Source organism: Leucoraja erinacea, chromosome 1 (assembly GCF_028641065.1).
Source record: "Leucoraja erinacea ecotype New England chromosome 1, Leri_hhj_1, whole genome shotgun sequence".
Classification (NCBI taxonomy): domain Eukaryota; kingdom Metazoa; phylum Chordata; class Chondrichthyes; order Rajiformes; family Rajidae; genus Leucoraja; species Leucoraja erinaceus.
Window position 1 is genome coordinate 114,531,886 of NC_073377.1, and position 72,089 is coordinate 114,603,974.

The 72,089-nt window shown below is 44.6% G+C and overlaps 1 protein-coding gene across 2 annotated transcripts; it reads right to left on the minus strand.

Annotated features, from left to right (window-relative positions):
• Positions 1-11,291: 11,291 nt before the first annotated feature.
• LOC129700850 (uncharacterized) lies at positions 11,292-25,095 on the minus strand. Of its 2 annotated transcripts, none has more exons than XM_055641611.1 (2): positions 24,693-25,095; positions 11,292-21,791 (listed from the first exon to the last, which is right to left on the minus strand). In XM_055641611.1, the coding sequence occupies exon 2, from the start codon at positions 21,681-21,683 to the stop codon at positions 17,913-17,915; it is 3,771 nt and encodes a 1,256-aa protein (XP_055497586.1). In that variant the 5' UTR covers positions 21,684-21,791; positions 24,693-25,095; the 3' UTR covers positions 11,292-17,912. The 2 variants fall into 2 exon arrangements, with proteins under 2 accessions (XP_055497586.1, XP_055497595.1); XM_055641620.1 differs by lacking the exon at positions 24,693-25,095 and adding an exon at positions 24,211-24,619.
• Positions 25,096-72,089: the final 46,994 nt, after the last annotated feature.

Here is a 72,089-nt window from a genome sequence, read left to right on the forward strand (position 1 = left end):
AACGGTGCGAGCATTCAGGGCCACACGAACAGACATGTCTACCCACGGTTTTTGGTTCGGAAAGGTGCTTACCCTTACTGTGGGGACGATGTTGTCGGTTACTGTTGCGATGAAGTCCGTGACTGCTTCCACGAACTCACTGATGTCACTGGAACTTGCTTCGAACATATTCCAGTCGACATCACTCAGTGCATCTTGCAGCATGGCCTCTGACTGGTCGGACCATCGCTTTACGTCCCTCGTCTCTACCGCTTCCCGAACTATCCTCTGTTTATATTCCAGCAACAGGAAAATGGCAGCGTGGTCAGATTTTCCTAGGGGAGGGAGTGAAACGGCCTTGTAGCCTTTCCTGAACAGTGTGTAGCAGTGGTCCAAAGTTCTCTCCCCCCTGGTGGCACACGTGATGTGTTGGTAGAAGTTCGGCATGACCTTCTTGAGATTTGATTTATTAAAATCTCCAGCCACCACCATAGCCGCATCCGGGTACTTGTTTTTGATGTCGACATAGCACATCGTGTAGGGCCGATAGTGCCACGTCGGTGTCCGCCTGCGGTGGAATGTAGACGGCTGTGACGATCACTGAGCCGAACTCCCGGGGAAGGTAGAATGGGCGGCATGAGATCGTCAGATGCTCCAGGTCCGGCGAGCAGGAATGGGAAAGCATCTTGATATTTCCAGGGTTGCACCAGTTGTTATTGGTCATGAAGCAGACTCCTCCACCCTTGGATTTCCCAGATGCTTCTGTTCTGTCAGCACGGTGAACAGTGAAGGACTCGGTTGGGCAGATTACCTGATCCGGAATCAGCGAGGTCAGCCATGTTTCAGTCAGGCAGAGGATGTTGCAGTTCCTTATGTCCCGCTGGAATCTGACCCTCGCCCTGAGGTCATCCAGCTTGATCTCCAGGGACTGGACACTCGCCAGAAGAATGCTGGGCAGAGGTGGACGAAAGGCTTGGGCTTTCAGCCTATTCTGAATCCCCCCCCCCCCCCCCCTCTTCCCTCGATGTTTTCTCCAGGTTTTCCTTGCAGCCGAGCTCCCATTGTTGTTGCAGCAGCTTCTGCTGATCTCTGCTGGCCCTGCTGGATCAGTGAGTACAGAATTTAAAAATTCTCCGTTTTCCCTGGAGTTTAGATTTAAGAGGGTTTCCCTGTCATACTTTGTTAGTACTAGGGAGTTAGAACTTAGAAATAAGTTAAAAAGGAACATAAAAGTTAAAAACACACACAATTTTCGCAGAGCTGCCACAACAGCGACTGGACAGGGCCGAGCCATTCCTTCTCAGGTACAGCAGGTACAGCAGGTAGTGACGAAAGTGAATGGTATGTTGGCCTTCATAACAAGAGGAGTTGAGTTTAGGAGCAAAGAGGTCCTTCTGCAGTTGCACGGTGTCCTAGTGAAGCCACACCTGAGTATTGTGTGCAGTTTTGGTCTCCAAATTTGAGGAAGGACATTCTTGCTATTGAGGGTGTGCAGCGTAGGTTCACAAGGTTAATTCCCGGACGGCGGGACTGTCAAATGCTGATAGAATGGAGCAGCTGGGCTTTACTCTGAAATTTAGAAGGATGAGGGGATCTTATTGAAACATGTAAGATTATTAAGGGTTTGGACACACTAGAGGCGGGAAACATGTTCCCGATGTTGGGGGAGTCCAGAACCAGGGGACACAGTTTAAGAATAAGTGGTAAGCCATTTAGAACGGAGATGAGGAAACACTTTTTCACACAGAGAGTTGTGAGTCTGTGGAATTCTCTGCCTCAGAGGCTGGTTCTCTGGATACTTTCAAGAGAGAGCTCGATAGGGCTCTTAAAGATAGCGGAGTCAGGGGATATGGGGAGAAGGTTGGAATGGGGTACTGATTGGGGATGATCAGCCATGATCACATTGAATGGCGGTGCTGCTCGAAGGGCCGAATGGCCTACTCCTGCACCTATTGTCTATTGTCTATTGTCCATTGTCACCTGCCTGTACTTTGCCTCCTGTTCGAGAGGGATCCATGTGATTAGTAGCAAAGACAGGTTGTCAAGTTGAAAGGAGTACAGGTAAATTGTGGTATATTTTCACACACTAATAGTGGTCTTGAACATATTGACTGTACGGTGGCGCAGCGGTAGAGTTGCTGCCTTACAGCGCAAGACACCTGGGTTTGATCCTGACTACGGGTGCTGGCTGAATGGAGTTTGTATGTTCTCCCTGTGGCCACGTGGGTTTTCTCCGAGTGCTCCGCTTTCCTCCCACACTCAAAATAGGTACTGGTTTGTAGGTTAATTGGCTCTGGTAAAGATTGTAAAAAAATTGTCCCTGGTGTGTCAGATAGTGTTAGTGTATGGAAATCACTGATCGGTACGGTCTCGGCAAGCCGAAAGACCTGCTTCCACGCTGTATCTCTAAACTAAACTAGACTAAACTAAAATAAACTAAAGTAAATGTTTAGTTTAGGTATGGAAACAGGCCCTTTGGCCCACTATGTCCATGCTGACCAGTAATCATCCATTCACACTAGTTCTATGTTGTCCCATTTTCTCATCTACTCCCTACACACCGGTGGCATGTAACAGAGGCCAGTTAACTTAAAACCCACACGTCTTTGGGATGTGGGAGGAAATCGGAGCACCACGCGGACACAAGGAGAACATACAAACTCCGTCAGGATCGAACCCATGTCTTGGGCACTGTGAGACAGCAGCTCCACCAGCTGCACCACTGTGCATCAGTCTCATTATAATATTGGTCGTCTGTGTCATTGGCTTTAGAGAAAGTACAAATCAAAGTAGAGCTAACATGGACTTTCAGTTTGTTCTCACACATTAGTCATCACTGCAGAAAGACAAGATGTATCTTAGAAAATCAGCTTATAAGTCCAAACGGTGTACATGTTGTTCCTTTCTTTCAAGGGCTTCAATTACAAGAAAACACCCCTCTTCAATTCAAAATGCAGTTAGCTTTTTATCTGTAAGCTTTGACAATTATATGAAAATTCAAGTTTTGAGACTCTTTTAAGTACTTTAGTAATTTTTACTATTTTACTGCTTCATTAAATTGGAAAGCACAGATATTTTATCACTGATACAGCTAATTGTAAATCCTAATATTCAGCTTACATTTTAACGATAATTTATAGTCATAGACTGATACAGTGTAGAAACGGGCCTTTCAGCACAACCAGCCCAGACCTTCACAATAAGGAGTTTTCAAGTGGTATAAAGTTGCGTTGTTCTCCGCAAAAAGAGGAAATTGATGTCAAAGATAAGTAGGACAAAAGAATTCTGGATTTTACTTATTGAGTTTTCAAGAACCAGATTACATAGGTTACATGTGAGAAGAGTTAAGAGGAACCTGAGAGCAGGGCCGGATTAAGACCCATAGAGGCCCTAAGCACTTAAAAGATTTTGGTGCCCCCATATATATGTAATTCAAAATATAAACTATAATAAACCATAAAATAAATTTTTATTTTTCAAAATGAAACAAAACTAACAGTAAGATGGAAAATAATGTTTATTTTTTGTATACTTCCACTTTATTTATTTGAAAAGTTTTCTCCTACTTTTTTTTATTTGATTTATTTTGTGCCGTAAACCATTTACCATTTCTGTGGTAACCCCCCCCCCCCCCTTCCCTTGGTGCCCCAAGCACGTGCTTATGTTGCTTAATGGTTAATCCAGCCCTGCCTGAGAGCAACTTTTTTACGCAGAGTGTGTGGTGTGGTGTGCTGTCAGGGGGTAGTTAAGGCAGGTACTGTAACAACATTTGAACGACATTTGCACAGATACATGGATAAGAAAAGGTTTGAGGGATATGGGCCAAACGTGGGCGAGTGGGACTAGAGACGAAGGGGCATCTAGGTTGGGCCAATTGGGCCAAAGGGCTTGTTTTTGTGCTTTTGACTTTATAACACTATGAGTTTGGGACTTGCCAAATCACTAATTAATATGAGGAATAATCTTTTGAATTCATTGTTATAGAGTAATAGAGTCATACAGTGTAATAGGCTCTTTGGCCCAACTTGACCATGCCAATCAACATGCCCCATCTGCCTGCTTTTGGCACCTTTATAAGATTTCCCCTCATCCTCCTGCGGTCCAAGGAATAGATTCCTAGCCTGCTGAACCTCTCACCATAGCTCAGGCCCTCAGTTTCTGGCAACATCGCCGTAAATTTTTTCAGCACCCTTTCCAGCTTGATAATGTCTTTCCTATAACAGAACACAATACTCTTAATATGGCCTCAACAATGTCTTGTACAACTGTAACATGACCTCCCAACCTCTATACTCAGAAGGATCTGAAGAAAGTTCCTGACCCAATACGTCACCAATCCTTTTCCTCCAGAAATGCTGCCTGACCAGCTGAATTACTCCAACACATTGTGCCTATCTTTCAATACTCAATGGAATCTATGGAATTCATTGCCATAGAAGGCTATGGAGGCCAAGTCAATGGATATTTTTAAGGTAGCGTTTGGCAGATGCTTGATTTGCAAAGGTATCAGGGGTTATGGGGAGAAGGCAAGAGAATGGGGTTGAGAGGGAAAGATAGATCGTCCAATGATTGAATGGCGGAGAAGACTTGATGGACCGAATGGCCTAATCCTGCTCCGATAACTTTGCCCTTCCTCCCTCAGGAAAACATTACAGATCCATCAAATCACACACCGCAAGATTAACAAACACTTTCTACCTCAAGGCCATCACCACTCTGAACTCTGCACTGAACACACAGCCCCCATAGCCAATATTTTGTGCTGTCACAACACTATACTGTAAAATATTGCACATTGTACATTATGACTTGACTTGACGTTTTCTTGCCATGTATATTATTCATTATTCGTAATTTGTTATTATTTATCTGATACGTTGGAGCTCCGCTCGGGCAGTGCACCTGAAATTTTGTTGTTTGTATATACAATGACAATAAAGTGCATTATTATTATTATTATTATTATTATTATTATTATTATTATTATTATTACTAATATTCTGACTGAAGAAGGCCAATGTGCCCAAAGCCCCTTGACCACCCCGTCTACCTGTGATGCCATTTTCAAGGAACTATATACCTGTAGTCGCAGATCCCTCTGCTCTACAACACTCCCCAGAGCCCTGCCATTCACTATGTAGGTCCTGCCCTTGTTTGACATGTGGATTTTTGAACATTGTAGTTGGTGAGAAAATAATTTGGTGCAGATCAGTAAAGATATAGCTCAGTCTGAACACCAGATGGCAATGTAGAGGACTGTGTCAAAGCTAACTGCGTGCTGCAGTCTGGTAATAGCTCACCCTGCTACTGTAGGGGCTGTGAGTAGGGCTGAAGATGTCCTGGTTGGGTTGCACCTGGGCCTGGCTTAGCTGGCCATCCACGAGGCAAGGCACCAGACAGTGGAGGGCTCTACCCGAGCCGGCTGCCTGCCCCTTTTCCGGGGATACGTCCGTGCCCGGGTGCGGATAGAAAAGGAATACGCCCTGTCTACAGGCACCCTGAGGGAGTTCCGCGACCACTGGGCACCGAGGGGGGTTGAATGTATCCTGGACAAGGATTGCAATATAGTTGTTTAGCAGTTGCTTAGCATATTTGTTTGTCTTGTATTATGGTGGTGTTTTGTTTTATTGTATTGTAAATACTATTTTAATATTTGAATAAATATTTTTGATTTAAAAATAAAAATTAAAAAAAAACTAGGGGCTGTGAGAACCACTTGTCTGTTATCAATATGTTAGATCATGGCAATCAGATATATTCAGGTACAAAGGGTGTGCACTTGCCCATTAACTTTCAGCGTCATAAAAGGCAGTATCATAGCATCCTGATTACTGGGATTTTACAGAAATTATGCCAGCCATTGTGGCAAAGTTGCTACGGGAAAGTTAATCCTTTAATTCCCAATTGCCCATCACAATGCATTAATAAATGGTGCCCAACATGTCATTTACTATGATATTATTTCATAAATGGGGTCATTTAAAGGATACGTGGGGGGCCTGTTTCTTTTTACACTTTGGGATTGAGTGTGCTTGGAACGTACTGGCAGGGGTGGGTGGTGGAGGCAGATATAAAAGTGGTGTTTATGAAGTTTTCAGGTAAGCATGTGGATATACAGGGAACAGAGGGATATGGATCACAGAGGTTTCCGGAGGTTTTTGTCAGTCTCAGTACCTGCTTCCACTACCTGCAACCTCCGGCAACCACCTGCAACCTCTGGGAACTGCACGGAAACCTTGGGTGGGGCGCAAAGTCTCCAGAGGTTTCCGTTCAGGTTTCCTAAGTGGGACAGGGGCATAAGGGTGATCGATGGTCAGCGTGGTCTCGGTGGTCCTGTTTCCACGCTTTATCTCCAAACTAAACTAAACTCTCCGACATGGCAATCGAGTTATCTTCCATTTTTCCTTTCAAATTTCTGGAGTGGTCTTTTAAGGCCACTCGATTTGATTCAAGAACAGGTGTGCTAATAATTGCACGAGTTTTCCATCTAGTAGTCAGTTTAGTTAGCTTAGTTTATTGTCACATGTGCCGAGGTACAGTGAAGATGCCATGGGAAAATTAGCCTTTGGTACTAGTGTTGTGCAGCAATGCAATCTAAGGTGGGGGGGGGGGTGTAGGTTCAAAGCAAGGAGGGTTACAAATAGCTGTCCTGCGAGAAGATGTGGTCAATTGGTCTCTATAAACTACCCCTCGTGTGCAGAATTCCAAGGTGGGATAACATAGAACCAGTACACAGGTGATTGTTGGTCATTGTGGGCTCGGTAGGCTGGAGGACCTGTTTCCATGCTGAATCTCTAAGCCAAACTAAAACAGACAGCATCTCTGTTTGATTTTTGCAGGAAACAAAAAATCCTATGAATGAAAGATGATCTTCATGTCATTAAAATTTAGTTCAGAATTTGATTTATCTCAACCAGAAGACGAGTACAAAAAAACCCATTATATGACTGGAGCATTATTCAAAGAACGCACTGAACCAGGTGAATCTCAGGAACACAGTGTTAATTTTATTATGCAGGCACCGTGGAATGTAATTACACCAATCACTCTTGGAATTTCAGTCACCGTACAAAAGAACTAACCTCCTGTGTGACTGACACCAATTCAAATAATCAAGCTTAATTAATTTTAGTGAACAAGTATTATATGAAAGAAAGGACATATTATGTATAATCCAAGGTCTTATTATGTTATTGTCCAATGAGATTATACACTACAGCTGAAAAGTGAAATAGGATGTGTGTGTGTGTGTGTGTGTGTGTGTGTGTGTGTGTGTGTGTGTGTGTGTGTGTGTGTGTGTGTGTGTGTGTGTGTGTGTGTTTGTATCAGCCACTGAAAAATTGAACTGAAAAGGCAGAAGAATATCCCATTTTTTAATACATTTGCATTGATACAGGACATTTTATGGGGTAGAACTTGTCCCATACAGACTCATTAGAGAAAACAAATTTGTCGTAAAGGAAAGGAAAGGCAGAAAGGTTTGAGGGGAGTATGCTGCAATGTCAGGCCTCGCTGAGAGGAGGCTGATTAGTGCCTGCATTAGGCTTCAGTGGTCTTCTGGCACCAATAGCAAGGAATGGTCATCAGTGCCATTTTCTACTGTCTAACACGCCAAGCAGAGTGAACGTAAGTTAGGGCAGAGCTTTGCAGTGTACCACTGAAAGGGGCCAATGCTATGCATTAGATACAGCCGTACCCAGTGGCGGACTGGCCGGGTGTCAGCTTGCCCGATGGCAAGTGGGCCCCTGATGAAGTGGGCCCCCAGTATCAAGTGGGCCCATGATGAAGTGGGCCCCCTTTGTCTCCTGGCAACCAATATTTTTAGACCCAGTCCGCCACTGGCCGTATCAAACAGAAATGTGTACAAACATGCCAGTGACTTTAACCCCTGATGCCAACATAACCATGGGTAGGAGGCTAGTTGATTCAAGGGAGGCAAGGGATTCAGGCAGACATCATTTTCCAACACACACACACCTCCATTCTCAATGGAAACATGATACACTGGCGAGGCCACCAGCATAATCACGAAAAATCTCTCACCCTCTTCTCTCCTTTCCCATCAGCACGAGGTATAGCAGTTTGAAAACGCACACCCCCAGATTCAGGAAGTTTCTTCCCAGCTGTTATCAGACAACTGAAGGGTCCTCTCATCAGCCAGAGTGCAGTCCTGACCTCCTTTCGACCTCACCAGATACCTTTGAACTATCTTTAATCAGACTTTAATGTTATATCTTTGCACTGTCTCCTATCTCTGTCAATGGTGTGGATGTGCAGTTTACCAGGGAGTACAAATACCTTGGAATTTACCTGGACAGGAAACTGGACTGGTCAAGGAACGCTGAGGCCCTGTTCAAGAAGGGACAGAGCCGGCTGTATTTTGTGAGAAGGCTCCGCTCCGTCAATGTCTGTACAAGATGCTGCAGATGTTCTACCAATTGGTGGTGGCCAGTGCCATCCTCTTCGCTGTGGTGTGCTAGGGCAGCAGGGCGAAGGCCATGGATGCCAACAGAATTGAACAAGCTCATCACGAAGGCTGGCTCCGTCCTGGGGGTGGAGTTGGATTCTCTGGAGATTGTCTTGGAGGGGAGGATGCTCCTCAAACTGCGGAGCATCTTGGACAATACAGCTCACATCTTTGCACATCCCAAATCGTGGACTTTCCACTCGTCTCTTTAATTCCATGTTTCATGTATCTTGTTATGTTTTATGACTGTTGACAGACCAATTTCCGTCCTGGTTTAAATAAAGTTTTATCGTATCGTAAATGTTGTACCTTTTATCCTTCATCTGTGCACTGTGGGCAGCTTGATAGTATTCATGCATAGTCTTTCCTTTGACGTGATAGCACCCAAACACCTTGGTAAGCATGACAATAATAAAGTAAACAACTATTGGCTTCATTTGTATCAACAGGTTCAACTGAGACAAGCTTACTTCCAAGTCAGAAAGCTGTGAGAGCTTTTGAGGGACTACTGATCAAAAACCGTCATCTGACACTGGTGACATAAGGAACTGCAGATGATTGTAAAAAGACATTGAGTGCTGGAGTAATTCAGTGGGTCAAGCAGCATCTCTGGAGAACATGGATGTGATGTTTCGGGTCAGGACTCTTTCTTCAGATTCAGATTCAGATTCAGATTCAATTTTAATTTAATTGTCATTGTCAGTGTACAGTACAGAGACAACAAAATGCATTTAGCATCTCCCTGGAAGAGCGAAATAGCAAACGATTTGAATAAATAATAATAAGTGTCCGGGGGGGGGGGTGGTGATTGGCAGTCACCGAGGTACGTTGTTGAGTAGAGTGACAGCCGCCGGAAAGAAGCTGTTCCTCGACTTGCTGGTTCGGCAACGGAGAGACCTGTAGCGCCTCCCGGATGGTAGGAGGGTAAACAGTCCATGGTTGGGGTGAGAGCAGTCCTTGGCAGACAGCGCCCTCCGCAGACAGCGCTTGCTTTGGACAGACTCAATGGAGGGGAGCGAGGAACCGGTGATGCGTTGGGCAATTTTCACCACCCTCTGCAATGCCTTCCGGTCGGAGACAGAGCAGTTGCCATACCATACTGTGATGCAGTTGGTAAGGATGCTCTCGATGGTGCAGCGGTAGAAGTTCTTCAAACTGATCATGGGGGTATGGGAGAGAAAGCTGGGAGAGAAATGGAGGCTGGACAAAGCCTGGCAAGTGATAGGTGGATACAGGTGAGGGGGAAGGCTTTTGATCGGCAGATGGTTAGACAAAGCCAAAGATGAAATAATTAAATAGTGTGAGATGAAGATTAAAAAAAGATGGGAATTGTGAAGTAAGAGGAAGGAATAGAAGTGGCAAGGGGAGGTGGAAGAGGAGAAATGGGTGAGGATCCAGGTGGGGAACAGGGGAGAGGTAGTGAGTGGGGGAGGGGGGGGGGTTGATTGGAGGTTAGTTACCTAAAATTGGATAATTGAATGTTGATACCGAAGATGGGCACAAAGTGCTGGAGTAACTCAGCGGGTCAGGCAACATCTCTGGATGGGTGACATATCGAGTCGGACCACTTCGTTAGACTGCTGCTCATACCGCTGGGTTGTAAACTAGTCAAGTGGAATATGAGGTGCTGGTCCTCCAGTCTGCGTGGGGAGTTAGAATGGTTAGCAACCGGGAGGTCCAGCAGGCTTTAGCAGATTGAGCGCAAGTGTTCAGCGAAACGGTCACCTAATCTACTCCTTGTCTAGATGATATAAAGGAATTCAGCAACTTGACTGCCGGTTTGATTATTTGTGAGAGCTTTCTGCATGCAAAATATCAGGGATATCTCTACATTAGATCAAAGGAAAACTACTGGAGAGAAACACCTTTTCATTCATACTGTCAAGCACAGTGGCGCAGTGGTAGAGTTTGCTGCCTAACGCCCCTGTCCCACTTAGGAGTCATATTCCTAATCCACATTTTAACAGTTGGTGTGGTTGTATTTTTCCAAAAAACCTAATATATCAAATATATCACTCCAAAATTTATTCACCTTTGTAACAAATGAGTGTGGAAACCTCGCATCTGGGAGAGACGTTTGGATAAAATTTATTCAACCTCGTTTTGAATAATATAGTCTATGTAATAATTTGAATTGAATTTTGCGCCCCACCCAAGGTATTTCAAATATTTTGCGGTTCCTGGAGGTTACAGGTGGTTGCCGGAGGTTGCAGGTAGTGGAAGCAGGTAGGGAGACTGACAAAAACCTCCGGGAACCGCACGGAAACCTTGGGTGGGGCGCAAAGTCTCCAGAGGTTTCCGTTCAGGTTTCCTAAGTGGGACAGGGGCATTACAACGCCACGGACCTGGGTACAATCCAGACTATGGATGCTGCCTGTATGGAGTTTATCTGTCCTCCCTGTGACAATGTGGGATTTCTCCGAGAGCTCCGGTTCTCTCACACTCCCGAAGAATTGCAGGTTTGTATGTTAATTGGCTTCTGTAAATTGTGCAGGATGAGAAAGTGGGATGAAATAGAACTATTGTAAATGGGCAGACTCAGTGGGCTGGGGTGTTCTCCGGGTGTTCCGGTTTCCTCTCACATCCAAAAGACGTGCAAGTTTGTAGGTTGATCGGATTCTGCAAATTGCCCCCTAGTGTGTAGGATGGGAAAATGGAATAAAATAGAACTAGTGTGAATGGGTGATCGTTGATTGGCGTGGACTCAGTGGGCTGGTTTCACAATGTACATCTAAAACTAAAAACTAATTAAAAAAAACTGCTCACAAGGTATCATCAGATTGCTCATCCTTAAAAAGTACAGAATAATATCATTCCAAGCATTTGAGAAAACTGTAAACAGAAATTCAGTCTGCATATAACAGGTTTATTCCAATTTTTTAACAGAAATAAATGACACTTTCAAAAATGCAAAGCATAGCAATTAATAACATTGAAATGCTTTCTTCAGAGTAAAGGAACATACGTAATCAGGTTCCCAATGTAAAGAAGCATGAGGTAACAATTATCAACTCACATAACTTAGGTGTCAACAAATATCGGAACAAATTGGTTAATTGTAGAAATTATTATCTGCAGAAGCTACGGACAGCACAGTGACAGCACAGTGGCGCAGCGGTACAGTTATTGCCTTACAGCACCAGAGACCCAGGATCGAAATTGCCTACGGGTACTGACTGTATGGAATTTGTATATTCTCCCTGTTGCTCCGTGGGTTTTCACCTGCTTGGGTAATCTCCAAAGATGTACAGGTTTGTAGATTAATTGAGTTTGTAAATTGTAAAATTGTCCCTAATGTGGAGGATAGTGCTAATACACAGGATGATCGCTTGTCGGCACAGACTCAGTGGGCCGAAGTGCCTGTTTCCATGCTGTATCTCCAAGGTCTAAATCTAAAGACAGCAGATAACCTGAAGGCAAGCATACTCTCCCTGGTCTTAATTATGCATTGTGTATTAAGAACATACAAGAGACTTTAGCCCCAGATTTAATCCACTCTTGGAAACATGAGCAGCTAAAATAAGACCAAATCTCTAGTCAAACTTGACCCTACAGCCATCGCACTCCCTCCTGGCCTACAGAGGAAGGGAAATTTGCAAAGAGGAAGAAAGCCCCTTCGTTCAATAACCACATAGAGTTGAATGGCATCACTTGGATGTGAGGTCGAATTAGTTGGAGCCTTTGTGGAAGTTCCCTTGTCAAACCATTCTTACTCCTACCCACCAGTCAGTGTGGATCTGGCCAATCTAGTGCAGGACACTGGCAATGCATATGCAAAAGGGGCATAACCATTAAGTTCCAGATCCTCATCACACCTGGATATATGCACACCATATCTATCACCCCAACCCTCATTCTTTGTAAATCCCAAATTTCCATGCAATCATTTGGATTATCATTAAATCCAACACATGTTTGGGCTACAGGTAATTTCTTTCTGGGTTTTCATAAAAAAGAGATTATTTTGAAATCACTTTCTTGTATGATATCTCAAATCAGGTCCTCATTCACTTATCAAACCTTTGCAGACAGTCTTACATTTGTTGCTGGTTTGGCAAAGATTACATTTAAAATTCTCTTCCTTGTTTTCAAATAGAGTCATGCAGTTTGGAACCTCCTAAACAAGTTGGCATTTAAATGATTCTGTGCTACATTCCAAAAATGTGCAGGCTCACAGGTTAAATGCGCTCTGTAAATTGCCCGAAGGGAGTGGATGCCAAAGTGGGATAGCATAGGTGCGGTTGATTGATGGTCGGCATGGACTCCATGGGTCGTTACCACGATGTATCTCTTTAAAAAAACTCAGTACAGGGTATTGTCACTTTAACTGTTTGTTCGACAGTTTCATCAATTCCTCCCACATCTCCAGATTCTACACACTCGGGACAATTTACAGCAGTCAGCACACCTTTGGGAAAAACCTGTGTCTAACATGTTGTAAGGCAGTGCCTCCACTAGCTGCGCTACTGTGCACCAAAGTTACCCCTTTATCCAGTGTAGGGGAAACGAGAACCAGAGGACATAGGTTTAACGTGAGGGGGGAAAGATTTAATAGTTACCCAAGAGCAACTTATTTTATACAGAGGGTGGTAGGTAAATAGAACGAGCTGGCGGAGGAGGTAGTTGAGGCAGATATCATCACAATGTTTAAAAAATACTTGGACAGGTACATGGATAGGATAGGGCCAAATGCAGGCAGGTGGGACTAGTGTAGGTCAGTGTGAGGAAATTTGGCCGAAAAGCTTGTTTCCACATTATGACTTTATGACTCTAAAATAATAATATATCTGGATGATAATTTAGAAAGTTATTTGGTATTTTCCAGAAAATTGACATTTTTGCTACGTCCATTAAACTACGGCTCTTTCCAGTTGACTTTACAAACTAATTTATTTGTATTCACTGCTTAAATGGCGTGATTTGCACCAAAGGGCAAATTTGGCATTTCTCCATACATTGGTATTGGTATCACAAAAAACTCTCATACCTCCTAACCAACGGCATAAGTTTAGTTTAGAGATACAGCGTGGAAACAGGCCCTTTGGCCCATCAAGGCCAAACCGACCAACGATCACCCTTACACTAGTTCTACGTTATTCCAGTTTCCCATCCTGCACACTAGGTGTAATTTGGAGAAGCCAATTAACCTACAAACCTGCAAATCTTTGGTGTGAAAGGAAACCAGAGAACCCAGTGAAAACCCATGCGGTCACAGGGAACTGTACAAACTACGTACAGACAGCACCCGTAGTTCATGATCGAACCCGGGTTTCTGGTCCTTTAAGGCAGCAACACTATCGCTGTACCACTGTGCCAAAATTATTCTGTGGTACAAAACTCAGTATCTTCACGTTAATTGTTTATTCTCTTCAAGCTGATTGATAGTCCTCGAAATGATATTTGGCCCTTGATGCCACCATTAATTACTTTCCAATCAGTTACTTGAAGCTTTCTTTACTGTTCCAACCCTTCTGTCCAATTTCTATTTCCCTTGATGTTCTTAGTCTTCAAAAAAATCTATCAATCTTGGCCAGAGATCCAGAGATTGGCAGGCTTTTGCATAAAGAAGGCATCATAATCTATAGATATCTGCTCAATTTAGTTCTAAATTTACAGACTCTGTCCTAATATTACACTCATGTTTTAGTCTCCTTGACTTAAGATAAACGTTTCTCATCATTTACAGTATTCTGTCAAACCCACACCGAATCTAATAGTCATACGGAGTGGAAAGAGCCACGTTGACAAAATCTTCCCACGCCAACCAACATGCCCCATCTACACTAGTCTCACCTACCTGCTTTTGGCCCATATCCCTCTAAGCCTATCCTACCCATGTACCTGTCTAATTGTTTCTTAAATGTTGCGATTGTACCTGCATCAACTACTTCCTCCTGCAGTTTATCCCGTGCACCCACCACCCTTTGTGTGAAAAAGTTAACCCTTCATGTTCTCATTAAATCTTTCCCCCCCTCACCTTTAACTTATGTCTCTGGTTATCAATTCACCTACTCAGGGCAAGAGATTCTGAGCGTTTTCCCAATCTATTCCTCTCATGATTTTATGCACCTCTATAAAATCACCCCTCATCTTCCAAGGTGCTCCAAGGAATAGAGCCCTAACTGATCAATCTCTCCCTATAGTCAGTTCTTTGTGACAAATCCTTGTGTCTTGGTTAATCTTCCGTAAACCCTTTCAAGCTTGACAATACATTATAATGAGATATCCTTTGATCCTGCTTATCTTCTTTGATCATAAAGCAACCTTAATGTTTCAATGCAACTCCTAAATAGTTAGAGAAAATGAACTCGCTAGAATTTAGGAGATTGAGGGGGGATCTTATAGAAACTTACAAAATTCTTAATGGGTTGGACAGGCTAGATGCAGGAAGATTGGTCCCGATGTTGGGAAAGTCCAGGACAAGGGGTCGCAGCTTAAGGATAGAGGGGAAATCCTTTAGGACGGAGATGAGAAAAACATTTTTCACACAGAGAGTGGTGAATCTCTGGAACTCTCTGCCACAGAAGGTATTTGAGGCCAATTAATTGGCTATATTTAAGAGGGAGTTAGATGTGGCCCTTGTGGCTAAAGGAATCAGGGGGTATGGAGAGAGGGCAGGTACGGGATACTGAGTTGGATGATCAGCCATGATCATATTGAATGGCGGTGCAGGCTCGAAGGGCTGAATGGCCTACTCCTGCACCTAATTTCTATGTTTCTATGAACAATGTAAATGGGTAGGAAGCGTAAGTGATTGAAATACTATAGCACTGGGAGGCACCTCATGGCTACAACAAAGCAGCAATGTCTCTGCTGATTACTTTCCATTTCACCAATGGGACCTAATATGGTTTTAGCTCCCACAACAGCTTCACTGGATTTCCAACATCTAGAATGCGAACAGGCTCTTTGGCCTACAATGTCTGTGCCAAATATGATATCCTTATGATACTAAACACAACTGCATGCACATAATCCATATCCCTCAATTCCCTTCTAATTCATATACCAATCCAAAAGTATCTTAAATGCCTTTCCATATCTGCTTCCACCACCACGTTACAATAGCACGTTACTGGCACTCACCACTCTCTGTGGAAAAAAAATTGCCCTGCACATCTCCTGTATCCTTTACTCCTCTCATCCTAAAGTTATGCCTCCTGGTACTTGAGAGTACAGGCAACGTGAGGTACTAATCATTTATTACTGCCAATCACTCACTAGATTGAGGGGAATGCAATAGAATATGTTTTAATAAGAAACTGCATCCAGGTTTAGTAAAATACAATAACTCACGTTAATAACACAATACGAAAAGATTAGCAGAAAATTTGGCGATTCTTAGTTCTGTCATGAAAATTAAAACACAGTTATATACTCCACCTAGGAAGGTGAGCTATGATGCATAATATTAATATTTCTAGTCATATATTTTTACACTAAAACATTTTCTGGTTTACTAAATATCGCACATTAATCCAAGAAGTAACATGAAAGGGAACAAGTACTATGATCTTTTCTTTAATGAATGTAGGAAACGGCTTAATACCCTGTACTACCAATGTACACAATAACCCTACTGTTGGCTCAATTTCAAGATGTTTCAATGCGTATTTGCTTTTCAGATGACATTCTGGAGGAAACACAGAACCATAAACGTCATGGGCTGCTTATGTAAACTTTGCCCCTGAAAGCACGAACAAACACCAAAGTATATCAAAACCAGAGAATGCTGGAGGCACTCAGCAGGCTAGACAACACCAGTGGGGGAGGGGAATAGAAATGGCCTTTCAGATCAAGTACCGTCCATAAGAACTACTAAGGTGAAATGGCACGGGTGTTTTACATTACATGGGGCGTGGGTACAATTGGGGTTTGGCTGCGGAGTAGCATTGCAACAGAGGAAGTGCCTGTGAAGAGGTGCAGGTTAAAAGTTGTCAAGGTAACAATAACTTACAAAATGACAATTGGTAATGTAAAAGAAAAAGAGAAACAAATTCTATAATCATGTCTTTGGAGGAAAAGAGATTAAAAAGGAGTGGTTATTCAAAATCCATAGTCCAATATTAAGTCCAAATGACGACCACATGTCCACAGGGATAGCTTTCATTGGAGATAAGAATTGGACTTTAATTTAGTTTACTTTATTTAACAGATACAGCGTAGAAACAGGCCCTTCGTCCCACCTCGTTGGCCAGTGATCACTCGGTCCACTAACACTAATCTACACACCAAGGACAATTTACTTTTTACACAGGCCAATTATCCTACAAACGTGTACGCCTTTGGAGAATGGGAGGAAAATGGAGCACCCGGAGAAAACCCACGTGGTCACGGGGGAACGTACAAACTCCATTCAGACAGCACCCTTAGTCAGGATCGAACCGGTTGTCCCTGCCACTGTAAGGCAGCAACTCTACCACTACACCCACTGTGCCAGCTGATTGAGAAGGGAGATTTCAAGAGACAGGATGGCTGGAAGCTCGGGGCTGTCCTTGTGGACAAATGCTTTCAAGAGAGTTAGATTCAGCTCTTAGGGCTAACGGATATGGGTAAAAAGCAGAAACGGGGTACTAATTTTGGATGATCGGCCATGATCATATTGAATGGCGGTGCAGGCTCGAAGGGCCGAATGACCTACTCCTGCACCTATTTTCTATTTTCTATGTTTCTATGAAAGGAGGTGCCTTGCAAAGTGGTATGCTATTCTGTGAATGGTTTCTTCAGTGTGGAGGAGACCACACTGTGAGCATTGGGTGTAACACACAAACCTGGAAGAAGAGCATGTGTGGAATGCCTCCTGCATTTTCTGATTTTGTTTCAGATTTCCCGCAGCTGGAATTGTACTGCTACAATCAAAATATATCAAATGTTTTCATGCATTGTAGGCCATAGAGTGAAATTCATGGGCTTCAAAATGACAGATACATTTTATTTTAGTTCAAGAATTTCTGAACACCATTTTCACAAACCAGTCATCTCTATATATTAATATACTCTTTATGAAATAATAACTACCAACTCATTTTATCTACAGATAGTGAACATTATTGTCTAACATCCAATCTACGTGTAAAAACAAGGAACTGCAGATGCTGGTTAATACACAAAAAGGATACAAAGTGCTGGAGTAATTCATCAGATCAGGCTGCATCCCTGGAGAACATGGATGGGTGATGGTTTGGGTCAGGGGAAACCAATGTTCCGGGTGTGAAAAGGGGTCCCAACATGAAGTGGCACCGATCCATATTTTCCAGAGATGCTGCCTGGCCCACTGAGTTACTCCAGCATGTTGGGTCTTTTTATCAAACCTACATGGTTCCTTGGGAAATAAATGATACACGATAGAATGTCCATGTCCACGTATGTTAAGAAAAAAAAAATCTGAAATATAGAATCCATAAACTTGTCCAGGAAGAGAAAAAGCAGAAAGCAGAGGATTTCTTGACATATTACTAAATTAGTTTCAGTCAATCACAGATGAAGGTTCTGGCCGAACACAACATTGTGGAGACCTCATGTTCTGTAGAACTGTCCTGAATATATTTTGCTGCCTCCGTTTGTTAGGTTTATTGCTCCCAGGGGTCGCGGTTATAGACGCTGATCTTTTGCTCTGGTTGTTTCCCAAGATTTGCTTCTCGTACTCAACGATCTGTCTCTGTAGATGGCACTGGATGGCAAATCCCAATGATTCAGGGTCAAGGGAAGCTCCGTACACCTCCCAGGTCATCCCCTGCTCATCCCAGACCACGTCACGGACATTCTTCTCTTTACCTGCGTCACTGGCCCCCTGCTCTTGTTTAACTTGCACATCGATCGCCTTTTTTGCTTTCCCACTCTTACAGCGGTCAGATTGCTTACTGGCACGGTGAGTATTCTTTGATGGCACAGATTGCTTCTTTGTAACATCGCCTGCTTTCGATCGGGCTAGTCCCTTACAGTTGTCGGACGAAGATATTGGCTGGCCAGATTCTTTGCCTTTTTTCAAATCAGTCTTCAATTGGTTCGATTCTTTCTTGGCATCACAAGCAGTTTGTGACTGGTCCAATCTCTGGTTGATAACGTGTGTATCTTTCGAAAGGTGGGATGCTCTCCTTGTGTTCTGGGCAGTGTCTGGATCATTAGTTTCCTCTGAGATATTGTACGGACTCCGCGATTGACCAGATTCTGCACCAGCATCACATGTAGCTTGTGGATGGATGGTTATTTTGTTGATACCATCTTTAGAATGCTTGCTTTCCTCTTTGAGGTCATGGTGTTTTAACTGAACATGCTCTCTTAGTACATCTTGCGATTGAACAGAACTAGTCATCGTGTCACCAGCCATTTTCAATGATCTACAATCCTTATCAGCTATATTAATAACGGGTGATGTATCACATACCTTCTGAATGTCTTCAGTAAAGTTTGAGGATTTGGTTGGCTTACTAAAGTCTGAGCCTATTTTCAATTCATCAGACTCATTATGGATGTCCCTTGATTGACCAGATGGCCTGCTTAGTACTTTTTTTGATTGCTCAAATTCTTTACTGCTTTTGTGTGGTAGGATTTCTGCATTGACATCAGCAGCAAGGCTTAATTGGCTTGTATTGTGGAGAATGGTGTCCGGTTCATTGTACTTGTTATTGGAGCAAGCAGCATCACTGTGGTGCACAGATGCCTCGGCTACACAATATGGCGTGGTGAGGTGGGAAGGCTTTTGTCTCAACCTATTATTTATATATGATTGTTCGGAATTCCCGCCATCATCACAAGCATTCTTTGACCGCTTAGGTCCTTGGTGCAGCATTGACGTGGTATTTGAACAGTCAGCTTCTGCTTTGAGCTGCAAGTGTTCAAAGGGTCCAGTTCCAATGGGTTTTGATTGATTAATGATAGCATGAGATTGCTCCTGTCCACGTTCTGGAACTTCAGTAACCGGCCGCCCAATGCCCTTGTTACAGGTCATTGTTACCTGATGATAATCTGGTCCTTTCAGGGATTCCTGCTTGTTTTGCTTGTTACCTCCATGTGATTCCACTCCCGGTGTCTCCTCACCAAGTTCGCAAGTGATACTCGACTGCTCTGAGCCCTCTGTGAATGTGCAAGTGATCTTCAGTTGTTCCGAGCCCTGTTGAGCATCACTGATGCACACCATGTGATCACTGGCTGCGTAGAGTTTGGAGGAACTGCTCTCTGTAGAGTCTATCACAGCACCCTGGCAATGAATCAGTAAGCTCCCTGCCAACCCGGGCACTGGGCTCTTGGGACTGGTTGCAGTTGACTTACACTGAAAGCTCTGCAGAACTGCCTGGACCTCAGCATCCCGGCAGGACTTACCCCAGTTGGAAGCAAAGGAGCTGGCTGGAGACTGGGTCGTCATTGTCTCTGCATCCTTAAATCTGGACTCATTTTGTTGGCATTTTCCCTTTTGGTTTGACTCAGTACCCAATGGTTGCACGGGTGACTGCTGTTCTGCGCTGCTGTTGTGGATGGATGGTTCATTTCCCTTTGATGCAATCTGCAGTCCATGAACTTCTTCAGGTGAATCTGGGCTTGTTTTGGTAATGGCATCTCCCTTCTTTCCAGATCCCAGTTGCTGCTCACAGTTTTCAGCTTTAGATTCAGCCTCAGTGATTTTTCCACTTCCATTGGCAGGTAAAGCATACTTTACTGCTGGGTCATTCTTACTGCCAATGTCCTCTCCCTCTCCTCTTTCAATTATGCCCTGTTCAGGTTTTTGGATCTGGGAAGCCTTCTGGCGGTGCAAGTCCAGTCCTATCTCTTGATCCGGTTCTGAACCCTTCTCATTTCCTGCTAGATATTGACTGTGGGTCTCCACGTTTTTTGCTCCAAAAGGTACTGCATCCAAAGCCATTGTCCGATGACCATCAGTCCCAGAAGATCCAGATTCCCCATCCATGGTCCATTCACCCTCAGCTCTAGACACTCGTATGTCCAAAGTCTTTGCTTTCTGACCATGAGGTATGGTAGGTCCTCTATTTCCACCACTGGCCAAATTATTATCAGTCCCAGGAGGCCCTGTGCCCATACCTTTCGTTTGTTGATCAACCAGCCCAGGAGACCCAGTGTTCACACCCTTGGCCTGTTGACCATCAGACCCAGGAGATTCTGTATCCTTGCCTTTTGTCCATTGACCATCAGTCCCAGGAGGTTCTTTGTCCACTTTCTTGGCCTGGTGACCATCTATTCCAGATGGTGAGGCATCTGTACCCTTGCTGCAATGATTATCAGCCCCAGAAGGTTTTGTGTCAATACCCTTGGGCTGTTGGCCATCAGCCCCAGAAGGTTTTGTGTCAATACCCTTGGTCCGATGACTATCATTCCTATTAGGTCCTGTGCCCACACCCATGGTCTGTTGATCATTAGTTCCAGGTGGCCCAGTATCCACGGCCTTGGTCAACTGACCATCAAAACCAAGAGATCTTGCATCTACACCCTTGGTCCACTGACCACCATTCCCAGGTGGTCCCGAGTCCAAACCCTTGGACTGTTGACCATCAGTCACAGGGGACCCTGTGGCCACATCCTTCGTCAACTGACCATCAGTCTCAACAGGTTTTGTGTCCATATCCTTGGTCCAGTGACCTTCATTCCCAGCAGGTTCTGTGTCCATACACTTGGTCCGTTGACCATCAGTCCCAGCAGGTTCTGTGTCCATACACTTGGTCCATTGCCCATCAAACCCAGGAGGAGGTTTTGTGTTTTCACCTGTAGTCTGATGACCAAGAGTCCCAAGTGACCCTATGTCAACATCCTTGGTCCGTTGACCATCAGTCCCAGGAGGTCCAGTGTCCACACACTTGGTGCGTTGACCATTTGATGCCTTAGGTTCTTTGTCCACATTGCTGGTCAATTGACTAAGTTGACCTGCGGCCACACACTTGATCTGCTGGCCGTCTGCCCCACTTTCCACCTGTATTCTCGGGGCTATTGTTAACTGGCTTGGAACCACGCCTGTGCCGTCCCGGCTGTCGGCCGTGGCAATCGCTGCACTGATCTGTTCCCCTTCCGCTCCTCTGCACCCATCGTCCTCAGCTTGGCCGGGCGCACTGGGAGTGAGAGTGGAACTGGTGACGGCCACGTTTGTCTCAGGGCACGAACCCAGCACCTGCTGATTGTCTGGAGATACTGGTTTCTGTTGACTGTTGGTGCAGGCACTTCCTCCAGGGTCTTCACCGCCCACCACCAGTCCTTGCACTGTCTGTGCATCCACATCTCCTGCTATTGTCCCCATCAGTCCTACAGCCTTGTCTCAGGAGGGTGAACTAATGCAGCCTTCTGTTTAGATTCCCTGTGCAAGATTCATTGGGAGCCCATGTACTTCTTAAGAGTTCATCATTCCCTGTGTCACGGGAGAGAAATGCATACATGAATTATACCTTACACCAGAGGAAGATCATTCAAAACCACCTCCTGCCCAAAACATTTATTTTGTTTCTTCCCCTTTCAAAAAATAAAATTGTGGATAAGAAAGGTTCACTGGGATATGGGCCAAATGCTGAAAAATTGGATAGAAAGGAATAGCAGATGCTGTTTTACACCAAAGATAGACACAAAATGCTGGAGTAACTCAGCAGGTCAGGCAGCATCTCTGGAGAGAAGGAATAGGGTAGAAACGCTTCTCCAGACTGAGAGTTAGGGGAGAGGGAAACTAGAGCTATGAAAAGGGTTCGAACAAATCAGAGCTGGCACCGATGACCAAGGAAAAGGGGAGCCCACAGTGGTCTGTTGTTGTTTGTGGAAGAGGTGATAACAAAGGGCGGATGCGAACCATGGAACTGGCAGGATGACTAGGGTGGGGGAAGGGCAGAGAGAGAGGGAAAGCAAGAGTTACTTGAAATTAGAGAAATCAATATTATTACCACTGGGTTTGAAGTTGCCTAAGTAAATTTGAGGTAAAATGGGACCTATCTTAGATGGGGCATCTTGTAGAGGTGTATAAAATCACGAGAAGAATAGATAGGTCAATGTAAAGATTATATTACCTGGAGTAGGGAAATCAAGAGCCAAAGGGGAAAGATATAATAGGAATGTGAAGGGCAACATTTTCACAGAGGGTGGTGGGTATCTTGTACAAGCCACCAGAGAAGGTAGTTGAGGCAGGGATGATAACAACATTTAGAATCATTGGACAGGTACGTACTTGGATAGGAAAGGTTTAGAGGAATATGGACCAAATCAGGACAGATGGGACTCGAGTAGATTGGCCTTTTGGTCGGCATGAGTAAGTTGAGCCACTAGTTTCTGTGCCTGTACTATGACTCTATGACCTTTGGTTGGTATGGACAAGATGGACCGGAGGGCCTGTTTCCGTGCTACATGACTATGAGTCCAACACATTTCCCCTATCCCCACTCCATACCAATCTAAACAAATCAACTTTACTGAAGCACTATTTTTGGCAAAAATATTTGACACATAGATTCATGATATTGATTATATATTCAAGCTGTGTAGGTGCCAAAGTAATAGTTGAAGTGGATCATTTTAACAATCATGGTTGTCAATATTAGTTGCCAAGTATGATATTAATGATTGAAATATGTGGCAACATCAATTCATAAGATTTTAAAATGTCAAATATCATTCAGTTTTTCGAATCCACATCATCATTGACTATTTCAAGAATACAAGCATGAAAACCACATTTTGTCTGAAGTGCTGTCAATTGGACAAAATACTAAGTGTAATTAAAGAGCAAAAAAACTGCTGATGCTTTATATCCGTAACAAAAACAGATAATGTTCGGAATGCTCGGCATTTCTGGCACCATCGACAGAGTGGAAAAAGAATCAATGTTTCAGGTTGACGACCTTCAATCAGAAAAAATTGGATTTGTTTTCAAATTATCCTAACCTCCATCACTACTATAAAAAAACAGCCAATGCCAGTGAGCTAATCCAAAACGGGCTGATGTGAGCACCATGAATCAATGTGCACTGAATGTTAATCAACCTTTGTACAAACTCTTGCGCACACAGTCACTCCAGAACACACACATTGATGTATACATGGGCAGGCAAGCAAACACATTCAGAGGCACAAACTGGTAAAGACACCCACGCAGATACAGACCCACATGCCCACACACTCACATTCACACAGGTACTCTTACACATGTACACAAGTAGATATGTACACAGACTCGCATCCAACCACAGACATATCCCCAAGCGGGCAAACCCCCCTGACACACGCACATCCAAACACACACACGTCACACACACATCTACACAGAGGGACACAAAAAGTGATCACAAAATACAAAGACACATACATGTTAGGACGCTGCACACAATTAGATACACAGTCTCTCACACACAATTAGAGACACACATAAAGGCAGAGTGAGACACATACAGATTTACACTAATACACACATAAATATACACACACTCACAGTTAGATATGCACGCACAGACACACAGCAGACATGCACACAGCTAGATATAGGCAGAAACACAGTCAGACATATACACACACATAGTTAGACACATGCGCACACACTTAGTTAAAGATAAACACAGGCAGAGAAGCAGACACACAGAGTCAAACATACACACACCGAGTTGGAGACACATCATTAGAGACACACACGATTAGACATACGCACACATCGAGTGAGGCAAATACACACAGGTACCCACAGAGAGTTTGACACACAGACACACACACGATTCCCATATTATGCCTCTTTTCATAGTGTTCACTGTTCATTGTTTCCTTTTCACAGCGGACGCTGCCGCACAATCAATACTAACCCTTCGGCGAAGTGGAAGACAACGCCGGACAGCAGTCTGCTAGACTCATTCCCCAGCCTATTTGTGACAGAGTATTTTCAGTCGGCGCCCGGAGTGTTGGAGAGCTCCCCGCTCCCCGCGCTGACACCACCATGGCGTGACCAGGGGAGCAGCATTCCGGCTTCCCCTGCCTGCACTACCACCCACACACACACACCCACACACTCTCACCCGTGCCCGGGATAACATCCGATGGTGCCTCGTTGCCGGAGACTACCGCAGGTTGTCAGACCCTTGCATTGAGGGGAGGGGAAGAGGGTAGAGCATTCGCAATTGAGGGCAAGTGTGGTGCACCGGGCTAGTGAGGAGAGTTAGCAACAACCCAACCACTCCAGTACATTCAGACCCCTGCAAAATGCCCCATGTAAACGCGCACTGACTGGGGGATATGCCACTGCGGAGAAGTGCGGCGAGGAAATGTAAGGTCATCGAGACACACTCACCGACTTCCCAATCTCTTTCCCCCTCTTTCTCACTCTCTCTCTCTGTCTCCAGCCGCCTTTCCCGCTGTCTTTATCCCGCACCGTTCCGATCCCCAGGTCTATCCCCGCCGCCGCCGCCTCCAATGAGATCCTGCAGCGACCTGTCTGTCGGTCGCCCGCCCCAGCGCAGAGCAGCGGGAGAGCAGCCTGCAAATCCAATGGCGGATGTAATACTGCTCAGCACAAGGGCAGAAAGGCTCGGCTCTTTGCAACGTGCTTCGCTTACGGCTCGATCTCCGGTGCAATACAAGAGAGAGAGAAAAAGAGAGAGTAGAGGGGAAAAAAAGCCAAGACGCGCCTCCGATGGAGGGGTCGGGGCGAAGACGTCAAGTAAAACGCACCAACCCCGAGCTCCACTCACACCGGGTTCGCCTCCACCTCTGCAGCGGACTTCTGGGCTGCTGCTCCCTGTTCTACCGCATTAGAAGGATGAGGGGGTACCTCGTTGAAACTTACCGAATAGTAAAAGGCTTGGATGGAGTGGAAGTGGAGAGATTGGACGAGAGGGCACTGCCTCAGAATAAAAGGACACACCTTTACAAAGATGAGGAGGAATTTATTTGGTCAGAGGGTGGTGAATCTGTGGAAGTCATTTAGCACAGACGATTGGAGGCCAAGTCAATGGCTATTTTTAAGGTGAAGATTGACAGATTCTTGATTAGTAAGAGTGTCAGGGGTTACAGGGAGAAGGCAGGAGAATGGGGTTGAGAGGGAAAGATAGATGATTAAAAGGCGAAGTAGACTTGATGGGCCGAATGGCCCAAATCTACATGTTCTCAGCCCAGTGAGTGAATGGAGCTCTTTGGTGCAAGTGCTCTAGACTTGCACCGTGACTCCAGAAGATATGTTGAGATCAACCCTCATCCCAAAGAGAAAATATTGGTGTTACTCCCACTGAGTTACTCCAGCACTTTGTGCCTATCTTAAATATTAGGGATATTGGAGATCTGAAATAAGGGGTGAAAACATCCAAACCTCTCGATACCCTTGAAGAGATTTAACACTGGATTTCAGGTTTGAGAATAATCCATGGGGTGAAAAGCCTCCAATTTCAATAGTTTTATCTCTTCTTGCATTATCTGTCTTTAGTTCCCCTGGGGGTGCTATCAGTACAGAATCAGGCACTTCGGCCCATCATATCCATGCCAACCATCAATGTACCATCAAGGGAATGGAGGGCTGTAGGCCATAAACATAGAACAGAACTGCACAGGAACAAGCACTTCAGCCCACAATGTTTGTGCCAAACATAATGCCAAGATAAACTAATCGTATCTGCCTGCAAGTGATCCATGTCCCTCCATTCCCTGCATTTCCATGTGCCTATCTAAAAGACTCTTAAACACCACTATCATATCTACCTCCACGACCACCACCTGCAACATGATCCAGGAACATTCCACCCTCTGTGTAGAAAACCTGCCCTGCAGATCTCTGTTAAACTAGACACCAGCATAATCAAGGATGAGTTCACCCCACTCTCTCTTTTCCCTTCCCCCATCTGACAAGAGGTTCAGAAGTTTGAAATCACATATCTCCAGATTCAGGGACAGTTTCTTCCCAGCTGACATCAGCCAACTGAACCATCCTACCAACAACTAGAGAGTGGGCCTGAGCTACTATCTACCTCATTGGAGACCCTTGGACTATCTTTAATTGACTTGACTGGACTTTATCTTGCACTAAACATATACCTTTTATCCTGTACGTATATATACTGTGAATGGCTTGATAGTAATCGTGTATAGTCTTTCCACTGACTGGATAGCAGGCAACAAAAGTTTTTCACTGTACCTTTATGCACATGAAAATAAACTAAACTAAACGTTTCCCCTTTCACCTTAGAGTTATGTCCTATGGACCTTGATATTTTCACACTGGGAAAAGGGTTTTGACTGTCTAGCCTATCTATACATCTCATAATTTTATATACATCCATCAGGTCTCCCCTCAGCCTCCGATCGTCCAGAGAAAACCATCCAAGTCTGTCCAGCCTATTCTTGTAGCCAATAGTCCATAACCCAGGCATCTGGTGAGCATTCTGGATCACGTACAGGCAAATGAGATTGATTTATCTGGGTATTTTGTTCAGCACGGACACTCTGGCTGAAGGGCCTATTCCTGTGCTCTATTGTTCTATGTTTTACCCACCTATACTCACCCCATTTACCAGCACCTAGTCTGTAGTCTGCTCTGCCTTGGTGACTCAAGTGTGAGAGCACTACCACCAGACAGTGAGATGCATGTTACATAGACTTGGGCAGGAAAGGTTTAGAGGGATATGGGCCAGATGTGGGTAAACAGGACGATTGAATGCCCCATCTAGGTCTGCATGGTTATGCTTGGCCGAAGGGCCTGTTTTCATGGCTCTGAGTATAGACGGTGGCACTCCAACGCAAAACTGTGAGGGGGTCACACCAGCAGGCTTGCCATGATGTTCCTTCGGTCCAACTACTGCAAGCTGGAAAAGCTACAGAGAAGATTTACAAGGATGTTGCCAGGACTCGAGAGTCTGAGCTATAGGGAGAGGTTGAGTAGGCCGGGACACTATTTCTTAGAGCGCAGGAGGATGAGGGGCGATCTTATAGAGGTGCATAAAATCATGAGAGGAATAGATCGGGTAGATGCACAGAGTCTTTTGCCCAGAGTAGGGAATCGAGACCAGAGAACATATGTTTAAGGTGAAGGAGGAAAGATTGGATAGGAATCTGAGGGATAACCTTTTCATACAAATGGTGGTGTGTGTATGGAGCGAGCCGCCGGAGGAGGTAGTTGAAACAGGGACAATTGCAATGTTTAATAAACAATTCGACAGGTACATGGATAGAACAGGTTTAGAGGGATATGGGACAAAGTGGGATTAGTGTAGATGGGACATGTTGGTCGGTGCGGGCAAGTTGGGTCAAAGGGCATGTTTCCATGCTGTATGACTCTGACTCCATGGGACCAAAGGAGATTGGATTAAAAATTATACATCAAACAGAATTACTAAAATGTGTAATCGTTGTCATATTCTGATTGTGGGACCCTTTGATGCATGTGCTGTACTGAAAGGAACAGATGTTTTGCAAAGATATACACAAACTGCTGGAGTAACTCATCGTGCCAAGCAGCAACTCTGGAGAAAAAGGATGGGTGACGTTTCGGGTCGGGACCTTTCTTCAGACTGTTTTGCAATGTGGCCTCACCAAAATCGGTGAGATCAAGCATAGACGAGGCGACTATTTTGCCAAATCTCCCAGTTGCCAACTATTTTAACTCCCCTTCCCATCTATGTACTAATCTTTCTGTCCAAGGATTCCCCCATTGCCAAAATGAATCCACGCACAAACTGGAGGAACAGCACCTCATATCCCTCTTCGGTAGCTTACAACCCAGCGGTATGAACATTGAATTCTCCAATTTTCCCCTCTCACCTTCCTGTGTCCTGCCCCCACCCCAGTGTGCACAGATTTCTTCCTCTATCCTGACATTATTTCCGCTCTCGTATCCCCCCCCCCATCCCCATCTACCTATACCCCTCCCTCCCTCCCTCTGGCTTTACATTTCACTTTTCTCCTTATCTAACACCTTTTTGTCTAATTTTTCTTATCTAGCCTTTGTCACTTATTCCACCCATCTGGCAATCAACCTTTCCCCCCCCCCCCCCCCCCCCCCCCCCCCCCCCCCCCACACACCCCCCTTCAGCTGTATCCACATATCACTTGCCAGGCTTTGACCTGCATTCATCTCTCCTTTCCAGCTTTCTCCCTCCTACTGCAATCAGTCTGAAGAAAAGTCCCGGCCCATGGTATCTGTCTAGTTGCTCCATAGATGCTGCCTGACCTACTGAGTTACTCCAATACTTTATGATTTGGTGATGCTTTGTTTTACAATGACAAGGAGCCTGTTGTAGCAATCCTATGAGTCCCTTCCCCTTTACCCCACCCCGCTGTACCCTTGCACAATATTCTTTCTTGCACAAACACATACCAATCAACATACCTTTGATTCTGCTTCTCATTAAACTATGCTACTGGGTAAATTTACAGCAGACAATTAACCCACCAGCACATCTGTTTGATGTGGGAGGAAACTGAAGCCGACCAAAGGAAACTCATGTGGTCTCAGAGAAAAAGTGCAAACTCCGCACCTGAGGTCAGGATTGAACCCAGGCCCTTGGAGCCACAAGTCGGTTCCAGTAACAGCTGTATATCTATATTCATATCATCCACATCTCAAAGTTATTTCATTGATTGCAAAGCATCTGAGACTGTGAAAGCTGTTTGATGCATTCAACTTCTTTATTTTCATCTTTTATTCATATAAATATGAGAATTAATTATCAGTACTGATCAAGAAAAAATGTGAATTTACTACATTGAATTTTTTTTCATTCTTCTGGCCATTTACTCTACCCATCTGCCATCAAACCCCTCACCTGTATCCACCTATCACTTGCCAGACTTTGTCCTGCCCCCATTTCTCCTTTTCCAACTTTCTCCTACCTAGTACAATCAATCTGAAGCAGGGTCGCCTGTCCATGTCCTCCAGAGATGCTGCCTGATTCATTGAGTTACTCCAGCACTTTGTGTTTTGCCAATGGTCTGACTTATTTATTATGATTGGTCGTAGAGTTATACAGCACAGAAACGTGCCCTTCGGCCCAACTCATCCATCCCAACCAAGATGCCCCATCTAAGCTAGTCGTATTTGCTCACGTTTGGTCCATATCGTTCTGAACATTTCCTATCCATGAACCTGTCCAAGTGTCTTTTAAATGTTGTTACTGCCCCAAACACCTCCTCTGGCAGCTCACTCCATCATCTGAGTGAATGAAAAGGAACTAAATAGCACTCCTATGTAGGATGGCACAGTGGCGCAGTAGTAGAGTTGCTACCTTACAGCGGCAGAGACCTGGGTTTGATCCTGACTATGGGTGCTGTTTGAACAGAGTTTGCACATTTTCCCTGTGACTGTGTGGGTTTTCTCCTGGTGCTCTGGTTTCCTCCCACACTCCAAAGACCTACATGTTTGAAGGTTTATTGGCTTGTGTAAATTGCAAAAAAATTGTCCCTAGTGTGTAGGATAGTGCTAGTGTATAGGATTTGCTGGTCAGCGCAGACTCGGTGAGCTGAAAGGCCTGTTTCCACGCTGTATCTCTAAAATCCAAAGTCTACAGTACCTCCATGACCTCTTTATGCTCTTTAATTTCCCGCGCCTTTACAAAATATTTATTTTCTCACACACAGATGAACACACCTTTAATTCTTCTTCTCGTTAACCTACACAGCCAGGTACATTTACAGCAGACAATTAACCCACCAGCACATCTGTGTGATGTGGGAGGAAACTGGAGCCGACCAAAGGAAACACATGTGTTCACAGAGAGAATGTGCAAACTCCGCACCTGAGGTCAGGGTCGAACCCAGGTCCCTGGAGCCACAGGCCGGTTGCTGTAACAGCTGTACATCTATATTCATATCAAAGAAAGAAGTAAAATGCTGAAGTCACTCAGTGGGTCAGGCAGCATTTCTGGAGAATACAGATCGGTGACAATTCGGGTCAAGACCCTTCTTCAGACATTTTGTGTCTTTCTTTAGTATCCAGCATTTTATGTCTTTCTTTGGTACTCCAGTGATGCTGCCTGACTCGCTGAGTTACTGCAGCATTTTGTGTCTTTCTATGGTAAACCAGCATCTTGTTACTATATTCATATCAACTGCATCGCAACATTATTTCATTGACTGCAAAGGACCTAAGACTGTGAAAGGTGCGTTACGCATTCAAGTTATTTATTTCCATTTTTAATCTACAAAAATGAAATAATTAATTATAAGTACTGAACTAGAATAAATGTGATTTTACTACTTTGAATATTCTTCTTTCTCTTGCCTAGCTGTTTACTCCTGAGCCTACTCCAAACACACTCCCCCATCCCTTCTTTTCCCCCTCTTCCCTGTGCCCCCCCCCCTGAATGTGTACCCATTCCCCCTCTAATCCCACTCCCCTTTCGCCTTCTCCCATTCCCTTCCATTTATATCCCATCATCTGGCTTCACATTTCATGCCTTTTCTATCCTTGCCTGAGAGCTTTCTGTATTTACATATCTGGCCTTTGTCCAACCATTTCCTTATCAACCCTCCCTGACCACCACTCCCCTCCCCCTCACCTGGATCTACCTGTCACTTGTCAGGCATTGTCCTACCCCCATCTCTCCTTCAGCTTTCTCTCCCCTACTACAATCAGTCCAAAGTAGAGTCCCATGTCGCCAATCCCTGTTTTCCAGAGATGCTGCCTGACCCGCTGAGTTACTACATTTTTTTTTTGTAACCAGGATCTGCAGTTCCTTGTTTTTAGGTTTTGTTTTAGAGATACAGCATGAAACCAAGGCCTCTGGCCCACCGAGTCCACACCGACCAATGATCACTAGCTCAATCCTACATACGGGGGAGAATTTTACAAAAGCCAATTAACCTATAAACCTTAACGTCTTTGGGATATGGGAGGAAACCGGAGCACACGGAGAAAACCCACACAGTCACAGAGAGAACGTACAAACTCTGTATAGACGGCTCATGTAGTCAGAATCAAACCCAGGTCTGTGAGGCAGCAACTCTATGTTGTGTCACTGCACTGCCCCATCTGTCCATAGACAAAATAATACTTTAGCAGAAGGACTTTTAATTGTAGAGGTCACCTTGAAACAGACCAACTGTTACAATATTAGAGCTAATCCCAGAGTAGCAAGCAGCATTTTAGAAGATAAACTAAAACTACAAATCTCAGCAGTAAGGCACAATAATTTCAGGACAAGAAGTTGAACACATAGACAGGTAAGAGGAACGTATTCACTTAAAGAAGGTGTCTCTGGGAGTGAGGGTTTAACTGTTTGGATGCAAACATTTATACCGAGGGAGAGATCACTAGTCTCAGAAGACCATGTGTCCTACATCTGCTCCTAGTTTGTGTGTGTTAATGTTACAGTGAACCATGCTTTAAACACGTATGTTCTGCATCCCTGCCTCTTTAGCACTCATCTTAGTTTAGTTTACGTCTACCGAGGGAGAGTGAAAAGCTTTTTTTGTTGCATGCTATCCAGTCGGCGGAAAGACAAAACATAATTACAAATAGACATGCCATAGTGTACCATTATACTCATGACAGGAACCTTTTATAACAGGTAGGGAATCAAGAGCCAAAGGGTATAGGTTTAGAGAGGGGAAAGATTAAATAGTAATCTAAGAGGCAATCTTTTTACTAAATGTGGTGGATATATGGAACGAGTTGCCAGTGGAAGTAATTGAGGCACGTAACATTTAACAGACATTTGTACGATTAGGAAAGGTTTAGAGGAATAGATAAAGTGCTTGATTAACTCAGGGGGTCAGGCATCATCTCTGGAGGTCAACACCGTTCTTCAGTCTGACTTTTTGGTAAAAACAAGCAGCTGCAGTCATTTGTTTCTACATTAAGGATTAGCGGGATATGGGCAAATGGGACTAGCTTAGATGGGGCATCTTGGTTGGCATGGACGAGTTGGGCTGAAGGGCCCTTTTCCATGCTGTACGACTCTATGACAAAGATTGAGATTCACCAACTCAATCACATTTTACAATTCCCTCTGGTGGATGTTCCTTAAATAATGAATGGTTGCCTTAGAAACTGTTGTACTAGCTATTGATTACATTTACAGTATTCCCACAGTATTGCTAATGTACAGGAATCCTAAAAGAAGCCCTTTGGAGATTTTTTTGTACTTCAGGAAACAAAGGGAATTGTTAAGGAAGGTGATTCTGAAAATTTGCAATGCGCCAAGAAAGATTTGGCTATCACCATTCTGCATTCTCTAACATGAGAATGCAATACAGAGAACCGTAGGGAATGACACGACAGGGGTGCAGATTTCATAAGTTAGAGAGAGGCACTGTAGGAGGTGACCGATTGCAGGGGAGGCCAACCTGCTACCACATGCGCCAGCAGGCCTAGTTCACAGCTGTAGCGAGCAGAAGTTAAGACAGTTCGATGAACATTTTTAGTTTAGTTTAGTTTAGTTTAGTTTAGTTTAGTTTAGTTTAGTTTAGTTTAGTTTAGGGATACGGCGCGGAAACAGGCCTTTCGGCCCACCGGGTCCGCATTGACCAGTGATCCCCGTACATTAACACTATCCTATACCCACTAGGGACAATTTTTACATTTCCCAAGCCATTTAATGTCATTGAACGTCCTCGAGAGAGAAGGTGAACCGTCGGCAGTAGTTGTGCACATAGGCACAAACAACATCGGGAAGAAGAGGAAGGAGGTTCTCCAACATGACTTCAGAGAGTTGGGAAGAAGACTGAAATGCCGGACTTCTAGGATGGTTATCTCGGGATTGCTTCCAGTACCACGTGCTAGTGAGGACAGGAATAGGGAGATAGGGGATCTGAATGTGTGGCTGAGGGGCTGGGAGCAAGGATTTAGATTTATAGACCACTGGGATCTCTTCTGGGGTAGGGGTGACCTGTACAAAAGGAACGGGTTACACCTTAACTGGAGGGGGACCGACATTCTGGCAGGAAGGTTTGCTAGGGCTACACATGTGGGTTTAAACTAAATAGTGGGGGGGGAGGGATTGACAAATTGGGAGTATAAAGATGGAGTTGAAGGGGAAGTGGCTACAGGAAAAATTACAAAAGATTCTCGAATTAATGGGAAGAAAAGCTTGAGAATGGACAACAGAGTAAGGTCAGGGCCAATTGCGAGGGGGGAAGTGAATACGGAGGTCAAAGTGTTGTATATGAATGCGCGAAGTATAAGGAATAAAGTGGACGAGCTTGAGGATCAGTTAGAAACTGGCAAGTATGATGTTGTGGGAATTGCTGAGACATAGCTGCAAGAGGGTCAGGGCTGGGAACTGAATATTCAAGGGTATACCTCCTATCGAAAAGACAGACAGGTGGGCAGAGGGGGTGGGGTTGCCCTGTTGGTGAGGAATTAAATTCAGTCCCTCGCAAGGGGTGACATTGAAACAGGAGATGTGGAGTCAGTATGGATAGAACTAAGGAATTGTAAGGGTAAAAAATACCCTAATGGGACTAATCTACAGGCCCCCAAACAGTAGCCTGGACATAGGGCACAAGTTGAATCAGGAGTTAAAATTGGCATGTAGTAAAAGTAATGCTGTGGTTGTTATGGGAGATTTCAACATGCAGGTAGACTGGGAAAATTAGGTTGGCACTGGGCCCCAAGAAAGGGACTTTGTAGAGTGCCTTCGTGATGGATTCTTTGAACAGCTTGTATTGGAGCCTACCAGGGAGAAGGCAATTCTGGATTTAGTGTTATGTAATGAACCGGATTTGATAAAGGACCTCGACGTTAATGAAGCCATTTGGAGGCAGTGACCATAAGATGGTCAGGTTTAATCTACAATTGGAGAGGGAGAAGAGTAGATCGGAGGTGTCAGAGTTGCAGTTGAATAAAGGGGACTATGGGGCCATGAGGGAGGAGCTGGCCAAAGTTGACTGGAAAGATACACTAGCAGGGATGACAGTGGAACAAAAATGGCAGGTGTTTCTAGGAATAATGCAGAAGGTGCACGATCAGTTCATTCTTAGGAGGAAGAAAGATTCCAAGGGGAGAAAGGGGCGACCATGGCTGACAAGGGATGTCAGGGACAGTATAAAAATTAAAGCGAAGAAGTACAATGTAGCAAAGATGAGCGGGAAGCAAGAGGATTGGGTAATGTTTAAAGAACAACAGAAGATAACTAAAAAGACAATACGGGGAGAAAAGATGAGGTGCGAAGGTAAGCTAGCCGAGAATATATAGCAGGATAGTAAAAGCTTCTTTAGGTATATGAAGAGGAAAAAATTAGTTTAGACCAAAGTTGGACCCTTGAATACTGAAAAAGGTGAATTTATTATGGGGAACAAGGATATGGCAGATGAGTTGAACAGCTACTTTGGATCTGTCTTCACTAAGGAGGACACAAACAATCTTCCTGATATAGTAGTGGTCAGAGGATCTGGGCTGACAGAGGAACTGAAGGAAATCCACATTAGGCAGGAAATGGTGTTAGATAGACTGATGGGACTGAAGGCTGATAAATCCCTAGGGCCTGATGGTCTGCATCCCAGGGTACTTAAGGAAGTAGCTCTAGAAATTGTGGATGCATTGGTGATAATTTTCCAATGTTCTATAGACTCAGGATCAGTTCCTGTAGATTGGAGGGTAGCTAATGTTAAGATCCGTTAATCCCTACTCTTTTTAAGAAAGGCGGGAGAGAGAAAACGGGGAATTATAGTCCAGTTAGCCTGACATCGGTGGTGGGGAAGATGCTAGAGTCAATTATAAAAGATGAGATATCCACACATTTGGATAGCAGTAACACGATCAGTCCGAGTCAGCTTGTATTTATGAAGGGGAAATCATGCTTGACTAATCTTCTGGAAATTTTTGAAGATGTAACTAGGAAAATGGACATGGGAGATCCAGTGGATGTAGTGTACCTGGTCTTTCAGAAATCATTTGATAAGGCCCCACATAGGAGATTAGTGGGAAAAATTAGGGGACATGGTATTGGGGGTAGAGTGCTGACATGGATAGAGAAGTGGTTGGCAGAGAGGAAACAAAGAGTAGGGATTAACGGGTCCCTTTCAGAATGGCAGGCAGTGACTAGTGGGGTACCGTAAGGCTTGGTGCTGGGACTGCAGCTATTTACAATATACATCAAAGATTTAGATGAAGGGGTTCAAAGTAACATTAGCAAATTTGCAGATGACACAAAGCTGGGTGGCAATGTGAACTGGGAGGAGGATGCTATGAGAATGCAGGGTGACTTGGACAGGTTTGGGGAGTGGGCAGATACATGGCAGTTGAAGTTTAATGCGGATAAATGTGAGGTTATCCACTTTGGTAGCAAAAACAGGAAGACTATCTAAATGGCATCAAGTTGAGAAAAGGGGAAGTACTACGGGATCTGGAGGTCCTTGTACATCAGTCTATAAAAGTAAGCATGCAGGTACAGCAGGCAGTGAAGAAAGCAAATGGCATGTTGGCCTTTATAACACGAGGAATCGAATGTAGGAGCAAAGAGGTCCTTCTGCAGTTGTACAGAGCCCTAATGAGACCACACCTGAAGTATTGTGTGCAGTTTTGGTCCCCAAATTTGAGGAAGGACATTCTTGCTATTGAGGAAGTGCAACGTAGGTTTACATGGTTAATTCCCGGGATGGCGGAACTATCATAGGCTGAGAGAATTTAGCAGCTGGGCTTGTACACTCTGGAGTTTAGAAGGATGAGATGGGATCTCATTGAAACATATAAGATTGTTAAGGGCTTGAACAGGCTAGAGGCAGGAAACATGTTCCCGATGTTGGGGGAGTCCAGAACCAGGGGCCACAGTTTAAGAATAAGGAGTAAGCCATTTAGAACGGAAACGAGGAAACACTTTTTCTCACAGAGAGTGGTGTGTCTGTGGAATTCTCTGCCTCAGAGGGCGGTGGAGGCAAGTTCTCTGGATGCTTTCAAGAGAGAGTTATATAGGGCTCTTAAAAATAGCGGTGTCAGGGGATATGGGGAAAAGGCAGGAACAGGGTACTGATTGGGGATGATCAGCCATGATCACATTGAATGGCGGTGCTGGCTTGCAGGGCCAAATGGCCTACTCCTGCACCTATTGTCTATTGTCTATTAATCTACAAACTTGTACATCTTTCAAGTGTGGGAGAACACCAAAGATCTCGGAGAAAACCCACGCAGGTCACAGGGAGAACGTACAAACTCTGTACAGACAGCACCCATAGGCAGGATCGAACCCGGGTCTCCGACGCTGCATTCGCTGTAAAGCAGCAACTCTACCGCTGGGCCACCGTGCCGCCCTCTTGTAACAAAAGCACAGGTGGCTCAAGCATGGATTAGAGGAGCTGCTGTGCTCTGAGAAATGGGTGCAGGGGATGAGGGAGATATGAAAACAGAAGAGAGGAACAGAGAAGATATGGTCAAAATCCTTGTCAATATTGATCGGAGGTGATCATTACTTCTTGAAGGCATCCTTTTTGTTAGATTTTTTTAGTTTTGAGATACAGTGGAAACAGGCCCTTCGGCCCCGCATACTAGCACTATCCTACACACCAGGGACAATTTACAATATATACTGGCCAAACTAACCTACAAACCTGTACGTCTTTGGAGTATGGGGGGAAATAGGAGCACCTGGGAAAACCCACGTGGCCATAGGGTGAACGTACAAACTCCGTACTGACAGCACTCGTAGTCCGGATCGTACCCAGGTTTCTGGCGCTGCAAGGCAGCAACTCTACCGCGGCACCCACTATGTGCCGCCCTGAAAGCGGGTATTAAAGCAGAAGCTGAAGAGATGATCATTACTTCCTGAAGGCATCCTGTTCGTGGTTTGCATTGTGATTTTCCATCATGGTAAATATGAACATCGTATTTCCATCGTATTAGATATTAACATTGAAGTGTATATTTAATTAGGATGATTTTCTCTTAATCTATTTTCTGTTTGCTTAATCACGCTTGTCATGGCTTTTCAGTCTCCCCGGCCTCCTCTACCCCAGAAGGAGACACAAAGTGTTGGAGTAATTCAGCGGGTCAGGCAGCATCTCTGGAGAACATGGATAGGTGACGTTTTGAGTCGGGACCCTTCCTCAGACCCGCCTGTCCCGCTGAGTTACTCCAGCACTCTGTGTTTTTTTTTTTTGTAAACCAGTATCTGCAGTTCCTTGTTTCAAACCTACCCCATGTGCTCTAGGCAACAGTACCAGCCCAGATTGCAGGTATGGAGAAAGAAACATAGAAACATAGAAATTAGGTGCAGGAGTAGGCCATTCGGCCCTTCGAGCCTGCACCGCCATTCAATATGATCATGGCTGATCATCCAACTCAGTATCCCGTACCTGCCTTCTGTCCATACCCTCTGATCCCCTTAGCCACAAGGGCCACATCTAACTCCCTCTTAAATATAGCCAATTAACTGGCCTCGACTACCCTCTGCGGCAGAGAGTTCCAGAGACTCACCACTCTCTGTGTGAAAAAAGTTCTTCTCATCTCGGTTTTAAAGGATTTCCCCCTTATCCTTAAGCTGTGACCCCTTGTCCTGGACTTCCCCAAAATCGGGAGCAATCTTCCTGCATCTAGCCTGTCCAACCCCTTAAGAATTTTGTAAGTTTCTATAAGATCCCCTCTCAATCTCCTAAATTCTAGAGAGTATAAACCAAGTCTATCCAGTCTTTCTTCATAAGACAGTCCTGACATCCCAGGAATCTGGTGAACCTTCTCTGCACTCCCTCTATGGCAATAATGTCCTTCCTCAGATTTGGGAGACCAAAACTGTACGCAATACTCCAGGTGTGGTCTCACCAAGACCCTGTACAACTGCAGTAGAACCTCCCCTGCTCCTATACTCAAATGCTTTTGCTATGAAAGCTAACATACCATTCGCTTTCTTCACTGCCTGCTGCACCTGCGTGCCTACTTTCAATGACTGGTGTACCATGACACCCAGGTCTCGCTGCATCTCCCCTTTTCCTAGTCGGCCACCATTTAGATAATAGTCTGCTTTCCTGTTTTTGCCACCAAAATGGATAACCTCACATTTATCCACATTATACTGCATCTGCCAAACATTTGCCCACTCACCCAGCCTATCCAAGTCACCTTGCAGTCTCCTAGCATCCTCCTCACAGCTAACACTGCCCCCCAGCTTAGTGTCATCCGCAAACTTGGAGATATTGCCTTCAATTCCCTCATCCAGATCATTAATATTTATTGTAAATAGCTGGGGTCCCAGCATTGAGCCTTGCGGTACCCCACTAGTCACTGCCTGCCATTGTGAAAAGGACCCGTTTACTCCTACTCTTTGCTTCCTGTTTGTCAGCCAGTTCTCCATCCACATCAATACTGAACCCCCAATGCCGTGTACTTTAAATTTGTATACTAATCTCTTATGTGGGACCTTGTCGAAAGCCTTCTGGAAGTCCAGATACACCACATCATAGGGTTAATAATTCATGAAGATAGAACATAAAACAGTATTTCACAGAGACAGGCTCTTCAGCTGACAATGTCCATGCTGGACACGATGCCATGTTAAACTAATCTCCTCTGCCTGCATGTGATCCATATCCCTCCATTCCCTGCATATCCATGTGCTCGTCTGAAGGCCCCTTAAATGCCACTATGGCATCTGCTTCCATCATCACCCCTGGCAGCCCATTGCCAGCACCCAACATCCTCTGTGTAAAAAAACTTGCTCTGTACATCACCTTTAAACAGAGTCTTTCTCATCTAAAAGCTATGCCCTCCAGTCGTTGATAGCATTCATAGCAAAAGGATTTGAGTATAAGAGCAGGGAGGTTCTACTGCAGTTGTACAGGGTCTTGGTGAGACCACATCTGGAGTATTGCGTAACGTTTTGGTCTCCTAATCTGAGGATGGACATTCTTGCCATAGAGGAAGTACAGAGAAGGTTCACCAGACTGATTCCTGGGATGTCAGGACATTTGTATGAAGAAAGACTGGTTAGACTTGGCTTGTACTCGCTAGAATTTAGAAGATTGAGGGGGGATCTTATAGAAACGTACAACATTCTTAAGGGGTTAGACAGGCTAGATGCAGGAAGATTGTTCCCGGTGTTGGGGAAGTCCAGAACAAGGGGTCACAGTTTAAGGATAAAGGGGAAATCTTTTAGGACTGAGATGAGAAAAACATTTTTCACACAGAGAGTGGTGAATCTCTGGAATTCTCTGCCACAGAATGTAGTAGAGGCCAGTTCATTGGCTATATTTAAGAGGGAGTTAGTTGTGGCCCTTGTGGCTAAGGGGATCAGGGGGTATGGAGAGAAAGCAGGTACAGGATACTGAGTTGGATGATCAGCCATGATCATATTGAATGGCGGTGCAGGCTCGAAGGGCCGAATGGCCTACTCCTGCACCTATTTTCTATGTTTCTATGTTTCTATATTTCCACCTTGGGGAAAAATGTTTTAAATTTTAGATTTTAAAGAGTTTGTGCGAAATACAGAGACAATAAATAGGGAAACAGGACCAAAGAACAAAGATGCCAAGGATTTTCTACTGTCGACAAAGGTTCTGTTATCTAGTTGTGCATTAGTAAAACAGGCCATTCAGCCGATCACGTCCATGCTGACCATGACATCTATACCAATCCCCACTTAGTTTGTAGCATTCTAAGCTTTAGTGAGTCTAGTGCATGTCTAGATACTTTCTAAATGTTGAAAGAGTCTCTGTCTCCACCACACACTCAGATAGTGCATTCTAGAGCCAACCACCCCTGAATAACAAAGGTCTTCCTCAGATCCTCTGTAAACCTCTTATCCGTTCCTCTAAACAAACGTTCTCTAGTTTTACACACCTATTATTGGTTTTTGCATCTTCTGAGGCCATTTTCTATTTCTTTACACATCTCATTACCAGTGTCTTTTGCCTGGACCTTGCCATTCAATCGTTGATCTAACATTCAATTTTTCTAAACACCACAATTTCTTCACCTGTTAAATCTCTCATATTTTCTAGTTCTAATTATTATTATTTGCACTGACATTTTCATCAACATCTAATTAGCTACTTGATTTTAATCAGTAGTCTAAGAGCCAGGTCATATTAGAAGCAGAATCAGACATTGAGCCCTTTCAAAATCTCTTTGACATTGCTACTGATGTTTCTTTTATACAGATCTTGGTGCAAAGAAAGACTGTTTTAAGTCTGGCTGTGGCTCCTTCAGGATTATAATCCCCACGTCAAGATTGCAAGTCTCACTCTATAGATTTGAGTACATAATCCTGACACACACCAGCCCAGATGGGTGTGCCATCATTCTGATAAAGCACTAAACTAAATCACCATCTACTCTCTCTGGATTAATATTAAAGATCCCACATCATCGGGTGGCGCCGAGATGACAGCCTCTCCAGTAGCCTGAGTGTCATTACGACTTTTTTGTTATTTTTAGTGTGTATAATATGTATGTTTTAATGTTTCTTGATATATTTTTATGTGGGGGGGTGAGGGGGGGAGAATAGGGGGAAACCGTTTTCAGTAACTTACCTTAACGGAGATGTGATCTTTCTCTGTGTCACGTCTCCGTCCCCTCCCCGCGACCTAACAACTGGATTGGTGCGCTTCAAGCCGCAAGCGCGGCGTGAACTTACCATCGCGGAGCTGGCGATCCTTTGCCGAGGATCGCTGTGGAAGTGCTCCGACTGCGGGGCCTGTGGACTTTAACACTGTGAAGCCGTAGTCTCCGGTAAGAAAAGGCCGACTCGGGAGCTCCATGCCGCGGAGTGTTTCCGTTCCGTCCTGATGCCGGAGTCTCCATTATCCCGACAAGAGGGCTTTAACACCGGGCCGTCGGCAGAGGCAATGCTGCGGGTTCAAGACCCTGACCACCACGGGTGAACAAAGGAGAAAGATGACTGAACTTTATTGCCTTCCATCACCATGAGGAATATTGATTCCATTGTGGTGGATATTTATGTTAAAATTATTGTGTATTGCATTCTTTTTTTGTACTTGTATGTCTGTATGGTAACTCAACTATCATTGTACCTTAATTGGTGCATGTGATAATAAATGTGAACTTGAACTTGAACTTGATTTGGAGCATTGTATGCAGTTCTGGTCGCCCCAATACAGGAACGAGATGGAGGCTTTGCAGAGTGTACAGAGGAGGTTTGCCAGAATGCTGCCTGGATTAGAGGGTTTTAGCTGCAAGGTTGGACAAACTTGGATTTGTTTTCTCTGGAAAGTCAAAGTTGAGGGGTGACTTGAGAGAAGGATGTAAAGTTATGAGAGGCATAGATAGGGAACCTTTATTCCCAAGGTGGAAATGTCAAAGACTAGAGGGCATAGCATTAAGACGAGAGGGACAAAGTTTAAAGGAGATGTATGGGGATAATGTTCTTACATAAAGAGTGATGGGTGTCTGCAATGCACTGCCAGGGGTGGTGTTGGAGGCAGATATGATAGTGACATTTAAGAGGGTTTTAGGCACATGCATAGTGGATTATGTCTTTTGTCACGTGTACCAAGGTACAGTGAAAAGCTTTTTTGGTGCCTGCTATCCAGTCAGTGAAAAGATTATACATGATTATGATCAAGAAAGAGATAAAGGGAATAATGTTTAAAGCACAGTAAAGTCTGATAAAAGCTAGACCGAGGAGGTAGATGATGGGTCAGGACCACCTTCTGGTGGGTGATAGGATGGTTCAGTGGTCTGATAACAGTTGGCAAGCAGCGGACATTTGTTTAACTTGACATCATCTTCGGTACAGACATGGTGAATGACATGTCCCTGTGCTGTACTGATCCATGTTTTATTTTGTATACAATCAAAGCACGAAAATGGGTTGGCTGGACAAAATCAAGCACCTTCAAGTGGAAGGTACACAAAAATTCGAGAGATTGCGGACAAAATTGACTTGTGGACGTTTGTGAAAACAGATTCTGTTTGTTACCCGGGGATGGACTGTAACTTCAGTGTGGCAGTGGGCGCACTTAAAATAAAGGTGTAAATCCCGTATAAGGTCACTCTGTTGCAACGGGGAATTTTCACCTACACTGGGCAAAATCTAATTTTGCTCAGAAAACAAAACGACTGCAGATGTACCAAATAGGTGCAGCAGCATCTATGGAGCAAAGGAAATAGGCAACGTTTCGGGCCTATTTCCTTCACTCCATAGATGCTGCTGCACCCGCTGTGTTTCTCCAGCATTTTTGTGTACCTTTGATTTCCCAGCATCTGCAGTTCCTTCTTAAACACCTATCTGTGGAACCTTGCTTGGCAAAAATTTATGACATTGTATCGGGGTCTTGTTTGAAAGTGCTCAGTGGTCCATAAATTGCATTGGGTCTCTGAAGCACATCTGTTTTTCAGTAACCAGGGTCGGAGGATGCAGCTAAAAGAAGATATGTGTTCCATCGAATGACATGATGAAAGAGGACATCCTAGGCACCACTCTGAAATCAAGAGGCGAGCTGATGCTGACCTACTTTCTACAGCCTGTGTAAAACTCCCTGCAGCATTGCAGTGACAGCAGCTAGAGCTGCCTCTCTGCCGAATGCGAGCTTGAAATATTTCCATAAATATGCACAGAAGAAGACAGTCCTTGAAGGGAATAAAATCGATTTAGTATGCAGAAATAAAAACAAGAAAAAAACAAAAACAAATTGAATAATGGACAGAAATTGGATGGAAAGGTCTGAGAAAAATTAAGTTGATGGAAATGCCTGCGGACTGCAAGTGACAGGCAATTGTATTTATCTGTGTTCATGTTGAATTAATTTATTCACTACTTTTTGGCCAATTGCCCATTGTTATTAAGTTATAGCCAGTGGAAAACATCAAGAAACTGAGACAACAGGGCAATTATGGCTGGAATTCAAATCAAGTGGACTTTTATTTTGGCTTTCTAATATCAAGCCTGGAATGGCTTTGTGCATGTAGGTCTAACATCTCATTATCATCACCATGATGCAGAGAGGACTAGAGGGAGAGTCTAGGACCAGAGCCCATAGCCTCAGAATAAAAGGAAGTACTGTGCCTTTGGAAAGGAGATGAGGAAGAATTTATTTAGTCATAGGGTGGTGAATCTGTGGAATTCATAGCTTTCGAAGGCTCTGGAGACCAAGTCAGTGAATATTTTTAAGGTGGAGATTGATAGATTCTTAATTAGTACAGGAGGCAAGGGTTATGGGGAGAAGGCAGGAGAATGGGGTTGTGTGAGAAAGATAGATCAGCCATGATTGAATGGCAGAGTAGACTTGATGGGCTGAATGGCTTAATTTTGCTCCTATAACATGAACTTTTGAACGTGATCTGTGTTGCTTGCCTTCACTATGCTTTGCACAATAGGTTTATGCACTGAGCCTAGTAGCTGAGTCCTTCTCTGTAAAACCCCTCCCTGCAGAGAAGGATTCTCACTGCCTTGGCTACTGTATGCCCGATACAAGGTGGTTAATTAGTTCAAAGACCCGAACATACAACATAAGAAAGGAAATTGGAGCGAAGAGGAATTAACGCTCCGCCAATCATTAAGATAAAGGCTGTATCTCAACTTTATCCACATTATTGCCCCATCACCTCATTCCTGAATTCCTTAATAGGCCTGTCCCTCTTGGCGATTTCTTCACCAACTTCCGGCTTCATATTAGTGTCTCAGTGTCGCAGCTGGATTTTGAAATGTTCAAAATCCAGCTGCGACAAAAAAAATTTTGCGACACTTGAAAAAACAAACGCACGTCATTCATCATCACCCCGCGTCACCGCCACATCATGCCGCTTCACGCAGCAAATTTTTCGGTCACCTGATACATCAGTCGATGATGCCGGCAGTAGCCAAAAAAAATCGCCAAGTGGTGCAGGCCCTTAAGTTATCCAAACATGCACCAATCTTAGTCCTGAGTGCAAGCAATGACTGAATATTGTCAGTTCTCAGACTACAAAGATTTACAAACCTCTGGCTTCAGACATTTATTTTTGGGATGCTGAATGATTAGATCAGAAGATCATAAGACATAGGAGCAAAACTAGGCCCTTCATCCCATTGAATCTGCTCCGCCATTCGATCATGGCTGATCTATTTTTCCCTCTCAACCTCATTCTCCTGCCTTTTCCTAGTAACCTTTAACACCATTCTTAATCAAGAACATTTCCATGTCCACTTTAAAAACATTCAATGACTTGGCCTCCACCGCCATCTGTGGCAATCAATTCCACAGATTCAACACCCTCTGGCTAAAGAAATTCCTCCTCATCTCCATTCTAATGGTATGTCCTTTTATTCTGAGACTGTGCCCGCTGTTAGACAATAGACAATAGGTGCAGGAGTAGGCTATTTGGCCCTTCAAGCCAGCACCGCCATTCAATGTGATCTTGGCTGATCATCCCCAATCAGTACCCCGTTCCTGCTTTCTCCACATATCCCCTGACTCCGCTCTCTTTAAGAGTCGTATATAGCTCTCTCTTGATCCTAGAGTGTCCCACTACTTGAAATATCCTCTCCACATCCACTCTATCTGGGCCTTCCATTATTCAGTAGTTTTCAATGAAATCCCCATTCAGCCGCCTGAACTATATTCCAGCAAATTCTGTCCCAGAGCCATCAAACACTCCTCATGCATTATAATGGAGTGATCTTATAGAGGTGTACAAATTCATGAGAGGAATAGATTGGGTAGGTGCACAGAGTCTGTTGCCCAGAGTAGGGAAATCGCAAATCAGAGGACATAGGTTTAAGGTGAGGGGGGAAAGATTTAAAAAGGAACATGTGGAGTAACTTTTTCACATATGGATAGTGGGTGAGTGAACGAGCAGCTGGAGGAGGTGAGGCAGTAGTATTGGAACATTTAAGAAATATTGAGATAGGTACATGGATAGGATAGAATTACAGGGATACGGGGCAAATGCAAGCAAGTGGGACTAATGTGGATGGGACAGGTTGGTCGGTGTGGGCAAGTTGGGCCGATGGGCCTGTTTCTACACTGTACGATTCTATGACTCTATGGATACAGGTGAGGGTGGGTTGAATTAGAACATGGTGGGAGTATGTGTTTCCAACCCCCTCCCCTCACCTGTATCCACCTATCACTGGCCAGATTTGTCCTGTGGGCATTAGCAGCCCAGCCCTGGCAGTGAAGATCGGTAGGTCCATCCATTGTAACCATAATCCGTTATCAAGAGGTCTGTAAAGACGAGGATTTACTCTATTCGAATGCAGCCTTACCATCATTTTATGAAGCTATTATATATGACTTATTCTCCCCATATTCTCAGCAACATCTGCTAGATTCTCAACAGAGGCAATTTAAAGTGACCAATTCTCCTTTTGTCTCATTTTCTTGTTGATGCTTTGTCACTTACTCCATCCATCTGCCAATCAAACCCCCTGCCTACTTGTATCCACCTATCACTTCCCATAATAGACACAAAAAGCTGGAGCAACTCAGCAGGTCAGGCAGCATCTCTGGAGAAAAGAAAGGGGATGTTTCGGGTCGAGACCCATCATCAGACTCGCTTGCTCCTTTGTCCTGCCCTCGCCTTTCTTCCTGCTTTCTCCTCTCTACTACAATCAGTCTGTAGAAGGGTGCGACATGAAATGTCATCTATCCATTCCCTCCACAGATGCTGCCTGACCCATTGAGTTCCTCCAGCACTTTGTGCTTTGCCCAAATTCCAGCATCTGCAGTCTCTTGTGCCTCAGTAAAAAATTCATCTTGTTTACCTTTGTTCGTTGGAGGACAAAGTCGAGTTCCTTGAATTGTCAGGCCAATTTTCAATCGATCCATTTACAGTGGATAGATACATGATAAGGGAATAACGTTTAGTGCAAGGTATAGCCAGCAAAGACCGATCAAGGATAGTCCGAGGGTCACCAAAGTGATATTGTCAGGTATCTACCTCTTTGGTGACTTGGACTATCCTTGATTGGTCTTTGCTGGCTTTATCTTGCACTAAACATTATGCCCTTATCATGTATCTATACACTGTTACTGGCTCGATTGTAATCATGTATTGTCTTTCTGCTGACTGGTTAACACGCAACAAAAGCTTTTCACTGTACCTCGGTACACGTGACAATAAACTAAACTGAACTGAACCTGACTGAACTATACATGACTCTGGACCCAGCATTGTGATTGACTTTGAATTGCCTCTAAATTGACAAAGTCCCTTCAAAATGACAAACAACTCTGTTAAGTAGCCAGTGAAGGATAAGCATTAAATTCTACTCATATCACTGATATCCACGTCAGATTGACAAATGCTTGTGACTATAAAGACTCTGGGCTGAGATTTGAACGCATGGCTGTCAGTAGGTATGAGCTGAACCTGCAAATCAAGGCCTGTGTCTGATTTTATTATTATGATCTTGTTATTGCCCAACAATCAATCCACCACTTTCCAATGAGCCCCAACTGCAAGGGAGACCTTGGGCAACTAATTGACATAAAAGAGTTTTGACTGTTTCAGTTTTAATGTTCGACCTTGGATCTGCGATGAGATTTAATTGATGAAGTTTGTTTCCGATGCCCACAAGTCCCAGTAACTGTCCTATTTTTGCATTTCAGTGCCGTCGGCTGGCATAGGAATGATCAGGCTGGTGATTGGTGTTTCTGAGCGTCCTTCCTGTGGAGTCTGAAGGTTGCAGTGAGATGTTAACCTGGATATGTCACTTGTTTTTATGGAGCTGAGGGCGATTGGCATGAGAAACGTTCAGGCTTCATCTCACGTTGTGTAACCCCTTGTGATAATTGAGTTCATAAATTCATGGAGTCATACTTTAGACTTTAGAGGTATGCACAAGTTTACAACTTTACAGGCGGCACTGTGGCGCAGAGGTAGAGTTGCTGCCTTACCGCGCTTGTAGCGCTGGAGACCAGGATTCGATCCTCACTAGAGGTGCTGTCAGTTTGTACTTTCTCACTGTGACCACGTGGGTTTATTCTGAGAACTTCGGTTTCCTCCAACACTCCAAATATGTACAGGTTTGTAGGTTAATTGGCTTGGTAGAAGTGTAATTTGTCCCTAGCTTGTGTGTGTGTAGGATAGTGTTACTGTGTTGGTCGTTGTGGACTTGGTGGGCTGAAGGGCCTGTTTCCGCGCTGTATCTCTAAACTAAACTTAACTGAACTCACCAAAGGCAATGAAACTACTAACCTACACATCTTTGGGGTGTGGGAGCACCCATGCAGTTCCAGGGAGAAAGTACAAATTCCATACAGACAGTACCCGTGGTCAGGATCGAACTCAGGTCTCTGACACTGTAAGGCAGCAACTCTACCATTGTGCTATTGTGCCACCATGTCTCCTACCTGTCCCCGCATGCCTTACACCCCTCCTCATCCCTCGGTCTCCACTAACCACGGGGTCTCACCCACCGCATGTTTCCCCTTTCGGTCCCCGAAAGCCTCTCCCACGCCATTCTCGCCGCCTGCTTCTCCATCCCATCTTTCAGGAGAGGGAGTGGAGGGTTTGGTCCGCACGCGCTCGGGACATGTTAGCAGACCACCAGACAGATATGGCGAGTATATTTAACTCCATGGCATGGGTGCACTTTCCACACTCAATCCCAAGGGGGAAGGATGTAGATTGATAGTGCATGTGAGCCAATCACACACAGGCCAGCACCACTAACTCTACCCCTCCACAACACCCATACTAACGCCCCATTCCGGCACTTGGGTTCGAGCAGCTAGGATGTATTGACAACCAGTTGTCCTAGTGCTGCTAAGTGCCCATTAAAGATGTGTTTAAATCACACAATGACTTTGGCTCGTGTTTACAACAATCAAAATAATACTTTATTAGCCAAGTGTGTTTTGCAACACACCAGGAATTTCATTTACCAAGTCAGTCATACAAATAAAAAGCAACGGAACACACAAAACACATTTTATCATAAACATCCACCACAGTTACTCCACATTCCTCGCTGTAATGGAAAGCGAAAAAAGGTTCAAATCTCTTCCCTTTGCTCTCCCGCGGTCGGGGGCCTCGAGCTCTCCGTTGACGGGATGATCTTGAATCCCGTAGCCAGCGGTCGGACCTTCCGCATCGAGGCGATCAGCTCCTGCATCGAGGGGGTTGTCAGCTCCCCTGCACTGGCGATCAAACCTCGCGTCGGGGCCGGTCGAACCTTCCGTGATGTTGGAGCTTCCTGACTAGCCTCTCACGAGACTCCCAGCCCTTGATGGTAAGTGCGCAGGCCGCAGTTGGAGCGATATCAGCCAAGGGATCAGCTCCGATGTAGGTCCACAGCCCGCAGTGGGGCAAAAATTCAGTCTGAGGAGACCTCCAGTTCCATCGATGGTAGGCCGCAGAGCAACCGGGGATACCAATCTGGAAAATAATCACATCTCCGAAAAAAAAAAGTTTTGCCTGATCCCACTCCCTTCCCCCCACATAAAACAAACCGGAGGCCAATTACACAAACATTTAACACACACTAAAAATTAAAAAAAGACAAGAACACAGTCAGACTGTTGGTGGGGCTGCCAATCGTGCAGCGCCCCTGGTGGTATGTATTTTGAACCATTAGTCCTTATTGTTAGCTGTAACAGCTTGCTTCACTTTCAGGGTACAGGCAATTGTTCCACTAGTCATGTCAGTGAAGCCTATTCAGCCCACTATATCCATGCCAGCTCCCACTACAGCAGTCCCCTTCCCCTGCACCTTACCCTGCCCCACACAAACACAGAAACTCCTTCCCGAGTCATTGGATCTTCTCCTGGGCCTGAGCGTTATGGTCATTGCCACATTTCCTTCCACCAAGACTTTTGGTTTATTTTGGAGATACAGCGTGGTAACAGGCCCTTCCACGCACCAAGCTCATGCCGACCAGCGATCACCCGTACATTAGTTCTATCCTGCACACTAGTGACAATTTACAGAATCCAATTAACTTACAAACCCGCACGACTTTGAAGTGTGGGAGTAAAACCGGAGCACCCGGAGAAAGCCCACGCAGTAACGGGGAGAACGTAAAACTCTGTACAGATCGTACCTGTAGTCAAGATTGAACGGGTCTCTGGCGCTATAAGGTAGCAACAAAGCTGCGCTCCTAAGTTGTTGGAGAGAATTATTTTTCTTGGTAGTAAATGGAAAAGGCTAATTTCATGGAGAGGGAGAACAAATCCGAGGCCTTTCGGTGAAAAATATGACACCATTCCCCAACACACTTCATCCCTGTTCCCTACTTTCTGCCCACACCAGCCTTAAGGGCCTGTCCCACGAGCATGCGACTGCATGCGGCAAGCGCGATCTAACATGGTTGCTTGAGCCGTACGGCCTCGCGGGGCTGGTCCCACTTCAATCGCCGGAGCCGTATGGAGTTGTGCGGAGCTGGTCCTGACATCCGACGGGGCTCCGAAAAACTGACACTGTCCAAAAATTCCGTGCGGCAACGCCCTGCCGGCCCGCAGCCACCTCTACGCCATACGCACCGCCTCGACAGGCGTGCACAGCGTCTCAACGCCATACGCAGCGTCTTGACGGCGTACGCCTAGCGCGAACTTCCTGCGGACTTCGCTCGAACTTCACGTCAACTCGTACGGGATCACTCGACCTCATCGCGGCCCCCGTTTCCGGTTTTGTCGCGCTTGCCGCATGCAGTCGCATGCTGGTGGGACAGGCCCTGTATGGGGATCCTCGACCTCCGCGCGGCCCCCGCTTCCGGTTTGTTCGTGCTTGCCGCATGCAGTCGCATGCTCGTGGGACAGGCCCTTTAGGAACAGCTTCTTCCCCTCTGTTGTCAGGCTTCTGAACGGTCCTGCCATGAGCTAGGCTGCAGTCCAAGTGCGGACATTGGACTTTGTCACTGGAGCTGTTGTGCACTCTGTATCTTTCCCCACGCTCAACCAATTGCACTTGACTTTGGCTTGATTGTATTCATGTATATTATTACCTGACTTGATTGGATAGCATGCAGAACAAAGCTTTTCACATTACCTCGATGCACATGACTTAGACAGAGTTGATATGCAGAGGATGTTTCTAGTAGTGGGAGAGTCTGGGGTCAGAAGGCACAACTTCAGTATAAAAGGACGTGCCATTAGAACGGAGATGAGGTGGAATTTCTTTAGAGAGAGGGTGGAGAATCTGTGTAATTCATCTCCAAAGATGGCAGTGGAGGCCAAGTCATTGGGTATTTTTAAGGTGGAGATTGACAGTTTTTTGATGTCAAGGGTGTCAAAGGTGTCAAAGGTCATGGCAAAAAGGCAATAGAATGGGGTTGAGAGGGAAAGATAAATCAGCCATGATTGAAAATTGAAAATCTGATGACAAAATAAAGCTAATCCTAAACCTAAACCTCATTAGTCCAGAATAATCATTTGACATTGATTTCCCGGGATAGCTCCTTCAAGGACTGCCTTACAGCGCCCGAGACCCGGGTTCGATCCTGAGTACGGTTGCTGTTTGTCCAGAGTTTGTACCTTCTCTCCGTGACCTGCTTGCATTTTCCCCGGGTTTGTAGGTTAATTGACTTCGGTAAAGATTGCAAATTGTTTCTAGTGTGTGGGCTAGAGCAAGTAGATGGGCACTGCTGTTCGGTGCAGACTCGGTGGGTTGAAGGGCCTGTTTCCACGCTGGATCTCCAAACTAAACTAAACTAGACAGGCAGTTTGAACTGTTGCATTCTGGAGTTAAAACTGAAACAATGTACTAATCCCAGCGCCATCCTTTCTCCCCCAATTAAATACAATAATTTAATTAATTATTCAACTCACCAGAGTCAGATGAGATTAACGACTAGAACGGAGTCCTAATGTGCTCCCCCACTACTGCTTTCTCTGCTAGTTCATTAATTGATTTATACTGGGGGCAGCCATTGTAAACTCAGAATAAAATAGCAGTTTGAGCTGCAAAGATCGGTGTGGCAGAGCGCCTTCAGCACAAGAGACTGGTACATGGATAGAATAGATTTAGAGGGATTTCGACCAAACGCAGGCAGGTGGGACTTGTGGAGGTAGGGCATGTTGGTCGGAATGGGCAAGTTGGGCCGAAGGGTTTGTTTCCTCATTGTATGACTATGACTATGACTCTATATGTAAGACTTGCATTGTTTCTTTCCCTGTATATACGAGATGGACAGAGTGGATGTGGAAAGGATGTTTCCACTTGTGGGAGACTCTAAGACCAAAATAAAAGGACATGCCTTTAGAAAGGAGAGGAGGAGGCATTTCTTTAGTCAGAAGCTGGTAAATCTGTGGATTCATTACCACAGACGGCTGTGGAGGACAAGTCAATGGATATTTTTAAGACGGAGATCGACAAATTCTTGATTAGTACGGGTGTCGGCGTTTATGAGGACAAGGCAGGAGAATATGGTTGAGAGAGAAAGATTGATCAGCCATAGTTAATGGGCCGAATGGCCTAATTCTGCTGCATGAACTTATGCGAATTAAACATATTTGACACTCTTTGGGCATACAAATGCAGTTTTCTGCTCTCATCAGAATGCAATTTAGAGGGTAATTAACACTCAGGCTTTCCTCGTGGGAATCAGGCTGGATTGGATCGCTAATTAGGGAGAAAGCGAAAGCTGGCAGAGCATGAGACAGGTCAGCAATACATGATGTCGCCACATTCCCCGTGGTCAGGTTAAATTAAACCAAGCGATCGGTGAACCTCAACAGAAAGGATGCAGGGTGTCGATGGACTGATGTTTTTTAGGACAGTGAAAAGACTATACATGATTACAATCAAGTGGTCTACTGTGTACGGATACAGGATAAAGGAAATAATGTTTAGTGCAAGATAAAGTCGATTAAAGATAGTCCAAAGGTCTCCAATGAGGTAGATGATAGCTCTTGACCACTCTCTAGTTGATGCTAGGATGGTTCAGTTGCCTGATAACAGCTGAAAAGAAACTGTTCCTGAATCTGAAGGTGTGCGTTTTCACACTTCTGTACCCCTTGCCTGATGGGTGAAAGGAAAAGAGAAGGTGAAATTCGTCCTTGATTTTAAACAGGGAATGCTTCTGATCTGGCGCTCACTACTGAGGATGGTGTGAACAAGAGTCATTCATAGTTTTATGGAGCCACAAGTAAGTCCTGACCCGAAATGTCGTCTGTCTATTTCCCTCCACAGATACTGCCCGACACACTGAGTTCCCCCTGCACTTTGTGTCTTGCTTGGTCATAGTTTTAACAATGCAATTGTGTGGATACATGAGTTCAAGTGAGTTTATTGTCATGTGTCCCTGATAGGACAATGCAATTCTTGCTTTGCTTCAGTACACAGAACATAGTAGGCATTTAATACAAAACAGATCAGTGTGTCCATATACCACGATATAAATATATACACACATAAACAAATAAAGTGCAAATAGCAGATAATGGGCCACCAATAATCAGCGTTTTGTCCGAGCCGAGTTTAATAGCCTAATGGCTGTGGGGAAGTAGCTATTCCTGAACCTGGTTGTTGCAGTCTTCAGGCTCCTATACCTTCTACCTGAAGGTAGCAGGGAGATGAGTGTGTGGCCAGGATGGTGTGGGTTTTTGATGATGCAATCAATCCCCTCGATGGAAGGAAGGTCAGAGCCGATGATGGACTGGGCAGTGTTTACTACTTTTTGTAGTCTTTTCCTCTCCAGGGCGCTCAAGTTGCTGAACCAAGCCACGATGCAACTGGTCAGCATGCTCTCTACTGTGCACCTGTAGAAGTTAGAGAGAGTCCTTGACAAACCGACTCTCTGTAATCTTCTCAGGAAGTAGAGGCGCTGATGAGCTTTCTTGAAAATTGCATTAGTGTTCTCGGACTATTTATTTCTGCTTGAAGAGTGCCTGGAAAGTGAGATGGCTACAGGGGGCCCTGACAGACTTGATGGTCTGCACAGCATCCTGATTCAAGAGAATTCCATGAAGATGGATCCCAGCCCGAAACTACACCTCTCCATTCCCTTCAGAGTTGCGGGCTGACCTGCTCAATTTACTCCATCATTGTGTCTTACCTAATTCTATGATTTTCTCATCTGGAATATACACACAACCTATTACAATAGTAATCTATCCAGAAGATAGTGGCACAGTGCCTCACAGCACCAGAGATCCAGTCTCAATCCTGACCTCGGGTGCTGTCCATGTGGAGTTTGCCCATTCTCCCTGTGGCTACGTGGATTTCCTGCGTGCTCCAGTTTCCTCCCACATCGTAAGAACGTGTGCAGTAGGTTTGTAGGTTTAGTTTAGTTTAGTTAGACAATAGACAATAGGTGCAGGAGTAGGCCATTCGGCCCTTCAAGCCAGCACCGCCATTCAATGTAATCATGGCTGATCATGGTTGATCATCCCCAATCAGTACCCCGTTCCTGCCTTCTCCCCATATCCCCTGACTCCACTATCTTTAAGTGCCCTATCTAGCTCTCTCTTGAAAGTATTCAGAGAACCGGCCTCCAACGCCCTCTAAGGCAAAGAATTCCACACTCACAATTCTCTGTGTGAAGAAGAGTTTCCTCATCTCCATTCTAAAGGCTTGCCCCATATTCTGAAACTGTGGCCCCTGGTTCTGGACTCCCCCAACATCGGGAACATAGTTTAAAGATACAGTGCAGAAACAGGCCCTTCGGCTCACCGAGTCCTCACAGACCAACGATCCCCGCACATTAACACTATCCGACACACACTAGAGACAATTTACACTTATACCAAGCCAATTAAACCCATGCGGTCACAGGGAGAACGTGCAAACTCCATACTGGCAACACCCATAGTCAGGATCAAACCCGGGTCTCTGGCACTGTAAGGCACCAACACACCAGTCCTGCCTCTGACAGAAATACGTAGTCACTGTCTGGTCCTATTAACCGGAATGCATGCCCAAGCTGCAAAGGATTAATTCAAGAAAAAAACCTTGTTGAAAATAACGGTGCCCCTGGATAGATTGCTCATCAGTCTGAAGAAAGGTCCCGACCCGAAACATCGCCTGCCCATTACCAACCATAATGCTCCCAGGTCTGCTGAGTTCCTCCAGCTATTTTGTTTTATCATTAGTTTAGTTTAGGGATAAAGCGTGGAAATAGCCCCTTCGGCCCACTGAGTCCGTGCTGACCATCGATTACCCTTTCACAATCTGGATCCCATTCCGTGCACACCAGGAACAATGTACAGAGGTCTGTTAACCCAAGTTAACCAGTTAAGGGCAGCACGACGGCGTAGCGGTAGAGTTGTTGCCTTACAGCTCTTACAGAGACCAGGGTTCAATCCCGACTATGGGTGCTGTCTATACGGAGGTGGTACGTTTTCCCCGTGACAGCATTGGTTTTCTCCGAGATCTTCAGTTTCCTCCCACACCCCAAAGACGCGCAGGTTAGTCGGTTAACCTACTAAGGCAGCGTGAGTTATAAATGGAGTCAATGGAAGGGAGGTTGGTTTGTCTTGGTTGATGGTTGGTCTTGGCATCATGTTCAGCACTGACATTGTGGGCTGAAGGTCTGTTCCTTGGCTGTACTGTTCTATAAATTCCTACAAATCCCTCCGATTTGGTCTGTCATCAGCGGCAGCTAGCAGTCCTGGTGAGCTGCCACTTGCATTTATGAAGAAAAGAAAGACTTTAAATTTGTATTTTTGTTCATAGCCTCAGGGCATAAATGCAGAAAAGTATATTCACTGTAATAATGGAGGAAAGGCAAACAACAGGCTTGAAAGGACTGCCAAGGATCAATTTGAGTGACCAGATAATTTTATTTTAATGAGGGTTAAATATTGACTCGGACATTTCGGGAAGGTAAGGGTGTAACTAGGGGGAGTAGCCGGGAACATAGCACAGTGATGCAGTAATAGAGCTGCTGCCTCTCATCTCCAGTGACCCAGGTTCGATCCTGACCTTGGGGCGGCTCTCTGTACGGAGTTTGCATGTTCTTCATGTGACCGCATTGGAATCCTCCCACATTCCCCATCCTCCAAAAAAATATGCAGTTTGTAGATTAATTGGCCTCTGTAATTGAGCCCTAATGTATAGGTGAGTGGTGGAATCTCGAGGGAGATATAGAGTCATAGAGCGTAGAAACAGGCCCTTCAGCCCAACATGTCCACACCGACCAACATGTCCCATCTACACTTGTCCCACCTGCCTGCGTTTGGCCCATATTCCTCTAAACATGTCCTATCCATGCACCTGTCTAAATGTTTCTGCAATGTTGGTATATACCTACCTGTCTCAACTACCTCCTCTGCCAGGAATGAGAGGAGAATTAAATGTTAGGGTAGGGTTAGTGTAAAAACGGGTACCTGGTGGTCGGTGTGGACTCAGTGGGCCAAAGATCCTGCTTCTGTGCTGTATCTCATTGAATCATGCAACATAGACACCGGCCCTTTTGACCCACCTTGTCCACATTGTCCGCAATACCTATCTACGTCAATCCCATTTGCCTGCAATAGGCTCAATGGTTTCAATGGTTTCTTGATTGACACATGTACCAGGTACAGTGAAATACATATTTTGCATATAGTTTAGAAAAACTATACCTGTACATAAGCACAATCAGGAGAGTACAGTGTGAACAGAATAGCCCACTGGTCCATATAGAAGAGGCACCATTTTACAGCCCCATCTGCAGTTGTGCCACAAAGCCCGTTGCAGCCGTTGCCTCCATTCCAGTCTGGAACATACGTTATAATGTTATAATGCTGAAAACTATATTCTGCCCTTTATATCCTTTCATTTGTTCTACCTTTATACTTGAATTGTGCTTGATTGTATTTATGTGTAATATTATCTGAATTGATTGGATAGCATGCTAAAACAGAGCCTTTCATTGGACCTCAGTGCAAGAGGAACGCCGGTACGCTGAATGATCCAGTGGCTTGCCTGGATCGGGTTCCGCTCCATAAGACCTCGCGCATAGACCGGACTTTGGAAATGGCGCCAAATCTGGCGACTGGATAAGAATTTCACTGTGTTTCACACACGTGAGTATAACGCTCTGTTGAACAATTGAACTATCGATGGTGGCACAATGGTGTAGCTGCAGAGTTGCTGCCTCACAGTGCAGAGACCCGAGTTTGATCCTGACTACAGATGCTGTCTGTACGGGGTTTGTATGTTCTCCCTGTGACTGCATTTCCATGCTGCGTTTCTAAAGTGTAAAATCTATAACTATCCATGTACCTGTCCAAATGTCTTTTAAATGTTTTTATAACACTTGCCTCTACTACCTCATTTGGCAGCTCGTTCCATAAACCCACCACCGTCAGTGTGAACAAGTTGCCTCTCAGATTCTTATTAAATCTTTTCCCCTCTCATCCGTAAGGAAATATCGACTTTAGATTTTGGAATTTAGAGATACAGTGTGAAAACGGCCCTTTGGCCCACCGAGTCTGCTCCGACTACCAATCACCCCCCACACTATCCTATCCTATCCTACACGCTAGAGACTATTTTACAATTTTACTGAAAACCCACGTGGTCACAGGGAGAATGTACAAACTCAGTACAGGCAGCATCCATAGTCAGGATCAAACCCGGGTCCCTGGCTATGTGTGCCATCAACACTATTGTACCATTGTACCACCCAAATGAGAATGACGTATGTGGAAAGCAGCAGAAGAAAGGTGGCGTATCTTATTAATTTCTTAATAATTTCAGAAGTAAAAAGAAAATCAATTTCTTCGAGAGTTCTGCAGATATGCTACTGACGACAGCAACTCTTCCGCACAGATAGTTACCCTAGTAACACCATTCCGGTTTGAAGTGTGGAGAGCAAACATTTGTGGAGCACCTCCCTGAAGACTGGAGCAACGTGATGTGAAGGGAAAGAATGAGAACAGGCATACATCACCATAGACTGTGCCCTGTTATATCAGTGAAAGCAAGGCACCGCATCAAACCAGAGGTAATGTTTCTCTGACCTTCAAACCAATCCAGTGATGTTTGGATGAAGATAAACTAATGGTGGCTACCGTATTTTAGTTTTTTTTAGTTTAGTTTAGTTTATTGTCACGTTGTAGCTTAGTTTAATTTAGGGATACAGTACGTAAATTGGCCCTTTGGCCCACCGGGTCCGCACCGACTAGCAGTGACCCTGTACACTTGCACTATCCTACACTATTTTTCAATTCTACCGAAGCCAATTAACCTACAAATCTGTAAGTTTTTGGAATGTGGGAGGAAACCGGAGCACCCGGAGAAATCCCGCATGGTCACAGGGAGCACATACAAGCTCCGTACAGACAACACCCAGAGTCACGATGGCACCCAGGTGCTGTAAGACAGCAACTCGACCATTACGCACCATGCTACCCTACCAAGGTACAGTAAAAGTTTTTTTCTTGTTGCGAGCTATCTAGTCAGCAGAATGACGATACATACACCATGGCCTGTTTCCTTTACCATTGTTATTTTTTTTGCATATCTTTCATCCATTTGTTCTATATCTCTCTTTCCCGTAACTTTCAGTCTGAAGAAATGTCTCAACCCAAAACATCACCCATTCCTTCTCTCCAGACATGCTGCCTGTCCCGCTGAGTTACTCCAGCATTTTGTGTCTATACGTGATTACAATCAGGGGAAGGGCCTGAGTGCCTGTTTCCATGCTGCATGACTCTAATTTGCCCAGAGCAAACTTTAACAACAATAAGACAAACTGTTTTGCTTATGTGATGTTTATCGAAGGATAAATATAACACTGGCCAGTAGGGAGAACTCCACTTGTGAGGGCAGATGGCACCTCAGTTTAAGATTTTGTCCAAGACGCAACACGTTCAACAAACCATCATTCCTTCAATGTTTGTGTTAAGCGCCCTGAATGCAGGCCAAGGTTATGACTACGACTCGAAGCCACAACTCCCTAACTCCTCCTCAGGTGAGGATGGACCCAAGCCAAGAAAACAATCTGGCAGGCCAATGCAACAGATCTGAGGCAGTGCAATGCAGGGTATAAAAATATTTAGCATGCAGTGTAAAACATGGAGGTTTTAGCCAAGAGTAAGAGAAAGAGTCATAGATACATAGATAAATAGACAAAAGGTGCAGGAGTAGGCCTTTCGGCCCTTCGAGCCAGCATCGCCATTCAATGTAATCAGTACCCCTTTCCTGCCTTCTCCCGAATACCCCTTGATTCCGCTAGCCCCAAGAGTTCTATCTAACTCTCTTTTAAATGCATCCAGTGAATCGGCCTCCACTGCCTTCTGTGACAGAAAATTCCACAAACACACAACTCTCTGTGTGAAAACGTTTTTCCTCATCTCAGTTCTAAATGGCCTGCCTCTTATTCTTAAACGGTGGCCCCTAGTTCTGGACTCCCCCACCCTCGAGAACATGTTTCCTGTATCTAGCGTGTCCAATCCCTTAATAATTTAATATATTTCTACAAGATATCCTCTCATCCTAAATTCCAGTGCTCAGTTGCTCCATTCTTTCATCATATGATAGTCCCGCCATCCGTGGAATTAACCTCGTGAACCTACGCTGCACTCCCTCCATAGTAAGAATGTCCTTCCTCAAAAAAATGCACACAGTACTCCAGGTGTAGTCTCACCAGGGACCTCTACAACTGCAGAAGGACCTCTTTGCTCCTACTGTATACTCAGGAGTCAAGAGTGCTTCATTGCCATATGCCCTGATATGTAAATGTGGTACTGTAAACACCATAATAAACAAAAAAGGTTCAGTATATCTATATTACTAAAAGTCTGTTCTTGACCGGTATTGGCCATCTGTGCTGCGATTTCCGAGAGAACGCCGCCACCTACGGCCGTCATTTTTGGCCACCTTGCTCAGAGCCCCCCTCCGCAGCAGGTGTGCCGAGGATCTTTCCTGTCGATTAAAAATGACAGAGATATTAATGTTTTTACAAAATTCCTCATTCTCTCTGCTGCCCCTGCTGGCGGCAGGAAGGAGGGACTATAAAACCAGAAAGTGGTGTGCCACACAGTCTCTTCAAGATGGAGGAAGGCAGAGGGTCACGTTTCTCTGAGCTGTGAATAACACTGAACATATGTCTACTTAAATGTAAGTGCCCTTAGTGGTTCTAAAATGTTTGCAGAATGTGTCTATTGGTTCTAAACCTTGCAAAAATGTGTCTCTATTGGTTCTAAAGCTTGCAAATAATGTAGTGTCTATTGGTTCTAAAGCTTGCAAAAAAATGTCTATTGGTTCTAAAGCTTGCAAAAAATGTCTATTGGTTCTAAAGCTTGCAAAAAAAATGTCTATTGGTTCTAAAGCTTGCAAAAAAAAATGTCTATTGGTTCTAAAGCTTGCAAAAAGTGTCTCTATTGGTTCTAAAGCTTGCAAAAAAATGTCTCTATTGGTTCTAAAGCTTGCAAAAAAATGTCTATTGCTTCTAAAGCTTGCAAAAAATGTCTATTGGTTCTAAAGCTTGCAAAAAAATGTCTATTGGTTCTAAAGCTTGCAAAAAAAATGTCTATTGGTTCTAAAGCTTGCAAAATGTGTCTCTATTGGTTCTAAAGCTTGCAAAAAAATGTATATTGGTTCTAAAGATTGCAAAAAAATGTCTATTGGTTCTAAAGCTTGCAAAAAAAGTGTCTATTGGTTCTAAAGCTTGCAAAAAAAATGTCTATTGGTTCTAAAGCTTGCAAAAAATGTCTATTGGTTCTAAAGCTTGCAAAAAATGTCTATTGGTTCTAAAGCTTGCAAAAAAATGTCTATTGGTTCTAAAGCTTGCAAAACAATGTCTATTGGTTCTAAAGCTTGCAAAAAAACGTCTCTATTGGTTCTAAAGCTTGCAAAAAAATGTCTATTGGTTCTAAAGCTTGCAAAAAATGTCTATTGGTTCTAAAGCTTGCAAAAAATGTCTATTGGTTCTAAAGCTTGCAAAAAAAATGTCTATTGGTTCTAAAGCTTGCAAAAAAATGTCTATTGGTTCTAAAGCTTGCAAAAAAAATGTCTATTGGTTCTAAAGCTTGCACAAAAAATGTCTATTGGTTCTAAAGCTTGCAAAACAATGTCTATTGGTTCTAAAGCTTGCAAAAAACGTCTCTATTGGTTCTAAAGCTTGCAAAAAAATGTCTGGTTCTAAAGCTTGCAAAAAATTATTGGTTCTAAAGCTTGCAGAAAAATGTCTATTGCTTCTAAAACTTGCAAAAAAATGTCTATTGGTTCTCAAGCTTGCAAAAAAAAATGTCTATTGGTTCTAAAGCTTGCAAAAAAAATGTCTATTTGTTATAAAGCTTGCAAAAAACTGTTTATTGGCTCTAAAGCTTGCAAAAAGTGGCTCTATTGGTTATAAAGCTTGCCAAAAAAATGTCTATTGGTTCTAAAATGTTTCATACTAGCGCTCCAGAAAGTGCCCCCCACGTGGGTGCATTGGCTTGAAGTTGACAAGCACTACTTACTGCAAATGGTGGCATGAAGTTGAAAGGCACTACTTACTGCAAATGGTGGATTGGGTGCTTTGGCTTGCAGTTGAAAGGCAGTACTTACTGCAAATGGTGGTTTGGGTGCAATGGCTTGAAGTTGAAAGGCATTACTTACTGCAAATGGTGGCATGAAGTTGAAAGGCACTAACTGCAAATGGTGGTTTGGGAGCTTTGAAATTGAAAGGCACTACTTCCTGAAAATGATGGCTTGAGTGTGGCTTGAAGTTGAAAGACACCACTAACTGCAAATGGTGGATTGGTTGCTTTGGCTTGAAGTTAAAAGGCACTACTTACTGCAAATGGTGGCTTGGGATCTTTGGCTTGAAGTTGAAAGGCACTATTACTGCAAATGGTGGCTTGGGTGTGACTTGGGTGTGGCTTGAAGTTGAAAGGCACTACTTACAGCAAATGGTGACTTGGGTGTGGCTTGAAGTTAAAATGCATTACTTACTGCTAATGGGGGCGTGGGTGTGGCTTGGGTATGGTTTGAACTTGAAAGGCATTACTTACTGCAAATGGTGGCTTGGGTGCTTTGGCTTGAAGTTAAAAGGCACTACTGTAAATGCACTTACTTCCTGTTTGCACTGTATATTGATTTTAGGTAAAATGCTACCACTTACGGCTGTGATTTTTGGCCATCTTGCTCAGTCCCCCTCCGCTGAGCAGGTGCAGAGAATTCTTCCCATCAATGAAAAATAAACGTGTTACTAGTTTTTTTTTTAATGTTGAGAATCTCTCTTCTGTCAATCACTCCATGAAAGCCACACCTTTTCCGGTGTGGGGGGGGGAGGGAAATGTGGGTGTGGCTCAGTCTCTGCAAGATGGAGGAGGGAGAGGTCACGACTCGCTGTCTTTAGTGGCTTTGCACCGTACTTCAAATGGTATGAAACTGCAATTGAATTTAGTGGCCTGGCACCCTGCTAGAAGTGGTAAGAAACTGCACTTGAATTTGGTGGCCTTATACCCTGCTTGAAATAGAATTTCAAGGATTAGCCGTGATTCAACTACCAGCCCACCAGCCGTGAGTGAGTGAGTTGCCAGCACAACAGGCTTGATTGACTGAGACGCCAGACCAAGAATCCATTTGGCGCACAATTTGCATACTAGCCCTCTGGAAACCAGTCCCTTTAGCCCACAACACCCATACTAGCGCTCCAGAAACGCCCCCCCCCCCGCCAACTGGCCACCAATATTAGAATTGGTGGAGAGGTGGAATATTGCGTTGGATGACCAGCCCTCCTGTGTGATGCTGGGACCCAACGGGTCCCACTTAGTCTAGTACTATATATATATATACAGTTAGGTATATGTATACATATATTGTATATGCATACAACATTTAGTTTATTGTCACGTGTACAGGTACAAGGTACAGCATTTGTTGGGTGCTAAGCAGTCAGCAGGAAGACAATACATGATTACAATTGATCCATTTACAGTGTATAGATACATGATAAGGGAATAACGTTTCATCATCATCATCGTTAAAAACATTAACGGGCACGGTGCCTTATAATGCTATGTATGACAGTGATCGCAATTTCTACTGAAGTGTGGATGGCTTTTGCTTGCTATGAGCTCAACTGCCCTTTGACAGGTTTGTTTTTGGTCCTGCTGAGGGTCTACAGCCCCCTCCTCACTTGGCAAACCAGGTGGAGGAGACAGTTTAGTCATCGACTATCCAACCTGGGGCAGGTAGCACGGGATTACATGCTACCCGTGTCGGGGGGGAATTCCCCCCGACCTGACCTGAGTAACGTTTAGTGCAAGGTAAAGCCATCAAAGTCCGATCAAGGATAGTCCAAGGGTTATCCAAATACTTCTCCCATTTGTGACAAATGTTTATCTCAAAATGCCACTATAACACATTCCTTGGTTTCCTGCATAAAACGTCGTAAATTCTGGAGCGTTATTTTTGATATATTTACAAAATTATTCAAGGTAAAAATGGAGCCTAACACTGAAATGATTATACTTGGAGTAACGGGAGACGGGAATAAATTGAACACATTTCAAAATTCATTTTTTTAATTATGGGTTAATAATCGCAAAAAAACATACTTAAATTTTGGAAAAATACACGCATACCGATGCTTAAAATGTGGATTATAAATATGTTGGACATAGCACATCTTGAAGAAATGCGATTCCTCCTAACAGATAAACCAGACCAATTCTTAACAAGTTGGTCTCCATTTATTTACTTTTTGGAGGCATATGGTGCAACAAAATCGTAAAAAACAACTGTTTCAGGACTGGGTGAGAGATGGTCAAGAATATAAATATTTATCTCCTACTTTCTACTCTTTCTCTTTTGCTCTCTTTTCTTTTTTTTACCTCTTTTCCTCACTTTCTCTCTCTCTTCCTTTTACTTTTCCACACACTATACATCACATGTTTTTCTACTCTCTATAATCTAGTCTCTCTTTCGCTCTTTCATTTAAAAAGAAATGAAGCTGTACATAAAATGTAACATGCCAATATATATATTTGGCACCTGAAAAAAGGTGCCACATTATTGTACTTACTTCTAATAAATATATATATATATTTGTTTTATAAAGGATAGTCCAAGGGTCATCAAAGAGGTAGATAGTATATACTGAACTATTTTTGTATGTAACTGACAAATATGTAACACGCAAATAAACACACGATAATAGTACAGTCAAAAACAATGCACCCAAATTTATGTAGTACAGAGATTATTTGGTTGTAAGGAAGAAGCTGCTCCTGAACCTGGATGTTACAGTTTTCAGGCTCCTGTACTTTCTTCTTGATGGCAGGGCTGAAATGAGTGTGGCCAGGGTGCTGTGGGCCTCTGATGATGCTGCCTGCCTTTACGAGGCAACGACTCTTGCAGATAATGGTAAGAAGGAACCGTAAATGGCGATTCACCAAAGAAAGACTCAAACTGCTGGAGTAACTCAGTGGGTCAGGCGGCATCTCTGAAGAACATGGATAGGTGATGTTTCAGGGTGGAACCCTTATTAAGAGGTTTTAGATAGCTCGGTACAGTGTATGGAATGGCCAACATCCTTGTGCCGCAAAGCCTTCAATCCATTTTTGTTGGTGAGTGATCATTATAATACCTATCATATTCTGTAGCAAATTCCCACCAATGCAATGCGCTGATGAATAAATGCAATGTCGAGTGGGAGATAAATATTGGCCTGCTGTTCGGCATGTCCCCAACAACTCTCAACAACCTCTACAGATGCGCCATAGAAAGCATTTTATCAGGATGCATCACAGTTTGGTTTGGGAACAGCACCATCCACCACCACAATAAATTGCAACGATTTGTGGACCATCACCCAGACCAACTTCCCTTCCATTGACACCATCTACACCTTATGCTTAACAACGAGTTGCACATTGGCCACTCCATCCTATCCCTTCTCCCATCAGGCAAAAGATATGGAAGTGTGAAAATGCACACATCCATATTCAGGTACAGTTTCATCCCAGCTGTTGTCAGGCAAATGAACCATCCAATCGCAACTGGAGAACAGTCCTGAACTACTATCTACCTCATTGGAGAACCTCAGACTGTCTTTGATCGGACTTTACTGGCTTTATCTTGCATTTAGCATGGCTTTATTGAGCATTCATAGCAAAAGGATTTGAGTATAGGAGCAGGGAGGTTCTACTGCAGTTGTACAGGGTCTTGGTGAGACCACACCTGGAGTATTGCGTACAGTTTTGGTCTCCTAATCTGAGGAAGCACATTCTTGCCATAGAGGGAGTACAGAGACGGTTCACCAGACTGATTCCTGGGATGTCAGGACTTTCATATGAAGAAAGACTGGATAGACTCGGCTTGTACTCGCTAGAATTTAGAAGATTGAGGGGGGATCTTATAGAGACTTACAAAATTCTTAAGGGGTTGGACAGGCTAGATGCAGGAAGATTGTTTCCGATGTTGGGGAAGTCCAGAACAAGGGGTCACAGTTTAGGGATAAAGGGGAAATCGTTTAGGACTGAAATGAGAAAAACATTTTTCACACAGAGAGTGGTGAATCTCTGGAATTCTCTGCCACAGAAGGTAGTTGAGGGCAGTTCATTGGCTATATTTAAGAGGGAGTTAGATGTGGCCCTTGTGGCTAAAGGGATCAGGGGGTATGGAGAGAAAGCAGGTACAGGATACTGAGTTGGATGATCAGCCATGATCATGTTGAATGGCTCGAAGGGCCGAATGGCCTACTCCTGCACCTATTTTCTATGTTTCTATTAATCATTATTTCCTTATCATGTATTTGTATACTGTGAATGATTCAATTGTAATCATGTATTGTCTTTCCGCTGACTGGTTAGCATGTAACAAAGGTTTTTTTCACTGTACCTCGGTACACGTGGCAATAAACTAAAACTGAGTTTTAGATGTTTTCTCAGTTTGAAGACATCCATCCAAAAGAACAGATGGTACCTGGATATAATATTTGAGCTTGAACGATGATACATCTGACAATGAAGCACTCTAATGGTATTGCACTAAAGTCTCAGCCCAGATCTTTGTTTTGTTTGTAATTTAATTTATTACTGTCACATTTATGGAGACACAGTGACATGCTTCTGTTTGTGTGCTATCCAGTCAGAGAAGAGAGCCTATATTAATACAATCAAGCTGTACACAGTGCACAGATAAAGGATATAACATTCACTGCATTATATTACATTGAAGTCCGATGAAAGACAGATCAAAGCACTCCAATGAGGTAGATGGGAGGTCAGAACCGCACTCTAGTTGATGAGAGGACTGTTCAGTTGCCTAATTACAGCTGGGAGAAACTGTTCCTGAATCTGGAACATTTTCAAGCTTCAGTACCTCTTTCCTGATGAGAGGAGAAGAGGGAGTGACTTGATTATCGACACAAAACATCATCCATTCATAGAAAATAGGCGCAGGATGAGCCCATTTCGCCCTTTGAGCCAGCACCGCCATTCATTGTGATCATGGCTGACCATCCACAATCAGTAACCCGTGCCTGCCTTCTTCCCCATATCCCTTGATTTCGCTAGCCCCTAGAGCTCTATCTAACTCTCTTTTAAATCCATCCAGTGAATTGGCCTCCACTGCCTTCGGTGGCAGAGAATTCCACAAATTCACAACTCTCTTGGTGAAAACATTTTTTTCTCATCTCAGTTTTAAATGGCCTCCCGTTTATTCTTAGACTGTGGCCCCTGGTTCTGGACTCCCCTAACATTGGGAACATTTTTCCGACACCAACATTGGGAAATTTGTTCCTGCTTTACCAAGCTTTTCCTGCTTTTCCTGCATTGCATTTATCAAGTAGCTTGATTAATATTTGTGGCACTTGCCTCATTTTGCACATGTTCCATCTCTCCAGAGATGCTGCCTGTCCCGCTGAGTTACTCCAGCATTTTGAGTCTATCTTCAGTGTAAACCAGCATCTGTAGTTCCTTCCTACACAGCAGGTAGAGCTGCTGCCACACAGAACCAGAGACCCGGGTTCAATCCTAACCTCTATCTTGAATTTGCATGTTCTCCCTGTGACTGCGTGGTTATCCTCCGGGTCTCCTGTTTCCTCACATATCCACAAGATATTCGGGCTTTTAAATTAATTGACCTCTGTAAATTTCCCCTAGTATGTGGGGAGTCGATGAGAAAGAAGATTAACTTAGAACATGTGTAAAGGGATGACCGATGGACAGCGTGGACTCAGTGGGCTGGTCAGCTTCTTTCCATACCGTATCTCTATAGTAAACTGAAGAATGGTCCCGACCCGAAATATCCAGAGATGATGCCTGACCCATACAGTTACTCCAGCACATTGTGCCCTTTTAAAAAAAACTGAACTAAACGTATATGCAGAGCTCAATAATAACTGCATTTATCAAGTAGCTCGATGAATATTTGCCGCACTTGCCTCATTTTGCACGTTCCTTAAATTATATTTTAAATGATTTAAATTAATATATTCAATTATATTAAAATTAATTATTGCACAAATTGCTACAATTGACCAGGCAATAAACTTTGGACTTCAGCCAAGTTGCATGGAAGAAACTACAGAGGATGCAAAGTACAGAGTAAGGGAACAGAAGGGAAATAACAGCAAGTCTTTGTTAATCCTATTATGCACCAGAGCAAATCTCAACCAAATTAAATACTCCCTATAGTCAAGTTATTTTTATCTTGTAGGTAATTTTATGGGGGTCTATTTAAAAAAATAATGGAAATATATTATTTATTAGCTGATGAACAAAGCGTACTGCCTAAAATATCTTCACCCGAATTTCTTCACTCAGTTCAGATTAGTTTATTGTCACATTTACCGAGGTACAGTGAAAAGCTTTTGTTGCGTGTTAATCAGGTAGCAGAAAGTCAATTCATGATTACACTCAATCCATTTGCAATGTATATAGATACATGATAAGGGAATAATGTTTAATGCATGGTAAAGCCAGCAAAGTCCGATCGAGGATAGTCCAAGGGTCACCAAAGAGGTAGATATTAGTTCAGTGTTTAAGAAGGAACTGCAGATGCTGGAAAGTCAAAGGTAGACAAAAGTGCTGCAGAAACTCAGCGGGTGCAGCCGCATCTATGGAGGGAAGAAAATAGGCAACGTTTCGGGCCAAAACCATTCTTCAGACTGATGTAGGGTGGGTGGGGAGAAGAAAGGAGAAAGGAAGAGGAGGAGCCCGAGGGCTGAGGGAGAGCTGAGGAGGGGAGGAGTCAGCAAGGGCTACCGGAAATTGGAGAAGTCAATGTTTATGCCACTAGAGTGCAAACTGCCCAAGCGGAATATGAGGTACTGCTCCTCCAATTACCGGTGGTGCTCACTCTGGCCATGGAGGAGGCCCAGGACAAAAAGGTCGGATTCGGAATGGGAAGGGGAGTTGAAGTGCTGAGCCACAGGGAAATCAGGTTGGTTAATGCGGACCAAGCAGAGGTGCTCGGCGAAACGATCGCCAATCCTACGCTTGGCCTCATCGATGTAGATCAGCTGACATCTAGAGCAGCGGATGCAATAGATGAGTTTGGAGGAGATGCAGGCGAACCTCTGTCGCACCTGGAACGACTGCTTGGGTCCTTGAATGGAGTCAAGGGGGGAGGTAAAGCGACAAGTGTAGCATCTCTTGCGGTTGCCAGGGAAAGTGCCCGGGGAGGGGGTGGTGCAGGAGGGAAGGGAAGAATTGATCAGGGAGTTACGGAGGGAGTTCAGGACTGCTCTCTTGTCCATTAGCCTGCTTTATTAACAGTGGTGTTAGAATTTGCTGCAGTTTTTATGTTGCAAAGACTCAATTACCCAAACAATGCCCCCCCCCCCAGCCTCCTGAAGTGGGATACCATTGTGTTCTTGAGTAAACAAGAACAAAGCCTTCCATCACAGCAGGGTGCATATTTACTGAAACAGTCTTAAGCAAAGGGAAGGAACTGTAATAAGCTTCTGAAACTGTGTATCAAGCTGTGGTTCCGAGTAAAATGGCTGTTAAGAAAATCTGAGTCAGATTGGCCAGCTGAGCTTTAAAAATAACAACATGAGATGTGGACCTGACACTGTCAGACTGTAACACAGAGGACTGTAACACAATGGTTTGAAAAGACCTCATTGCGCTGTTAGACAATACCTTCAGTACATCATTCCCGAACTTGCCCCCGTTTTTGTGCTTCTGTTAAAAGTCCCAGCTTTATTCAGTTTTGGAATAGTACTCAGCGGGAAAAGAGGATTCCCCGAACAAAGGGGGAAATACAACAAGTGTCGGGTCACAGGAATTGCCAAAGGTGGAAAGACTAGGCTTGATGTTGCTCACTTCCCACCCACCCTGATAACTGCATCACATATTAGCCACAGCAATTAATATCTCATTGCTGTCATTGATTAGTAAGTGTGTCAGGGATTGTAGATTAGATAGATTAGATTTTATTTGTTGTCATTTGAACCCAGAAGTTCATACGACCTTTGGTTTCTGCAGTCATACAAACAAGTAGAAGAACCAAGACACAACACAATTTACACGAACATCCATCACAGTGAATCTCCTCCTCACTGTGATGGAAGGCAAACTCTTATCTCTCCCCTGCACTCCCCATTCTCCTCCGAATGTCAGAGTCACAGCCCCCGGCGGGCGATGGTAAATAAGTCCTGCGGCCATTATGCAAGGCCACACTTCTGGTCTTGATGTTGGAGACCCCGGCTGGCGCTAGCAAGTCCCGCGGACATTTGAAGCCGTGCCGGGCGATGCAAGGCCACGCTCCGGGTCTTGATGTTGGAGACCCCGGCGGGCGCTAGCAAGTCCCGCGGCCATTTGAAGCCGTGCCGGGCGATGTAAGGCCCCGCTCCAGGTCATCCTCAACCCCGCAACTCGGGTGGGAGAAGACACCATTGCGGAAGCCCCGAAAAGCGGTCTCCCACCAGGGACCCGCGGGCTCCCGGTGTCACCGTCCACCGGGCCGGCGGCTGGAGCCTCCGAATCTCCAGGGTCGGGTCGCAGCAGCGCGCCACCACAGCTCCTCCCGCTCCAAACTCGGCCAGTCCGTGATGGTAGTAGGTCCGCAGGCTCCGCGGCTGGAGCCCCAAGTTGGTCCGGTTGGAGGCCACTCCACGGTGCTCGGCCCCAACGACAACGGAGACCCGACAGAGAAAAGGTCGGTCCACCGTACAGGGAAAAGATTTTAAAAGTTCCCACCCCCTCCCCACATACCCAGTTAAAAAAAACACTGTAAACTACACTCAAACGAGACAAGAAAATAAAAAAAAACTATAGGGAGATGGCAGGAGAATGGGGTTGAGAGGAAAAGATAGATCAGCCATAATTGAATGACGGAGTAGACTTGATGGGTCAAATGAGCTAATTCTGCTCCTAGAATTTATGAACTGACGAATTTATCAACTGGAGGCACAGCACCTCATATTCCGGGGAACATGGATAGGTGATGTTTCAGGTCGGGATCCTTCTGAACACCTCTCCTTCCCCATCTCTATTTTTAACCCCTCTCCTCCCTCTAGCCCCCCGAGATGTACCCCTATTTCTCCCTTATCCCTCCCCCGGGTCCCCTTCCGCATATTCTTTCCTCTGGCTTCACATTTTGTGCGTCTTCTATCCTTCTATCCTTATCTCTTCATCTCAAACATTTTTGTCTTTTCATCTCTGGCCTTTGGCCAACCATCTGCCCATCAACCTCCCCCTCACCTGTATCCACCTATCATTTGTCAGACTTTGTCCTGCCCCACCTCTCTTCTAGCTTTCTCCCCCCTTGCCCCCACCCACCCTGCACCTCCACAATAACTTAGATGATGGGTCCCAGCACAATTGCATCACCTATCCATTGCCTCCAGAGATGCTGCCTGGTCCACTGAGTTAAGGGCCTGACCCACGAGCACGCGACCTGCATGCAGCAAACGCGACCTAAAGGGCCAGTCCCACCAGCATGCGCCTGCATGCGGCAAGCGCGACCAAACCAGAAGCGGGGGCCGCGCGGAGGTCGAATGAGTGACATGAAGTTCGAGCGAAGTCCGCGGGAGGTTTGCGCGTGACGTACGGCGTTGAGGCGGCTGCGATGTTGGGATCAGCTCCGCACAACTCCATACGGCTCCGGCAATCGAAGTGGAGACCGTACGGCTCAAGCGACCACGTTAGGTCGCGCTTGCCGCATGCAGGCACATGTTGGTGGGACCGGCCCTTTAGGTCGCGCTTGCCGCATGGAGTCGCATGCTCGTGGGACAGGCCCTTAACTCCAGCATTTTGTGTCCTTTGTTGTTAACCCACATCTGCAGTTCCTTGTTTCTACCTCATATTCCGCTTAGCTCGTTTATACTCCAACATTGAATTCTCCAGTTTTAAGTAACACCCCTCGTCCCCTTCACTTCATGCTCTGTGACGAAACAGCGAGGGCAACATAAAATAGGTTCAGTTTCCAGTTTCCTCCCACATTCCTAAGATGTGCGGGTTTGTAGATTAATTGGTATCTGTTAAAAAAAAAAAAACCTAATATGTAGGGAATGGGCAATAAGGTGGGGGTAATGTAGAATTGGTATGAATGCATGATAGATGTTCGGCATGGACTGGGTGAGTCTAAAGACTTGTTTCCATGCTGTAGCTATGAAGACTAAAAGTACAAGAAATGCCCAGCAGCTCAGGTAATGCAGGTGGAGAAGGATAAAGTGGGACAATGTTTTGTTTTGTTTAGTTTATATTGTCACCTGTACAGTGAAAAGCTTTGGTTGCATGCTAAACATTCAGCAGAAAGAGTATACATGATTACAATCGAGCCATCCACATTGTACAGATACATGATGAAGGGAATAACGTGAATAATGTTTAGTGCAAGATAAAGTCCAGTAAAGTCGGAGCAGCATTAGCTTGCTGTAATCAGGCAACTGAACATTCCAACCAACAACTAGAGTGCCGTCCTGAACAACTTTAGTTTTGTTTATTGTCACGTGTACCGAAGTACAGTGAAAATGTTTTGTTGCGCGTTAACCAGTCAGCGGGAAAAATGAACAATGTTTAGTGCAAGATAAAGTCCAGTGAAGTCTGATTAAAGATAGACTGAGGGTCTCCAATGAGGTACATCAGTTAGGACCGCACTCTAGCTGTTGATAGAATGGTTCAATTGCCTGATAACAGCTGGGAAGAACCTGTCCCTGAATCTGGAGGTGTGCATTTTCACACATCTATCCCTTTTGCCTGACAGGAGAGGGGAGTGGAAGGAGTGGCCGGGGTGTGACTCGTCCTTCTTGTCGGGTGTAGCTGAGAAGGTGGAATAATGTAGAACTCGTATGAATGGGTGTTTGATGGTCAGCGTGGACTGGGTTCGCAGAAGCGCCCGTTTCCATGCTGCTTCTCGAAAAACTAAAAGTAAATCTCTAAAGACTGTCGATCATGCAGGTGAAGAAGGATATTGTGGGCTAATGTTATGGATGGATGTCTTCCAGATGAATGGAAATAATTGAGACTTGCTCAAGGGGATCTGTCCATGTGGTGGAGGGAAGATCACCATTCAGGAAGAAGGAAGACACCACAGAGGCAAGCTTGTGGACCGTTTCATCATTGGAACAGATATGCTGGGATGGAGCACCTGTGGAGAATGGAACAGGACCTCAACAGGGATTGGGATGGGAGGAAGTATCATCAAAATAGCTGGGGTCGGGGTTAAGAAATGTGGGCGTATAAGGATTTACTTTCATTTATCCCTGAATGCCTGAAGGGAATTTGCATCCAAAACTCAGTGGTATGTTTAATTCCCCAATGTTTCTTTGATTGAAACATACAGTATGGAATTAGGCCCATCGGCCCACTGAGCCCATTGTGACCATTGTTCATACATTCGCTTTGGTTCCATACTATCTCACTTATGCATCCACTCCCTACACATTAGTGGCAATTTGTAGTGGCCAATTGACCTACAAACCTCCCTAGGAGGTTAGGATGTTCTTAGGATATGGAAGGCAACCGGAGCGCCCGGAGGAAACCCACGTGGTCACAGGGAGAACATGCAAACTCCACACACATCAGCATCCGAGCTCAGGATCATCTGGGGCTCCGGCGCTGTGAGGCAGTGGCCCTACCACCC

Coding starts and splice junctions, on each gene's coding strand:
- LOC129700850 (XM_055641611.1), bottom strand. CDS start 21,683: ATGGGGACAATAGCAGGAGATGTGGATGCACAGACAGTGCAAGGACTG.